At 40.0% G+C, this 61811-nt stretch overlaps 2 protein-coding genes across 2 annotated transcripts; both read left to right on the top strand.

Annotated features, from left to right (window-relative positions):
• Window positions 1-2432: 2432 nt before the first annotated feature.
• On the top strand, window positions 2433-45732 carry PEX7 (peroxisomal biogenesis factor 7). The gene is made up of 10 exons (XM_030447721.1): window positions 2433-2634; window positions 3362-3419; window positions 4858-5008; window positions 9284-9361; window positions 9647-9755; window positions 18736-18842; window positions 19244-19357; window positions 23540-23595; window positions 29900-29999; window positions 40937-45732. The coding sequence occupies exons 1-10, from the start codon at window positions 2502-2504 to the stop codon at window positions 41003-41005; spliced, it is 975 nt and encodes a 324-aa protein (XP_030303581.1). The 5' UTR covers window positions 2433-2501; the 3' UTR covers window positions 41006-45732.
• Window positions 45733-48081: 2349 nt separating this feature from the next.
• SLC35D3 (solute carrier family 35 member D3) lies at window positions 48082-50557 on the top strand. The gene is made up of 2 exons (XM_030448366.1): window positions 48082-48517; window positions 49728-50557. Exons 1-2 carry the CDS (start codon window positions 48082-48084, stop codon window positions 50555-50557), a joined length of 1266 nt encoding a protein of 421 aa, XP_030304226.1.
• The last annotated feature ends 11254 nt before the right edge of the window (window positions 50558-61811 follow it).

The following is a 61811-nucleotide window of genomic DNA, read 5'->3' as shown; positions in this document are numbered from 1 at the left end:
CTCCTGGAGTCAGCAGCAGTCGGGAACTGGAGGCAGGAACACACAGATATGGGCTGGCACGGATCAGGACCACAGGCAGATGAACAGACAGGATCCTTCCAGGATGCCGGGTGAAGGAAGGGAGGAAGGGAAAAGATCTGGCTCGGCCCTCGTGATGCCTCAAATTATACTGAGTGTGACGTATATGGGATGGAATACTCTGTTTGGTCAATTCTGGTATCTATCTTGTCTGTTCCTCCCCAAAGGAGGGTTCAGGTGGGACCTCTGTATCCTCCTGGACGGTAAAATGTTTTCGTCAGAGCTGAGCAGTGTCCTTGGCTCTGCATACCAGTCTCTAGCAGTAACTATAAACATCAAGTGTTATCAATCCTAGAAGCACACACTGTCTGAGAAACTTGCTGTTAATTTCTGCAAGTGCAACTACTTACAAGAAACTTAGCTAAAAGCAAAAGTACAAGACAGAAAATCACCTTTATCCTGGCCCAAACCAGGACAGCTTGACTTATTTTGCTTCCTAACTCTAAGGGTCTTCAAAACCTGGATTTACAAGCTTGCCTGTCAAAAAAAACCTTTTAGGGACTAGTCCTTCTCTCAGGACTTCCTTGTAACCTTTTATCCACTTCTTGATCTTTAAGTCTATGAAAATTCTTTTAATCTGTTTTTAAAACAGAGCTGGACCACTGATAAGAGCAGCTTCCTCTTTGCATAAACTCTTTGTGGAATTTCATTCATTACAGAACAACTAGATTTGAAAATGCACTTGATGAAAGAAACCTTTCCAGTACTCAGAAATACTAGGGGTATATTTTCCATAGATTAACTGGACTTTACACCTTCGAGCCCTTGACACCCAAATGCCTTGCATATGGTTGTGTCCAAATTTACTTACTGCACCACTGTGGTGGCTATGTATCTTCTCATGTTTTTATGGGCATCCCAGTCACAGAGGGCAATTACTTTAAACACACTCGCTCAGAAAATTGTCCTGAAACTTGCATTTTGAAAAGATACACTGATTTTTTACTATTATTATTATTTTTTAAAACATTCTGCATAGGCTAAAACTGGTGGAATTTGGCCTGGAGCAGCCAGTTCAGTAAGGTATTCCTTTGCTCCAGTGTTTAAAAAATCAGATCTCATATGCTGTTTAATCCTATAAATTGCCAGTTGTGAGGTTTTGGGAGCTGCTGTTATAATCCAAAGGGTACATTAAATTCAGCCTCATTACACTGAATTTGGATTGTTTTTATTCTAATAACCTGGAAGCTGTTTAAATATATTTGTTTTCTTTTCTACCAGGAGATCAAAGAATTAGTAGAGCTGCCTAATTCAGTGATCTGCATCTGAATTGCTACTTGAAGCAATTAGACATTTGTGTGGTTTTTGTAGGCAGGGTTTAGGTTTAAATATAAGGCTGAGTAGTGGGAGTATATAACTATTTTTCAAGCTGTAATGTAATCATATATTCTACAAGCAATGTAAACATGAGTGACCTTATTCACCTTTGCTCTACATTCCTAATGGGTGAAATAAAACTTGCATTTTTCTCTTTACACACGGGATTGGGCAGTCTGTGTCCAGTTGGAAAAATCTCTGTACTGTGAAGTCCTGTATTTTACATACAGGATAGAATGTAACAAATGCTGCAGCGGCTGGTCTGTCAAAATACTTAATTTTCTAAGCCTCTCACACACACACCCACTTCCTTTCGAAGGCGATAGTCCCATTGACATAAAACAGAAGCTATTATGGGTGTGACTTCCATCAAGTGTAATTGCAACAATGAGAATTAAGTATGTAGGTCTATTAAAAACATTTGAGCGTTAAATAGCTAAGAAGGGCTTTTTTAAAAGCAAAAATGATAGGCAACATACATACTTATACAATTGAAACATATTCTGTATTGAATTTGGTGCACGCACAATGAACTGATGTCTTATGTGTTATAAGATTGTCTCTGAAGCTTTGAAGTAAATTTCTCACCAGAAGGTGGCTTTGCAGACTCATGAGACATGGACACCGAGTGGGAAGGGTGACCTTTAATTACAAATCACACTAGGGTACGTATGAAAACCTAACAGTACCAAGCGACCAATTCCTCAGTAGCCCCCCCTAAGCTTACAGCTTTCCCCTGAGGAGATCCGGCTGCAAGGCCGCACCTGAGTAAAAAACCAGGGGCGCCTAAGGCTGCAGCCTTAAGCTCTGCACAGGGGAGCGGGGCTGCTGCTACAGCGGGGCACAAAGAGCCACCAGCAGCTCCCCTGGAGCCCGCGGAGGCTTCCAAAGCGGCAGCGGTACCCTCTCTCGCCGGCCCCGCCAGTACCCCCCACACTCCCGGGGCCGAACCTGGACCGCTCCGACGCGCTGACACTGCCAAAGATGGCGGCGGCGGCGCAGTCTCAGCACGGCCGGGCGGGCGGGGCGGTGCTTCCGGCGGGGCAGCGCTCCCGGTGGGGGCGCGGCGGCTCCTCCGCTCCTCGGCCTGGGCCCGGGCGGGGGTTATGGGCACAGCGGGAGCCGGTGGTGCTGCCGCTGCTCTCCGGCTGCCCGGGCTGCATGGCTACGCGGTGGAGTTCTCGCCCTACTGGCCCGGGCGTGTGGCCTGCGCCGCCGCGCAGTACTACGGGATCGCAGGTGCGGGCGGAGGGGTGGCGGGGTGGGGGTAAGCATTGGCGGGGTGCCCGGTGGAGGCTCCGCAGGCGGGCTCGGTGGTGGCTGGAGGTCCGAGGGTTCGGAACCTCGAAGTTGTTGTGACTCTTCCATCCTCAGTCAGTGCCCAGATAGGGCCTGGCCACCCCAGCGGGGTCCCGCTGAGGAGGAGCTGAGCGTTGGGACCTTTTCCATCGGGAGCGCTGCTCATTCAATGCCTGCTTTTAAACGGAGTTTCTAAGTGGGAAATTGCCTCGGCAACATCCCAGTCTCCGTGGGAGAGGAATACCCACGTGTGTTTTCTCGAAACTGAATTGTTGTGTTTTTGGTGAGCTGTGTTCGTGCTATTAGAAAAAAAAAATTGTTTATCGAAAAGATAAGAGGGAACCCCATGCTGGTATGTGCCTCAGGTGAGGCTCATGGCAGAAGCTCACCTCTGTGCTTTTGTTGGCGAGCTATTTTCCAACCTCACCTACAGGTATACTGAAGTGAAACAAAAGCAACAGAAAAAACACCTCTAAAAGCAGTCTGTTGTAAGAGAGTTAGTGTTTGGAGAACGTGACACAACAAGATGTTTCTTTATGTAACTGATCGATTGTCCTCTTAAAGTTCAGGTGCGCTTTATTATGACATTGTAGCTATCTCAGAGCAAACACAATAGTTCCTTTTGGAGCGGGGGAATGAGTTTCGATGTTTTGTTTTGATGGTTTAGGTTGTGGGACTCTAGCAGTGCTGGAACAAAATGAAGCTGGGATTGTTCTGCTCAGGAGGTAAAAAACGTTTATGTTTTATTTTTGCCGGAGAAAAGCTTATTATGTAACTATGACTACAAGACACAACCCAAATGTTTTGGGTTATTGTTAGCCATGAAAAGTATTCTATCCATGCTACAGTATCTACTGAATACCTCTTTGTATTTACAAATGTATGTATTTGTGTTTTGCATACAAATGATAGATTTACATCGCACAGGTTTTGTTATAGGAAGTAATCTGAATTGCACCCTTTCTGCAGTGTAAATCGTTTTATAGAAGATGACAATCAAATTAAAAGCAGCCTCTCTCCCATAGCTTGAAATTAAAAGTTTGAGGTTTCTTAGGGCAGTGCATTGCCACTTAAATTTATGTCCTTACGATGTAAATGCAGGAAGGTGCCTGAAGTCATGGAGCTCTTGACTTGGAGATCCAGTATTCTGTGGGGTTGACAGGAGTTTGATTTGTGTTATGAATGGGAGGAGGATGAGTAAGGAAGGAGGGGATTTCATAACTGAACATCATTGACCTGGCATTTTTTTTAAAGCAAGTTTTGAAACAGCAATTGTTTAGATTGATGGTTGACATAGAAGCAAAACTTTCTGAAGCTGTTCAACACTGTTGTGTTAAGTATTCTGTCTTAGTACTGTTAATTTCTTTGTTTCTGGTGACTTCATTTATTTGTGGTAGAAAGCCCTGTTTGTTCCTGAGCCATAAGCTATGTAATTTTCTCTTCCAAAATGTTCTGTGTGCGTGCCTGTCCCTCATCATTACTGCATCATGCCATGAAGTTAAACCTGAGCTTAGCTGAACCCTCAGTTAAAAGAGTGTAAATAAATTCATAGTTACGATAAGATAACAGCACGGTCATTGATAGTTGTTGCATACCAACTAATACATGGTATTTGATCCCATATGATGAATTGTTGGTATGTTGAAAGCCCTTTTTAAGGGAGTATAGAGATCTTACCTTCATGACTGATTTCTGTTGTTTTTTCATTGTGACTCAGCTTCCTAATGGTGTTGTGAATTGGATAAAGCTCTCTCAACACAAAGAATTTTATTTCTTTGTTTACCACGGCTGTTGCAGACAAAAGGGCTCCTAGCTTTGTAGCAACTTCACCTACCATTGAAGTCATAGATCAGACAGACTGAGACTAGTAGTACCTTTGTGACTGTTTGCCTGAATGAAATCAGATTTCATTCTCTGTGAGGAGCATCCTGGGCTCATTTATGCTTTAATGTAAACAACCTATTCTGGAACACAGTTATAAAAGTCAACATTGTTAACAAGTAAGTTACTTGAAAGGAGATTTTCTAGAAACCCAAATATATAAAAATGTTGTTTAGAATCCTGGAGAGAATGATTGAAATAAATACTGTCTTTGTCTGAAACTAGTCCGGACTTTTATGTCGTGCTGTCTCACAGACAAATACCTTAATTGTTCTGATTTAGTTTTGACTGGAATGATGGCCTGTTTGATGTGACCTGGAGTGAGAATAATGAACACGTGTTGATCACTTCTAGTGGAGATGGATCTCTGCAAATCTGGGATACAGCTAAAACCAAAGGTCCACTGCAAGTCTACAAAGAGCACACACAGGAGGTAAACCAGGAAACTTGAAAAATTTAATGGATGATCTAATGTTTGAATTATTAAAAGATTTATTTGTGGACTTATAATCAAAAGTGAGTTTTGTTGCCTATTTTTTAACTTTGAGTCCATGTTTTAAACTTATAACTCAATATTATTTTGAATACAAAGTGAATTACTCCTACATATTCATATGTATGTTCATATCAGTAGGTACTGATTAATTATATAAATCCAATATATTCATAAATAGCCCTTATTTCTTATAGGCTAAGTAATCATTGGGTTGTATGAGACACTGCAACTTTTCTGTGATTTTTAGAGAGCTCCGTTGGATAGGTCTAAATCAGACAGCTGATGTATATAGCAGTGTTATCCTTGAGGGCAGAGAGTGATCTATATTATTCAGGTCCTTAGGACTTCTGTTGTACTTGAGAGCTGCTTGTCCTTTTTCATCCTAGCCTCTCTGAGATCTTATGCGAGTAACAGTAGTCAAATATTGGGATAGCAGGTATTTTGATACCATTGCATTTGATTTTCTTAAAATCTCAGCTTCTTTATGCAGTGCAATATGGGTAGTCAGAAATGTTAAATTCATGTTCATAAATGTATTTGTATGTTTTAGAGGATGCTTTCCCCAAGTTATTTTTCTACCTTTTTTTCCATGCTTGCATTCCATCTATTCTCTCACTTCTGCCAAATCTTTGAACTTAAGGTGCAATCAATTTCAGCCTGGATTACAGACACTTTATCTAAATTACATAAATCTCAATAAAATAACCTATTGGATATGTATTTAATAAAAATTAAGGGAATCCAGTTTTGTATTCACAAGGAACTCTCTTTTTTTAAGATTTGAAGCACAAGGCTAAAAGCTGAGTGACTGCAGTTACGTGGCTGTCTTTTGTACCTTGTTTCTTTGTAATTTTTCCTTTTTGGCTTAATACATGTACCATGTAAATAAAGAATTCTGGGACATGAGTTTGTTGTTGTGATCAGGATTTTTTGACAGTGTTCAAAAACTGGTGGTCGGAACAGAAAGATGTAGGCAAAGCATAATACCAAATGTATTTTTTTTTTCTGTGTCTGTCATTTTCTCATTGGAATTCTGTTTTGGTTCTGCTACACCATCTGTTGTTTGTGACGTAAACATTTCTGCATCCAAGTCTCAGTTTAGCAGGTAGCATACGGAGGTGGATGCATTCAACCATGAGCTAGAAAGAAAGTATAGGACACGTGGGCTGCATGTTTATGGTGGGATACAAAAGGTTTGCATTGATTCTTTATAAACATGCATTAAGAGGACAGATCTCAGAGGAAATATACTTAATACTATGTGGTAAACAAACACTGGCAGGCAATGCTCTTTAAAATGATTGATTACCTTTCTAATTCTTACCCCTGTCTGACATTTCTAATGCCATTTTTATCACTTCATTTTTTAATATTTTTAATACATGATCTCTTTCTTGTACAGAGATCTCTTTCTTGTTTTCTAAATGAAATCATTATCCCTCCTCAAAAAGAATTTTTAATTTCAAAGCATGTCTTTATTATCAAAGGACAATAAGTTTTATCCCAGCATTAACTGCTGAATCTTATTAATAAATTAGCCTAATTTCCTTTGGTTTTGATGAAGTCTCACTGGAATGTGAGATAATAGTATGCTTGTATTAAATTTGTTTTGGAAGGTGAGCCCGAACATTTATTTTGAACAATTTTTAAATGTTTTTATCCATGTTTTTCATCATTTTTCATCTTCCCTGAAGCATTTCTGCTGCTATTTAGGAAGCATGAAGTAATATTAATATATTTTATGACTGAATTTCAAGCACTGAAAGTTTACCAGCTAAGGTTGTCCCAGTTGCTTAACACTGCTTCTATTTAAGTGTCTTTAAATTCATGTTGTGTGCTAGCATGAAAAGGAAAGAAGAATGAAGGTGAACCATACTTGGCTCTTCACAGGATCTTTAAGTTCTCTTCCTATTAGCTGGACCTGTTAATATGGCAAATAGCTTTTTTTTTTTTTTTTTTTTTTTTTTTTTTTTTTTTTTTTGCTTCCAATGCAGCTGCAGATCGTGTGCAGTCCCAGCCATACCTGCTGCCTGTCTCAGACCTGTGTCACAACACCAGTTCAGCAGATGTGTCTGCTGATAGCTTGCAAGTGAGCTGTAAGCCATGTATGCACTTTGCTTTACCTGTGCAATAGATCTGATACATCCCAAATATGTGGGGCTAGGGGGATTGTGTGAAACAGGTGCATGTTTCTCAGAGGTGTATTTCTTTCTGGAAAATGTTGGACATGAATGTGAGAGCCAAATATTCAAACTGAGATGACTCCTTAAGGCTGTTGTGTGAAAGGGTTGTGTAGTGATGCATTTAGGGGTATTTCCAAGCAGCAACAGCTTAGGAATCAAACATCATCACAGAGATTCAGGGGGAAGGAGAGAGGCTAATCTGTGAGGAGCTTGGGAGCCACTTTGGAGGACCATAATGTCTTCCATTCTTAAAATATGAGCAGATATTATTTGTTTCCTCCGTTACCACTTTAATAGGAGAAGTCAGGTTGAAAGTGAAGGTTTTTTAATGAGTTGTAGTAATAGTACTTAGGTGACAAAAAGTAGAAAAGACATAAAGACATGGTTTGCAAAAACAAACAAAATAACTGCCTCAGCTTGTTATTTGGCTTTAGTCAAGTACTGTCTGAGTGTCTTGTTAATTTAGATTCTAAACTCCTCCAGGAAGAGAGGTAGCACAAAATGGTGCCAGAGCAATATGCCTTTCAGTAGATAGTAAGCAGGACATTGTGAAATAAAAAAGGAAATTTGCAGATAATGCACTTTGCTATTCTGTGGGCAGTGGCTGCTTTACACTTAAGGTGAAATAAGCAAATAGACGAATAACAGTTTAAGCTGGATCTAGCATAGACAAATATTTCTTAGCCGGGAAAATTCTAAGTAGTAGCTAAATGATTCCTCAATTTCCTTTCTCACACAGGAAACTTCCCATAGCAGCCTTCAGCTTTTGCTGGTTTTTTTACTTGCTTTTTTTTTTTTTTCCAGTCCAGATGCTCTGATTTTTATGCCTGGTGACATGAGCCCAAACTTTTTCACTTTAAAAACAGGATTGTTACGATTTAATTCACAATTCCATCTATCCAAGACAAAGACAGCATCTGGTCTGTTGACTTGCAGATTAGATCCAGTGCTATTTTATAACAAGATTGTCCCACCTGGAATACAAATCCTCTGTGGTCAGTGCCCTGACTGTCCAGAGCAACGCCACCTACTAGCAGTAGGTAGTGGCCACATTTCTGTGCAATGTCAAGACAAGCCTCAGTGGGTCAGGAGATTAATAAAATAAATTATTCCAGCTAATATATACCCACCTTAGCACTGAAGTGGTTCATGCCCCACTGCAGCTTAATCAGCCATTTGATGGGAGGTAAAACTAGACAGAATCGACTGTATGTTCCACTGAGTAGGTAAAGATGGAAATTGTACTTGTTCTTAGGACTTTCAGATTTGAAGTATTTTCTTTTTACTAAGGCAGCAGAGCTGAAAAATATCCACAAAGGATAGAGTTAGGGTATCCTCTGTCAAAGCAGGGGCCAATATTAGAATCAGCTGCCAGAGAAGAGGGAGCTTATTTCAGCTACCAAGTGAATAGCAATTTCCTAATAGCTGATTAGAAACTCAGCTTCCCTCGTGATTAATCATTTTTTTTTATTTGAGGATATGAATGTAAACAAAGAGTGCCACAGAACCTGGAAAAGATACATATCAGGAGTATTTTATGGCATGTATTTCATATGAGAATTAGCTTTGTAAAAAAGCTTTCATAGTTAGTCAGCTAAATAGCAAAGTCATCTCCTTAGTCAGCTCTGAAGAAAGATAACATTTATATTGCTAGCAATTAGAAACTGTAGATATTTGGATAAAAATGGATCAGAGATAATAAGTTGGACTGAACTGTGGCTTTTTTTACCATGGTAGAAACTAATAGTGATGGTGAGTCTGTGTGAATTTTGTAACAACATTTTTAACCTGCGTTTTGGCCTATCTTTGCTTTTTTGGATACTCCTCTGAGCCTTTAATGCCAGACAGAGATGGTAAATTTAATTTTTTTTGTTTTCAGGTACATGGCATTGTTGCCAGCTTTGTGTTCCTTCAGTCGTGTATTTTTTTATCTGCAAATCTAATTCTATTGTGTAAAACTTTGGCTAACTAGACTCTGAAACTTGTGTTCTAATGCTCTTTCTAAACTAGGCTATTATATCATTTATAGGCATATAGTGTTGACTGGAGCCAAACCAGAGGAGAGCAGCTAGTGGTGTCTGGTTCATGGGATCAAACAGCCAAGCTGGTATGTTGGTTTTCTGCTGAAGGTGAAAAACGTGGTTTGTTTTGGATCTGATTGGTCTTTGTGTTAAGAAACAACACTGATTCATTTTTGCTCTTTATTTTTACAGAGGCTTAAATTCTGTTTTAACTGAGATGTTGCTTTATCCCTCAGTTGATCCCAGCTTAAGTATACAAATGCTTTTCATGATATGCGGTAAAACAATGTGTAAAAATTTCATTTATTTATGAAACCCTTTCCTTCCATATTGAATGTATACCTCAACAGCTTTCTTTTTACTTTATTCAGTGGGATCCAGCTGTGGGGAAGTCATTACGCACTTTCAAAGGCCACGAAGGGGTCATTTACAGCACTATATGGTCTCCACACATCCCAGGTTGTTTTGCATCTGCCTCAGGTAACCATGGTGGTAAAGAAATTCTCACAGCAAAAGACCAATCTTGGATTAGTTCAGCACTTTGTCCAGCAGATGGTAGTGTGTGGCATGACTGAAAATGAAAGGAGGAAAAGTAAACTGTTGCTTCATCTGGACTTGCAGGCTCTCTTAGGGTCTGTGAATCATCCTCTTGGTCATTTAAGCAGGCATCAGTAGTTTTCTAGCAGTCACTTCAGTGATCTTGTGGCAGTTTTTTCTGTTATTTTATGTAGCTCTCTTCCATTCACCTCACTCTTGTTGTTGACCATTAAATCATGTTATATACTTTGTGTTCTGCTTTACATTTTTGTTCAAATTACCTCGTGTAAGTAGCCTATTAGCTTTGTGAGGAACAGTCAGTTCCTCTTGAACTGTTTACAGTTCTGCTGCCGCCTTCTCTCTGCCACCTTCTTTGGTAGAGGTAATCATCAGTTTTACTGTTCTGCTCTGAGTCTTGCTGGTAAATACAATCATAATTGAGTTGGGTGTACCTAGACTTAAAGAGATGGTATGGTGAGGTGGGAGTGTTTTCCAAATACTGCTCCTGCTTCAGAGGCACGTGGAGAGCTATGGATCGAACTGCAGCCTAACTGCTGGCAAATTGAGTGAGGGCTTCTGTGAGCCACAGAGTTTGCTTGGGAAATAGAGGGGCAATAATACAAATATTGCTAGATTAACATCCAGTGGCTTAAATTTATCTGATTTCAAGTCTGTTGGACTTCAGTACTGTACTGACTTATATAAACATTCTTTAGCTCTTATAAGAAGAGGGTGAGAAAGTATAAATATGTTTTCTCATTACTGGAGATAAAGAATCAGTGGCGATAGATATTGGTGTTCCCTATTCCATGGGAACTTTCCTGAAAAGGTGCACTTGTCTCATAAAACTTCAGTCTGGATAGTTCTATCTGACTCAGCTTGCAGAGTTTTTCTAGAATGAATAACAAGTTACATGTATTTGTCTTAATGTAGTAGTGTTTGGAATCCAGGTGCTGGTGCATAGATATTTCCAAATTATTTGAAGATTCATTGAGGTAACACTTTGTGAGTTACCTGTTTAATAGGATGTGCAGAAGCTTACAGGATTGGGCTCTTTATGCTGTATGGACATTGTATGAACATTCAGTTACACTGAAAAGCAGCTATATATGACCATATACCAGCCTGTTTGGTCAAAGCAGAGAAAACAGTGCCTAGGTTTTTTCTAGGGAACATGTTGATCTCTTCAAAGTTCTGTTCAGAAGCATCCCCTCCATGGTACTCATACAGAATTTCTGACATTCTAGATGAACAAAAGGGCTTTACTGATTCATCTGGTTATTTAAAACTTGTTCTCTAGGCTACGAAGCCAAACTTTCTTCTAATACATTGCCACTTGAACAATTTTGGGAAATGTCAATTGTTAGATGCGGTATGTTGTGGTACTTAAATTTGGTGCAGAAACACATAATTGATTTGTTCTTAGAGTGACTCAGTGGCTGCAGCTGTTGGAAGTTTTGACAAAACCACAAAAGGGTTCCTATTCTTTTGTGAATTTTACTTCAACTCTTGAAAGGGACTAACGTGTACTGCTGGAGCCTGAAATTAATGGCAGTCAGTTTTCACTGACAACTCCATAGTCTTTTTTACAGGGGAAAAAAAAACATGCACAAAAGGCACAATATTTTTCTTCTTTAGCACTACTCATGTTTGAAATAAAACTCTTACAGTGTAATGGTAGGTGTAAAACCATTAGGTAAAGGAAAAGGAAGTCTTCAGAATGTCAGAATTATCATAGACTCTTTTAAGGCTTCCAAAATAAATTATCTGGTGAAATAGCATCAAATCAAAGATCTTGCATAGAAATCAAGGTATGATGCTGATGAAGAAGTTTCTTTGTTTTTGGTTTTACTTTACATTGGAATTTTTCTGTGGTTTGATTAGATTACTTGACCACAGAAAACACATACTGTGAGTTTTCTCTTTGGTAAGTAGGACTGTGGGTAGTAGAAGTACTCATGACTGTGGGTATAAATACCATTTCCTTATTTTAAGAAAGGCATATTGGGCATTTTATGTTCAGAGAGGTTACTGCAATAATGGCATTCTACTTTATTAGTCAAGATATGTGATTAAAGTTGAGTGATACTGCTCAGGGGGCTGGACCTCCTCATTTAAAATTTATGATCCACATACTTTATAAGGATGGTAGAAAATTATAGGACAGAAAGCTTCATTTCACTGATAACTGATATTCTGTTGAGCTAAAGTTGGAGCAGAAGAAAAACTGCAATCTCAATGTGATAGTACTCTCTCAAGTTTATAGATGTCTCTTCTTTGATAGACTTGCTTGAAGGGTTGATCTTAAGTTTTGTTCTCCCTTTTTTGCAACTTCTTGTTGTCTTGAATATTAGTCTTAGCACTTTACACCAGAAATGAACTGTTTCACGTTGTAGCATATTCAATTTTGCATGTGTTAGTAAAATAAGTTAGCTATGTTGTTAACCATAGTAACATCTAAGTAAAGTATTGCACTTTTAAAGTTTATTTTTTATTTTTAAGAAAATAAATGGGAGAAGGAGGTTTAGGAATTTTTTGCATGCCTCACGCCTGCCCTTTTTTCTGGCTTTAATTGAATCCACATAGATGCTAACAGAACTTCAATTTTTGCTTAACTAATTAGTTTGTGACCACTGAAAACAGAAAACCAAACACAACTGGAAGCCACAGTAAAATAGGTGCTCACAAGGACCATTATGTGCCTAGACAGCTTTTTCTTGAAGCTAATGAAGTTAAATTCCTGCTTTTGGAATATGACTTTTTTGCAAAGTATTATGAGACTAGGAAAGAATATGGGTGAAGAAACTGAGAAACCTAAGTTGTCAGTATAAAGCAGTTGAAAATGCATTTGATACTAAGTGTTATTTTGCTTTGTTAGTCCTCCAATCTGAATACACACAGGAAAACTAAGTTTGTCTGCAGTGGACAACAAAATGCAATTGAATTACAGAAGATAAATATGTCTGATGCTTCAGTTAAATCAGCTTTTATTCAGCATCAGATACACTTTGATTTAACGTTTAGAGGGATATGTGACTTTACAGTGGTCTTGTCTTCATGTACAGCCACTTGTACTCTCAGAAAGCAAGAAAAGGGCTTCTATTTATTTTATTTTTTATTTGGGAGTTAATAGTGACAGAGTAGAGTGTTAATTCTGTATATTTAAATAGCTGCTGTTGTGATGTCAGTAACAATTTGTGAGCTGATAAGCAGGATGTTCAGGTGTACGTGCAGTACAAAACCAGAACACTGGTAAATGTCTGCCTTGCACTGAAAAAAAACAGTGATGTGGAAAATGTCATTAAAGAAGCGACATAAATGTTTAACAGCATCTTGATGGCTGAAAGGGTTCAATGAGTTAATGTGGCATTTGCCCGGGAGGCCTTTTTTTTTGTTTGTTTGTTTTTTTTTCCTTTAAACCAGAGAGCAAATTGATGAGAAGCACATCAAGAAAGTGCCAAATGCATGTTACTATATAGTCAAGCATAAATCAGGTCTACTAAATGTTTCTCCAGAGCAACAGCCTCAGTCCTGTGGTTTATAAAGAAGGAATCCTTCAATCCTTCATAGTATCAATTGGTTTTATTACCCTTTAAATTTAACAGTAGGAAGTAATTCATGAGTATTATTTTATTTACATAACTGTAGTATTCTTCAATACAGATGTGACACTGACAATTGAAAATATGAATGTTTTGGATTTGACAAAGCCCAGATTTAAAATTACTACTTGATTTTTATCTCAGCTACTGGGGCATTAGTTTTAATACTGCATTATTAAATCATTATTACACTTCTGAAGCATACTGGTGAGGGCTGATACATGGTTTTCCTAAAATCTTAAACAAATAACGGAAGAATGCGTTTTTCAAATCTTCAAGAAAATGTCTGTATTTGTCAGTATTTAGGTTAGTTAATTGTATTATTTGCTCAAAGACTTATTTTTCAGACTAAGAGTTTAGGGCAAAAAATCTTATTGTATCCCTAGGAGGTGTGATCATTTCTGAGAAATTTTTATTATGTTGACAAAAGGTTGGGAGAACTATGTCTGTGATATTTACAAATCAACTTGAAAATACTGCCTACACTTTTTGTAAGCTCTAGCATTCAGTGCCAGACTTTCAGGTCAAAATTCAAAAACCTTTTTTTGTCTCATATTCTGCTTTATTGCCATCCCTGACACGGTGGGTTGCCTTTTAAAACGTTTGTCTTCTTACCTACTGGTGTCTTAGAATTAAATGTGTGTAGGTAAGGGGCTGCCAAGATGTAGTTTCATAAATCAGGTTGACATGTAGGCAAACACAGCTTTCTGTCTTTGGGATCCAAATTGTGAAAGAAAAATAAATGGAACTAATTTTGCATGAAATACTCAACTGGGAAAGGTATACATCTACTAAGAGGATGGTTACTGAATTAGGTGGAAAGGAAAAGCCTTGAGCGCAGCTCTTCAACAAAGAGATCTCTTTTAAGTTCCTGGTCCAAATTTAAGGTTGTTGGGTGTTTTACTTAAGCTTGCAGTTCTTCAGCTTACATTCCTGCTTCAGAAGAAGCACAGGGCAAAGGCAAAGCAAGGAGCTGGTGGTGACGGGGACTTGCAGACAAATAAATCCAAAGGCATTTGGGTTTGTCCATGTACCTAAAAAGCTGAAGGAAATAATCTTCTGCAGTAGCAATTTTTTGCAGTGAATTAATATTTTGGATCATTTGGATAAGAGTTAATATTACCATTTGGTGAAGAATTGTATAATAATAAATCATAAGTTTGGTCAATTTTGGAAAAAAAAAAATATTCCACAATTTGTGTTTCATTACCTTGGAAAACAATGAAATAAATGTTCACTGAGGTCTTATCTGAAGTAACTTATAGCTCTTTTGTTATTTAGATTTACAGTATTTGTTATCAGACTGAAAAAATATCATCTGGAGAGCATGTTTCCATTGGTAGCCATCATTACTTTGTATCTAGGTTGTGCTATAGGTTAATAAATTCCCTGCATTCAGTAGAGTCCTGCTGCATACTTTAAATAAAGCTGCTGTTTCTGTCACTATTTCAGTCTCTGTGTGTGGAATCTCATGTGCTTTATTATTCCTGTTCTAGATTTGCTTATGCTATACTAAACTAATACTATCTATGCTTCCATTTATGATGGAAGATGGGCAATATAATAATTTTAACATACCTAAAAAGGTTGGGTTTTGTGAGAGATTAAATTTGTGTTCTATTCTTTATTCTTCTGCAGATTTTCTAGTAGATTCCTGCTAAATAATTTAATCTGATTTAGTATTTTAAAATACTAAGTTAGCAATTAACTTGTAATTGTTCATTGGCACTATAGAAGTACTTACTTTAATTGATTTTTCATTGATGTTACACCATATATATGAATACTTGTGTCTTTTACACTGGTTTTGTTTCCTGAAGTAAATTAAGGATGTATTATTTCTTTGTTGTTTTTTTTTCTTTTGGTGATAGAAGAATGTAGGAAGACCTGAATTTTTGCTTGAGAACTTAAAAAAATAAGGTCTGTTTTTAAGTAAAACTTTAACAGTACTTTGGTCCTTGAAACCATTTTATCTGTTCTGGTTGGATTCCTTTTGCCTTCGCATAACATTTAATATTTCTTGTTCTTTCTTTTAATCTCCCAAATATCTAGCTATTTTTTATAGTTACTGATGTACCTCTACACTGTCTTGCAATGATTACTTCCCTACCTGTTGTTACAGGACTTGGGAGATTATGATATATGGATTTGGGTAAAATACATCTGTGAATAAAAAACCAGTATAAAACCAACATGAAATTTAGATCTGAAACAAAATGTATCTTTTCACTGTCATACTTTGTCATCCACATTAGGAGTCTTTATCCCATGTATGGGGATGATGTGCTTGTAGATTAGAATCGCTTTCAAAAATTTTGAATAGATGAGTATATATTGTGTAGTTCTATAGATTCATCCAAGATTTCACAAATATTCATTAAAATGAAAGCAAGCAAGTACACAAAGAAATCTGGAATCACAATTATCTAACAGAGTAGCAAAAATCTGTTGCCAGAAGGAAATTGCTTCTTACCAGAATAGAAATATTTTGTGGTGGAAGTATTGGCCACTTTTGTGGTTGCTTACTTTGGGATGCCAACTGGAAGTGGCTGTTCATGAATATGATTGTATTAGGTGTGCCTTGCTTGTACTTTCTGTTATTATTATTCTACATCTGCTTTACCATGTGGTATAAATTTATCCTTTGTAATGCAGATTTCAAGGAATCATGGAAAAATGTAAAAAAATATATACGTGGTGAGGTCATGGAAAGATGTTTCAGGTTAAAAAAGAAGTTCATTAAAATGTGTAATGTACCAGGATTACATATCTTTTATTTTATTTTATTGATCTGATTCTTCCATTTGCAGCTTAAATGGAAAAATTGGATTTGCTTTTGGCTTTAATTCATTCTGTTCTATTCACAGAGAGGTTCACTTGCCTCTTATGCTACTGAATTACAAACATTTTACAAATGTTGCCAGCCAGAATCAATAACAGCCAAGTTTAGCATTGTCAAAGAAGTTTAAAAAAAAAAAAAAAAGGAAAAGAACTCTTTTTCTCATGCATCAGCACTTTCTACTAAAAAAGAAATAATTGGGGTAATTGTCTTTTTCGTATCAAAATTGTTATTGGCTGAGTAACTTTTCCAAATGTTTTTGGCCCTCATAATGCTAACTGCTGCCCATCTCTGTAGCAGTTAATTCTAGTTCACCTGGATTTATATATTTGCTTGGGAAGAATGATCCTGTCTGTAGTGAAATACGTTTTTCCCCTTCAAATCTGTGTTATCTGATTAAATTGAAATAAAAGCTTTTTAAGAAGCCCATTATAATATCTCTAAAAGTCTTAAGACTCAAGCTGAAATCTGTCCTGTGCAGGCAAATGGATTAGCAAGACTAATGGTGGGTGGATGGGCAGACTTCCTTCTTTTTGCCAAAACCCTGCTGATCATGTTTCTTCCTCTCCATATGTTGGCCTGTTTTTGTAAGCTCTGAAGTGATGTTTGGGGCTGCAGCTGACTGCAGGGTGTCCTTGTCAGGAGTGCTATACAAATACTGAACAGCAGTCTTGCTCGTGACAGTATTAAAAGAGGTGAGGGAATTGAAAAATGTGAGAAATCCTGTGTTGTTCCCACCTTACAGGTCGGAAATTTTCACACAGGATCTCTCGCAGTCATGGAATCTGAAGAAAAGCCAAGCAACCCCCAAAGCAAAGCTTCCCATGGTCTGTGTAGTACCATAGTCCTAAGTCCAGTCTTTTATCATGTAGTGGAACCAAGAGCTTAATTTTTATGTTCAAACTTTGTAGCGGGAGGAGCCCTTCTTGCTCCTAGGGCTGATCCTGAGGCCTCGGGGTTTAGCCCATTCCTGGACAATGTCCTAGGGCTGTTCCTGGGGCTCCGGGATCTACCCCTTCTTGCCTGCTCCTGGGGCTCCTTGAGCTGTGGGCTTCTCCATCCTCACTGAAGAGTGAGAGCTCTCTCCATGGGTGTCAGCTGCTCTCTTATTGGCCTCCTGCTCCTGCACATGCTCAGGAGGGAGGCCAGACACAGGTGAACCCACACCCACTCATCAATAACTCAGGGCACCTGGTCCTGTCTCACTACAAAACTTAAAAAATGTTTTAGCTCTACTGGGCCTTGTAATTCATGCAATAGTCATATAATTATTATGGCTCTAGGGATGATTTTGTTTGAGCTGTAGCCAGTTTCTTGAAAAGAGCTATGATTTTTTGTGCCCAGGTGTACATTTTAAGGCCAGTGACAAGCTGGGCAATAAAACAATCAAAATGTTTTTATCTATACAACATAAAAACTGTAATTATTCATGATAACAACCAATTTGAGGGTTTCTAAGAGTGTTTCTGGTAAGGAAAATTTCTTAAGTAGCAAGGTAAACTTTTTTTTTAAGTTAGTATCAATACATGTTTTCTGTAGAAATCATGGTTGTTTTGATACTTTCAGTGATTATATTTGTCTCTTGAATAAACATAGTCATGAATTTAGATTAATTTTCTCTCTCTGTAAACAAACAATTCAGAGAACCTATTTTTGCTGATACAAAGCTAAATATTTAAGGTTAATTAGAGTATCACAACTTAAGAAGTTGAAGAGCATGGTTGTCTTGTCAGCTGATGAAGTTTTCCATGTTTTTGTAAGCCACTAGGAACTGAGTTTCTAAGGTTATATGGTAAAGATCTTTTGAGGTAGAAGACAATTTCTGGATGGAGGTAAAGAGAAGTTCAGGTGGTTCACAGCTCTTAAGCTGGGCTCCCTTTGGGCTCCAAAGACCTCTGTGTGTGTGTGTGCATGTGCTCCAAGGTTAAAGTAGTTGTTTTTAGTATGCAAAGCATTAGAGCAGAACTAATTAGAGCAGACTTTGTTTTCTGCAATTTCAGTAAATGCAGCCTCAGTAAATCAAAGTAACTGTGCAGGTTTTGCACAGTCCAGGTACATTTTCTGTGTGCCAAAAGCATGTGTACTTTTTCTAAGCTGGCAGGCAGAGAAAGTTTTTTCATTAGTCTGGTTTCCAGGTCAGTTTTTAAATGGACCTAAATCCTACTTTTATGAACTCTTAAGTATTTTACTTTATCTCCTTTTAATCAAATCAGTTAAAAAAATAAAAGTGTTAGTAATAACATGAATTTGTATTTGTTGTGGGGTTTTTTTCTGATGAAAGAGCAATAGTAAGTTCTGATTCCCTTTTTTGCATGAGTCTGACCTCTGTGTCTATAGTATACTTGCTTTATTTGACATGCATGTCCTCATATAATAGTTTGTGTTTCATACAGCTAAGAAACAGTTGTCTGCTAAGTACTACTGGATTAGCTGTATTGAGTAACTATTTGAACCATGTTGAATCAATTTCTTTTTTCTTCAGGTGACCAGACTTTGAGAGTTTGGGATGTGAAAGCTCCAGGAGCCAAACTGGTGATACCAGCCCACCAGGCTGAGATATTGAGCTGTGACTGGTGCAAATATGATGAGGTATAAACCTATTCATCCCACTGTTTTCCTAATTTAATCACTCTCATTAAATAGTGTGGGGTTTTACTGCAACAGTAATTCATCTGTCCTTTATGAAAACATGTCTAATTGGTTTGTTGCTCTCATATGCCACTACATTTTCAGAAGAACCTTGTCCCAGCAGATATATACACCACTAGGTCAGTTGTTTGGCCTGTTTTCTTCTGTAGTGGGCAGAATTGTCCATAGTGGAGAAACAGTTTCTATTTCTCTGCTCTCTTTAACTTACATACCAGAGACCTCATTTATCACTTATTCATCTGTAGCACTTAATTTGTCCTGACTTTTGTGGCCAACATACCCACCACTGCGATTTAATAATTAAGTTGTCCTGCTATACCTGTTTTTTATGAAATCATCAGAACTTGCTGGTGACTGGTGCTGTTGACTGCAGCTTGAAGGGCTGGGATTTGCGGAACATCCGGCAACCAGTGTTCATCTTGCTGGGTCATACCTATGCTATCAGAAGAGTGAAAGTAAGTCGCATTTTATTCCTCTTTGACCACCATGAATTGTTACACAGATTGTTCTGGAAAGCAGTAATATTCTGTGTTACCTAGTAACTTGGAAAAAACCATCAGATTTGAAGATTGTAGATGCTACTGTGACTGTTCTTGGAAACCTTCAATTTACCATTGTAAAATATCTTGATGTTTAGCAGGTTGCTGAGATTTCAAAGTAAGTGACATCTGCTAAGGCAATACGTTTCCATAAGGAACATGAGAAAGAGTTCAAGAGCTTGGGAGAGGGTTTTGAGGTTTACTTCAAATAAATAATATGAAAATTTTGAGATAGAGAAAACACCTTCCTTTAATAATTTTTAAATGGTGCTGTGCCTTTTTCTATCCATACAAATGGTGAATATTCACAAAAGGCAAGATAGTGAAGGCTATGAATATGTATTGTTGTAGTACAAAGAAAATGTTAGTATATTCAAAGAGATTTTGAAACTATTTGTGCAAAGCTAGACTACTATACTGGATCTGTTTACTACTAAATCATTCACTGGCTGGAATTTGTTCTAGATGCACAAGTGGCATTTTTTAACTTTATTCAGCACTTCTTATTTTTTATATTGGTTGGATAATATCCAATATTTTTTAAACCTTTCAAGAGCAGGTGTGTTTATTAATATTTTCTAGGAAGTCTGAGCTGGCAGATGCTGGGCAGTATTTTGCTTCACATGCCCTTGGAATTTTGATGTGTTTCTAACAGCTTTAAAAATTACTGCACATAGGTTGTAATTTGTCAGAAAACGGGTGTGATTCAGGGAGTGGTTCCATATCACAAATTATGTTTGGGACCACACAGCCTAAGAAGCTTCTGCTCCTCCATGTCCCAGCTACCCTTGTCTGCTGTCCCATCCCCACTGGTGGTGGCTGTCCAGTCTTTTTTCCTACAAGTCCTGCATGACTTTGCTCTAATCTGTCTTGGTGAAATGTTATTCATACCAAAAGAACACTTAATAGTGATGTTGTTAACTTTTTCTTTAAAAAAGACAATTTTTTAGATCAAATTTGACAGCCATTGAGACAAATGAATCAATACATTATCAATCAATAAAGACTATCAAATTCTTACTCTCCGGCAGCTAGTGGGATCTTTTAAAAACAGCTGTGCCAGTAAGGGGTTCATAGCACATTGTCTTCATGATAAAAGGAAGAAAGTGAATGCAGAATTATTATTCATCATTAGTTGTGATAAAGGAAGTGTAGGACATTTGATGAAACTAATAGGAAATGTGTTTACAAACAGATGGAAGTGCTTCTTTTACACATTGGATGGTATACTTGAGTTAACTCACTGCACAAGAGGTTGCACAGGCAGGTGGCCTCATCAGGTTTGTGGATAGCAACTGGTCAATAAACAGATATTAGAAGAACTATCCAGGGATGGCATCTCTAGTTTCTCTGCTTTCTGTCATCCTAGGCTGCATTAGGAAGAGTGCTGATAGCAGGCTCGGGAAAACAATCGCTACTCACTGCACCTGTGAACCACATGTGGAGTGTTGAGTTCAGTTCTGGGCTTCCCAATGGAGGGGAGACATGGACATACTAGAATAAACCCAGCAAAGGGCCATGAAGAAGGTTAAGAGACTGGGGTCTCTGTCCCACCAGGAGAGGCTGAGAGAGCTTTTAGTGTAGAGGAGGCTTAGGGAGGATCTTATCACAGTATACACTGTGATAAGTGGGATAAGAGTGACTGTGGGAATTAGAGAGGGCAAAGCCTGACTCTTCTCAGTGCTATCTAGTGAGGGGACCAGAGGTGATTGGTACAAACTAAAATACAGAAGATGCTATCTAAATGTGGACCACTGGGCTCAAAGACTGTTGGCCTGATTGGGCAGAGTATTTTTTATATTCTTGTACCGTCTCATCTGAGTTTGCATTTTGTGGCCCATCATCCTCCCTGTTTTGTTAAAATGCCTTGAAATTATTATTAGGATTTGGCCAGCAGTAGGACTTTCTTTGCACTAGCCTCTGAGATCAGTTTAAGGAGATGGTGTGGAGACTATATGCCCACACGTGCGAAAGAGAATTATGTGAGTGCCTGACTTCTGTTCCATCTTTGCATGCTGCCCATTTCAAGATAAACATGACATAAGAGAGTTGGGGTCAGCACTTAGGGGTGGTGAGGGATATCTACATTTGCATGGTATAACTCAACAGTCACACTAACTGTGGAGAGACCAGCATGCTACCTAAATAGAGGCAGGTGTCCCTATCTGTGTCTGACACTAGCAGTTATAGTGACTGTACATATAGTCACTGCTAGTGACTCTGCTGACACTAGCAAGTATAAAGCTGTGCAGCGAGCTGGCTCAGCTGATTACTCTCACTAAAAATCCTGTCCCTAAAAGGGACTGGTTTCTGTCTGTATCACAAAGATTGCTCAGTTTGTGTCTGAGCTTGCAATTGTGTGGCTGAGCAATAAAGGAAGGAGGCAGGGGTACCCAGTCTGAAGTGGAAAGGGAAGGGAAGGCTATGAGTCTCGGCAACAGTGCACTTTTCAAGTAGCTTAAACCAATCATGAAATCACAGTCTTCAGTTGTCTGTGTTTTCTGTTCTGTTCACTTGCTCAGGGTTGCATTGACTTTCAGATCTGAGGCTAGCAAGGAATCCTACTCAACACAGTACAGTCAGGATTCATGCAGATTCTTTGTGGCCTTTCACTACAGTCCAGGGTGTTATCTACTAACTACACTAAGGTCATCTGGAGCCCTTTTCAGATTTTTATATTGGTGCAGTTGCGTGTCTCATATTCTTAGCTGGCTTCATTCTCTTGTATTGAAAAGTAGCTATGACTTTTGAGTTCACCTAAAAAAAGATACTTGGATGAATGATCTGTGAAGGTCAGGGTGGATGATGTGTTTGTTGGTCTTATGTCTATATACAACCCTTTAGATGATAAAATTGTAGTATCTTAGAATTAAGTGGAAGAGAATTTTAAAGTATTCTCTTTGTAGCAGAAAGACATTATACAAATTCTCTCAACTTATATGTGTAGCACTGCTAAGTATTTTGATAGAGTTTGCTTAAATAAGTTTATATGATAGATAAGATTAATGGCAAAGCTTTTCAGCTTTGATATTTTTGCTTCAGCTGAAACAACATGCAAAAGGGGCATTAGTTTTTGCTGTTTGTTAGAATTCTTCCCCTTTATTATTCTTATTCCTGAGATGCAATTGAAAAAGATGTGGTTTTATTTTTTTTACCTCTAGAAATACTGTAAGAAGTCTGGGAAGGCTAAAGTTCAAGCACACACATCCCTTAATTTTACTATAGCAAAGAGAAGTCTTTCAGCAGAGTTCAGCATGCAAGGACATACTCTGCTCTTTTGGCAACTTGGAGAATTGTGACAATAGCCCAGGCTTAACATTTTACTGTGAATAATATCACATGTTTTGCAGGAAGAATCTTACCTATCAACCATGCTGTGGGTGACCTGTATTCAAACTGAAGTTGTGTCAATGACTTTTGTATTTGCTGGTGACAAATACAGACTTTAAAATAGTTGGAAACTGAGGACTGTCAAAAAGCTAAAAGATTTTCACCTGTGTCCTTATTCTGCAGTTCTTAGATGTGTCTGCAACAGTCTATAGGAGCGTGTGTCCTGTAAAGTACCCTGCAGTAGAGGGGGAAACTATGAAGTGATGTTATACTGCCTTCATTTTTTCAATTTCTCTCAAATTTTTCCATTTCTGTAGATGATTTCAAAATAAATCGAAAGTCATGGAATGGATGATAGTAATTTATTTTACATTCCCTGCAGCATGTCACAAATTTCCTCTCTGAAAATAATAAACTGGTCACATAGCTTTTCTGAAACTCACTTTATATAATGAGATATACTCATCAGCCAAAAGAGGAATTTAATGGCTGATTATTTGACTGTCATAAAACTTCTTAACTTTACAACAGTGTTGGTTGGATCTACTGTAATGAAATCAGATTAAATGAGGATCCCAGAGAGCATTCCTTGTAATTAGAAGCCTGGCATGGAAATTTGTTGGTGTAGTTTGTTTTGTTGCAACATGATGTGGTAGCTACCAAGACAGTTTAAATACTTAAACTTTGGTAATTTTCTACTTACAGTAAGTCTGTATCATGTTCACAATGTTATTACTTTAAAAGTTACTCTGTTTTGTTTTCTTTCAGTTTTCACCATTCCATGCAAACTTATTGGCCTCTTGCTCCTATGATTTTACTGTGAGGTACAGTATTTTTTTTACTTGTTCCTTTCAATAACTGCCTTCCTCTTGTAGATTAGAACTGTACAGTGAGCTTGTGTAATATTCCTGTCCCTCATAGGCATGTCATTAATTCAGTAAACAAGTTAAATGCTTGAGAACTTTCCCTAAGTTTATCTTAATTGGTGTTCCTTTGCTTCCTGTAATAAACGGTAGTGCCTTGTCAGTGATACCCACTGTCATCTGGTGGTTGCCAGCAACCTGACAACCTGACAGCACACATGATGCCCATGTGTGTATAACTTTGTAGACTACTGTATCAGCATTCCACTTTATATGAAGTGCTTGATTTTGTTTTTAAAACACACTTCTCATGGAGTACCCCACAGTGATCTGTTGAAGCTTAGGTATGGGATCTTATTCAACATCCTTTACAGATGTAGTACCAGCTAGTTTGCAGTTTATGATTTCTCTAAAGGCTTCTAGGGCTAAAATAAAAAGTGATAATTGGTTTCTTCCAGTGGCCTTGTCTTTGCAATAAGACTAATAATCAACATGCTAATGTACTAAAGTTACTTGAATGTGTTATGCTATTTCCACTTTCAAGACCAGCTATGTATCTTTCACATTTAGCTCTAAGGCGTTTTGTGCAGTACCAAAATCTAGTGCAATTTCAGCTCTGATATTTTCATCTGTAGAAGCTGTCAGTAAAGATGAGGACAGCTCTTACTGGTATATACCAGTGTGTCTGTAAATGCAGAGCTTGGGAGCTTTTCACAACATACCATTATAGGCATTGTTTTTCTGCCCAAGCAATTATTTTATGTTACTAGGGACAGTGCAGTGTTGAAGGGATGAAATACCTATTTTTAGTAGTTTTCTAAAACTATTAGTTGCTGGGTTTTCTGTGAGTGAACAAACAAGAGGAGGCCAGGTGAAAGTCTTTAGAAAAGGTGGCACAGGCTAAATAATCTGTATAGTGGGGGAAACTTGTTACCAGAACACTGTGGAACATCTGTTTCAAAGAATACCACATGACTGTGTTGTACCACTACCATATACCCTGTACTATTATTTTCAAGAAGGAATGTAGATCATAGCAAGAAGTAGAGTTCACTTTAGAAATGTTGTGCATTTGATTGGATGCACTGGACACTTCACATGCTCATCTGTGTACCCATGCTGTCATGTGTGCACATGCATGTATGCACACAAGTGTACACGTGGACATGTCTGTGTACACACATATACATACACACATTTCAATTTAAGAACAAAAATACTTGATAAATACATTGAAGTTGGAAAAGAAGTAAGAGTCACAGTACATAGTAATAATTTTGGATCTCATTGAATCTACTCAAGATTTGTGACTTTTAGGCATATTTGATAGTGATTCATAGAACAGTATGGTATGTTAGTCCTTTAAAAACAGATTAATTGCTACAAGATACACTATTTTAATAGCAGCTTACTTATGATACTGTCCTTTTATTTTCTGTAACATTTCTGTTTGAAGCTCAAAATTGTAGTCATTAACATATACTAGATAACTGAATACAGTATAACTTAATGTTTAAGCTCTGTGATCCTAAAAGTTACTGAAGCTTTTGTAGCTTAGCCAAACAGATGCAGATCCTCTCTGAGTATACCAAACTGTTGTGTAGGAAGCAGGGTTTGCATTTGTCTCAGATAGAACAGCTGGTCTGGCTATCTGAAAGCAAAAAATAGTAGGGTGAAGGCAAAGTTAACAACACACATGTGTGCACTATAGTAAAGCTACTGAAATGAAAACTAGTTGAGATGCTAACTTAACACTAGGGGTTAAGAAAAAGAGGATGTAGATTTGAACTTGGGATTTTATGTATACTTTTGCTTGGGATTTGGGCTATAATGACTTAGATTTAACCTGTCTAGTAAATGTCTTATTGAGACAAATTTTGTCTATGCCATATCCTTAATATTTGGAAGAGTTCAGGAAAAATGTAGGTTAATTAAAATGTAGTTTTAACACAGATGAATCATTAAAATGCCAGGAAATGCACAAAGTGATGTAACATTTCCGGGACTTATTTAGGTCTGTATGCATGCTCTTAAAGCTTATCTCTATCAAAATTCAGTTTGAAAGAACATCAGTATCATCTCTTACTGGAATCACTTATATTTTTGGACTCTAATCAGTATAAGAAAAAAAATTTTCATGCATTAGGCACAGGCAGTGCTCACCAAAATCAGAATGTCTGATAAATTACAGAACTTCATTAAGCTGGTATCAGACCAGATCTTGAAGTGTATTCACAGAAACTTGCCTCTGAGCAAAGGGTGATTTTTGCTGAAAGTTGTACTATAGTGGACCTCTTCTCTGCAAGATGCTTTAAGGTAAAACACTGTCTCCAGTTTTCCAACACTTTATGCAAGTCAAGTAACTTGGATCCTGAAGAAATCTTGAGAACGTCTGGAATAATGCCACACAGAAAAGAAACTTTTTTTCACTTAAGTTAATTATCCTTTTTATGTTTCTTTTTTCTTGAAGGTGAAAAGGTGGTGTTTGCTCATTTGCTCCCTTTTTTTTTTTTTTTTCCTTCCCTCCAAATGGGAAATAGTTTCCTGCTGATCAAAATGCTTGTCACTGTTTGGTTTCTAGTGTGAAACTGAAAACAGCAGTAGAACAGCCTACCCTGAATGTCTCGGTTGATGCTATCTCCTGCATCATTATAAAGTTTCCTTCATAGCAAAGTTGCTAGCAGTACTCAGGATTTTGGGCACTACATCTGATGAAACAAGAAAATTCAAAATGGATTATTGTTTTCAGTTATGATGTAACTGTTTCTTGCAACTATAGAGTTAGTCGAATTCACTCATACATCTGTTTTAAACATATCTATTCTCTTACATGCTTCCTTTTTTTGATTAAAACAAGAATTACAATTTCATGGTAAATATTTTGACATACAAATAAATGCCCATGTTCTTGTATGATTTTTTTTAATCTGCTTATTATTGACAACTACTTCTGTATTTCTCAGGCATCTGATTTAACCAGTTTTAGCCAACTGACCTTTCCCAGTGCTTGATGAAGAGTGGGGCATGTGTCAAAGTGAACTGAAGCTCCAGTCTGAGAATGATGATACTGAAAGATGGGGAATATCTAGAAGCTCTGATGAGACTGTATAGTTTGGGATTCACATGCCCTTTTGGTTAATTTGTGTTTTGGGGAGAAAGGGGGAACAATGAGTAAGGTGGTGGATAACTTTAGTAACTACACTTAAATTATTGTGTATCAGCAGCAGTGAAGTTGTTACTCTTGTAGACCAACCAGCCCATATAGGTTCATGTCTTCATCCTTCAAAATTAGAGCAGCACATAATGCTGGATCTTGGGCTGTACCTTGTATTAATTTAAGATAAAAGCACTAGACAAGGTCTGTACTTGCCTAAATTAAGTTTCTCGCTTGCATTTCTTAAATCAGATTGAACATTTTAGTGACAAGAAATATCTTCATTTTGTGAACGTGCCCTGTTTTTCAGGACACTCTTTCTGGTTTAGGAAATTTATTGTCCTGTCCAAAAGTAGCTTGATGCTAGCTTCTACTCAGACAGAAGTTTTTCTAGTTTGCAAGAAGAACTTACAGGTAACTTTGTTTTACAGGAAAACTGTAGTGTAAATTTATTAAGCTTGTACAAATGTAATGGAAACTCATATAAGAAAGGGAAATCCTAAGTTGTAGGTTAAGGGAGGCAAAAGACATAGCATGAATTTACCATCTGTCTGAGGTACTATCTCCTCAGCTTGCAGTACTGTCTCCCCATCATGTGCATTTTACTACCTTGTTCAGACACTGGAGCCTGCAATGATACTTGCTGCCTGTTTTTTCTCAGCCAGTGGTGAAGGCAGGGCAGGAGGTAAGAGTAGAGGGAGGAGGAGGAGGAGCTGGTAGAAGATAGGTAGGAGAAACTATACTGGGGTGTGGTGAAAGTATTTTGGTAGGGGAGCACAGGGTATGTATATAGCAAGATAGATCTTCATGGTACAAAGTACAGAATCCATAGGATTGACGAAATGTCTTGTCTAGAATAAGCAGTTGACTTACAATGTACATTCAGCTTATGAATTGCATGTGGAGTATGTGTAAAACAAATAAGAAACTATAAAAAAAAATGGGGGAAAAGGTATACTTTCAACAGTTCCAGTGAAAAAAAGTTTTAAGAAAATGCACTCATATAGGTTGCAGGATGTCTATGGTCAGTGCAGATGTGACTGTAGTTGTGATTGCTAGTTTTAATGTACATAATATGGGTTTAAATGGCTGTTCTGCCTCTGTGGCACACCTCTGATTGTACAGGCTGTACAAATCTGTAAAGGTCCCTAAAAGTGTGTATGTTTGTCTGCCCTGTCCCCACTGACATTCGTGCTGCTAAGCATGTAGAAACACTACAATTAAAATGATGCAGGCACACTTTTTTTTTTTTTGTGAATGCATCTTCATTTCACTGCATAGCTGTCATACTGGGGTGTACACTGTCTTTGAAAACTTTTATTGTGCTCTTAAGTTTTCAGAATGCAATGGGACTTCACTCTGAGCAGAATATTGTTGTCACCGTGCTACTTTGGGAAGGTGGGATATAGATCATGTTTGTCATTTTGGACTGCAAAGTTATGAGAGTCATCGTTAACTTGTCATCAATAATTCTCAGTCCTGAGACACTAAATTTTTTTTGCACTTTAACAATTTTATTTTGAACAAGCAAAGGTCCCAAGCAGTCTGTGGAACTTGACCTATGTTGCAGTACTCTTAAACTGTGCTTCCTCTGACTTTTTGCAAATGTGACTCCATACAACAAACACCCAAGTTGTACTACCATTTTAGAAATCTATCAGAAAGTCTTTTCTAAGTTTTTGTTTCGTAAATTTGAAGTTGTCTTCTTTAATCCTAGTTTCAGTTATGAGCCTTTGAAGCGTTAGTAGAGAGCTACTGTGGTAGGGAAAGCTGCCACTATTACTTATAAACAACAAGATTTTGTGGCTTCACTTTCTTATGAACAAACGTGGGAGGATGAAAATGCTGAGATGGTCTTTTGCTCCCCTCTCCTGCAAAGTAAGTTGTTTGTCTTAGATCTCAGGTACCAGGAAAAAGTTAAGAGGGTTGTTACTATGGCATGGCCATTGTGCTGATACCACTGTACATTTATGAAGGAAATTACATCCACACATTAAACAAACTGACCCCTCTGGCTCCAGTGTTTGCTGTTTTACCTGAATTGGTTTGAACATGCAGTGCTTTCAGTGTAGTTGGTCTGATAATGAGCTGTTCTAATGAAGTATTGTCACTTTCCTCAGCAGGTGTGAGATAGAGGCCTCTGTGGTTGTTACAGAAGTAAAGCATATGATTGACCACTGGGAGAAAATTTGAGCTGTAGCAAATCTGATTACAGCTGCCAGCCCACACAATGTGCTGTGCTTTGCAGACTGTGAACTTTTCTAAGCAGCATATACATTAAAAAAAAACAACATTAAATCTTCCTTTTGTGCCTTCGTGGTGTGTCTTGTTGGGGTGTTACTATGTGATAGCTCTACTCCTGATACGTTTGTTCATGACTGAGATTATTACATCTTATGCCTCTCTTTTCCTTGCTGTTAACTGCACTGAGGGGCATTGCATCTAATGGGGCAGTATCTGAGAGAAGCAGAGCAGATCACAAATCTGTTTTCTAGGCATTTTTTTCAACCAAGACTGTAAAATAAATCGCTTTTTGCAATAGGAGCTTGTGGAATTAACTGTGTAATGCAACCAATAATTGTAGTACACATCTATTATTAAATTATAGTAGTCTATTTTGCTTTGCAGGAAGACAGTCTCAAATTTGAGACTGTAAATAACCAATACCACTAAAAGAAGGTGTAATTTTCAGTAAATAAAGATCACATAGTGGAAAATAACAAAACCTGAGTAAAATGATAAATTGTGCTAATGTCTTTCAAGAATAAAATTCCCTAGCCATCAGGAAACACCAAAAGAGTGTTCTAGCCTATGTTTTGTTCTAATACTGTCCCAATGGCTTCTCTTTGGTGCCAACTTTGATCTCAGTTTCTGCAACAGGAGACCAAGATGGTTTTGCCCAGTGGGGTTTAATTTATGCAAATCAGCAGATGGCTTTGCAGGAATATGATTTATATTTCCTAAGGGAATGAGTTTGCTTTTTTTAATACTCTGGCAGCAACAGATTTGTCAATATCTTGCATTATATTTTTGAAATGGCCTTTCAATTACTTTAATTGTGGTTGCTTTGAATGTTTTTTTCCTCTCTCTCCCTCTCTCTTCCCTCTATAGATTCTGGGACTTCTCCAATCCTAATCCTTTGCTGGAAACAGTCGAGCATCATACTGAATTTACATGTGGACTTGATTTAAGTCTTCACAACCGTGGTCAGGTAAGAGCTGGGATAAATTTACTTTTCTGTAAATAACCACTCTGGTTATAACCACTGTTATAAACACTCTGGTCTTGACTGGACTGCAGGACTCAGATCCTGAGTAAGAGCCACCAGACTGCAGAAAGCTTCTGGAAGTGAGTCTGCTGAATGATTATTAAATAAACCTCACTTCAGGTCCATTTTTACTTATAAAGCATCTACTTAGGTTGGGTAGGAGAGGAGGGCAGGACAGACAGATTTGCAAAATCAGATAGGTGAAAGTCGCTGTGAGCTCAGGGAAAATGAAGTAATTTTGTTTCAGAAGGAGGAGTAATAGGGAGTGACCAAGAATGCCAAGCTAAGATACAGAGCTTTCTTCCATCTACTTAGAGTGTCAAGTTAAACGCTAATAGTGTCAGACATGATACCTAGACCTGGCATGTCATAGTATTTGGATTACTACAACAGTCTTAATACGTAGTTACAATTCAAAAGCCCTCAGCTACTGACGTGGATAGCTTGCACCCATTTTATCCAGGGTAATTATTTATCCAGGGTATTTATCCAGGGTAGTTGTGGTAGGGTTCTCCCCTGCTTATGTTGCTATCGTCATTTCTGTTTAGTAAACAGAAGATGGTTGCTTGTAGTACAAACTTTTGGTTTTTTTCAGACACAGAAGGCAGGAAAACTAAAGCTAGTAATTAGCTTTAAAATGAGGAAGCCTACAGTTTTCATTAAAAAATTGCTGTCACCAAGTTAACTGTAACTAATGCATTACTTGATGTGCCAAAGATATAATTTGCATCTAGATTCCTTTCTAATTCACAGTGAAAGTAATTAATTAAAACTTCATCCCAAGTGAGTGCTTAGGTATGATTCTGGCTGAATTGGGTCCAAATGCAGCAGCAGTCTTAGCAGAGTACATCAAGGCCTTACAGTTCTACATCACTCAATGCTCTGAGCTCCATTCAGATATCCATGAAGTTGGTGTGGGTTTTGCCATGGATCTGCACAAGGCAAAGATGTAGTTTTGAGTATAAGCCTGTTACAAAGAGCCCTGTGTGTTACAGAATGGGTCTCAATGGATGATGTTTCTCTGGCTGTCTGGTTAGATATGATTTCTTTCTGTATGATCTGTCAGACTTAGAGCTGCTACTCTGTGGATATTATTTCTTTTGTAACTGTTATGTGTGGAGTAGCCTTCTTGGAGAAAGGCAAAGTAACTCCTCATTGGTGATTGAAAGCAAACAGTTGCATATGCACTTGTATGTTGGAAAAAGGAAAATGATGGTGTGCATACCCATCTACATTATGCATTTGTGCATCCAGGTATTAGGTTTTCCACACAGAAATTCTACAATTTTGATGTTAGACTCTAAGCACAAAATCTGTAAAATCTGGGCTTCATATCCATATACACTGCATGCCAGTGTGCCTTCCAGGCAGAGGTTTGGCATCTGTAACAGCTGTAATATTCCTCTGTTTTTTTTCTACTGAGTTGATTTAATGTATTGTGGACGTTGGACACCACATCAATGCAAAATGTGAATGTTTTGTTTTATTTTTTTAAAGAAGTTTAAAAGCTTGTGATAAAATTAAACTATAGCAACAAGATAAAAAATTAACACTTACTGAATAGCTGTTTCCAGTATGTGCACTTGCAACCTTTTTCTGGTTTCTGCATCAATCCAATGAACAATATTTGCTTAAATTTTATGGTGATCTTCCAAATATGTAGATTGCCTTCATGGCTCTATCAAGACTTGATAATGATCCCCATTCATTGTTAATCTTTGTACATTTGTATAGTTTGTAATATTCACTGTGTGTTTTATAAGGAGTTATGACTTGAGATTTGAACTGCATCTTTCCTTCTTGCATGCAAGGTATTTTATTCATAAAGCACTAGCTATTAATTTATAGTCAAATCAAATACCATTCAAGTCATTAACTTTGCTTTCATTCTAAATGATTTTTTTTGTTGTCTAGCCAGATGATATTTTCTTTGGCTTTGCCCAGTGAACCTCAGCATTTTTTAATTACCTCTTACATGTCAAGGAAAAAACATTTTGTACTACTGAAAAAGTGTTCAAAGTAGATAATCTGATCTAGGACTTAAAAGATATTCCTGCCAAACTGATTGAACTTTAAACAGAATCTACAGGCAGAGTGTAGGTACTGACAGGCAAGGTGGTTTTTGTACAGTATCCTGCTAAGGAGAGATAGCATATGGGAGAGAGATTAGGTCATAGGAATGGGTCCCATGTTGTGAAGGTAAGTATTAGATAAAACAGAAAAGTCCTTTTTGCACTATTAAGATTCTGATATCTATTTTGGGGTATCTGGGGTCAAGTAAGTGCTTGCTGAAAGCTTTGCATTTTAATAAAACCAACTCTTGTTTGGGGTTCTTTTCCCACCATAATGTTGTTGTCAGGCTCATAAAAATTTTCAAACAACAAACTTTCTAACAGACTAACAAACAAAATTTCAGGTGCATAGAAAAATGTATATTTTACTCTGCAAAGCACTAACAGAAATTATCCTCATGATATTTAGAGTATTTCTCTGTTAAACTGCAAGTGCTGATGGGAGAGCTTGCAATGTAGATTTTCTAGGAGAAAATACTCCCAACTCCAGCTTTCAGGTAGAACAGCTTTTGGCATGAACAAGAACAGTGACAATACCCTAAGCACCAAAAATCTTTTAAATTTGTGATGGTCTACAGTATTAAGAAGTGAACAAGTCAATTTACCTTGTCAGCAGTTTAAAGATCATGCAGTTTTTTTAAACCAGACATGGTAGTTCTTTCCAAAGTTTGGAGATAAGAAAAGCAATTAAAGCTTGCTACTTTTTTATATGCTAGATAGGCAGAGGGTGTATTTGGAAAATATAAAAATGGTGATCAGCTATCTACTACTCCTTGCTAGGGGCTGATAGTGCTGTGCCATATATTGGAGTTGTACTCTGTAGCTCATCAGATTTCTTATTTCTCTCCTTATATTTACTTTCCCTGCATGTGATCTGTGAATGCTCTGCTGAATTAGAATATAATACTCCTTTAAGTCTAGCTCTTCCTGGGATTTTGCTGTGCTTCCCTGCAGCCTGAAAGCATGAGCGTAACTTCTTTGGGTGTTATTTGTGCAACTTTATTTAAAAGTGGCTTTTTCCTTCTGTTGTAGGTTGAATGTGATATGGCAGAAATTAATTAATTTAAATGTCTTTTAGGCAGTCCATCAGTGACACAGATAAAAAGTACAGATACTCTAAACATTCACTTCTTGTCTTGATTCTGAAATCATTTTAGTAAGTTTGTAAGGAATAGAAAATACATATGTACGATTTAATTTCTTTAAATGTTGGACAAAAAATACTCAACACTTCATTGTAGTTCTAAAGCTGTATTGTTTAACAAAAATGTACATAAACTGAAACTCTGAATTTTATCTGAAAACCTTTCTCAGCTGACATTTCATGTCTGTTCTGGACTCTGTTAAGCAGCCAGAGGAAAGTAGACATTAATGCTTTCCATTGAGCCAGGCTTTCTATCTTGCTGCTGAGATCAAGATTAAGTATCTAATGGGAACAGGAACAGGAATCTTTCCATTTCTCTGTACTTTTACTCTATGAACAATGACATTTCTTAATTAAAGGATACATGATTTTCAACAGAAATGATAGCGAGGGGTGTAGTATCTTAGAATACTTAGTATGTGAAGAGTGTATTAGACATCCAGGACTTCAGTGATATACAATACTGAGGTGTTCCCTTTGGAAATTAAATTCATTTTGCATCAAATGAGGGTAAACCAGATGTCAGTTCTGTAGTCCAAAATAAACTGTTAGCTGAATGCATGTTGAAGTCTAGGTTTTAGAATAACTTAACAATAACAATAATACAAACAGTAATCACTTACAATTTTCTTTTATTGTGGTTGTGTGTGTTTGGGTGATAATTATAGTACAAACAGGCAGCTAGCTGTCTAAAGAGTTGTTTGTGTCAACATAGTTTGGGAAGCAAACTTGTTTTATCTAGCCTTCTGTGTGGCTGCACCTCCTTGTGTAAATATTCCCCCCAAGTAGTAGTTCATATAAAACTGGTTTCTCTTACTGCCCAGAGCTCCACATGCTTTAGAAGAAATATCAGTGTGAGAAAGGGCCTGGCCACAATTCTTCTGTATTGCGTTTGGAGATGGTGAGGAGTGGTACTGCAGTGCACACTCATGATACCAAATAATCTGGAGACAGTAACACCAGTGCAGTACCCATGAAACTAGTTTTGTGCTCTGTGTTACCCTGTCTTTTGTCTTTGTAAACCACCTTCCCTGAACCTCCACTTTCTCCCCTAAAGCTGTGGGGTATGAGCAGCATGTTGTACCATACAATACTCTGCTCCTTCCTTCCTTACACCTGACCAGAAGCAGTTACACCTGAGCAGAGGTGCCTGATTTATAGCTTCTTTCTGTTGATCCCATAAAATGTTACTGTACTGATGGAATCATGACTTTTCATGGCATCAGTATCACTAACTTTTTGAAAGCTGTAATTTCTTACCTAGTTGGAGGGAGGCCATAGCCAAACTGCATACACTTGAGATGCATCCCCTGGAGGTTCTAAGTTCTTCCAGCTTTATGAAGAAGCTTTTGATCGCTGTCAGCTTTCAATGTATGGCTTTGTTCTGCTACTGGTTTTGATGTGCAGCTTGTGCAGTGTGCTGCACTAGCTTTGTGAACAGAGCAAGCATGAGAAGAGATAGGATGGGGGCTGCTGAAGTTGGCTTAGCCAGCACAGCCAGTATGAATATTTGGCACAGCCAAATATGAATGCAGGTGATGTCTTTACAGAGGCTGTTTTGCTTTGAGTTTTGCTGTTCATTTAAGTTAATTGTGTACCCTCAACAGGCTTGGGTTTCATCTTATGAAAATCTACAGAAAAACAGAGACTTGGCCTGCTTTTTTCTTTTGATCGCTTGCTCTGATCTCTTAATTGCCAAGGAGCTGAGACCTTCCACCCAGCTGTTGTGGCTACTACACTGCTATACTTATATCACTATCTGTACTTAATTTTAGCTCTCCTTATGGCCTTTCTCCAGGGTGTTGCTGAAATTAGGCATTTAGTGATCCTTTGAGATGAAAAGATCCTGCAGCATCTGTTCTTTTACTTAATTTCATAGTGGATTTTTGTATGGAAATACCAAATTTAACCAGATGAAAATGTTAAACCAATTTGAACTCCTTTACCGAGTTGGAAGATGGAAAGGGAGGTGACATTTCTTACTAGTGCTTATTGTATGTCTCTCCCAAACTGTTAATTTTAAACTTTCACGGAATGAGTCAAAACTAGATATTCATGAGTAATGGTTACTCTTTGCCATTGCCAGCAGAAGTCTCATCCAAGGGTGTTTGGAAAAGTTGCTGTCAGGCATCACGATTCTGTAAAGCTACAAGTGTACAGAGAGGAAAATGCTCTCTAAATTTGATTCTGAACTACTGGGAAGAGGTGGGAAGCAGCAGTTTCTTAATAAAAATATTGCATATGTGTTGTATTTGATGCGGTACCATGCAAATACTTGCTACTTCTGTGAGACTCATCTTTTAGTCAATACAGTGGATTTTGTTTCTTTTCTGCATGATCAATAAATCTGTTTGAGAAGTCTCACTGAATTGCTCTGGTGAAAGTCAATGGAAGACAATAGGACTTCGCAGCTGTTACCCAAAATGTTGTTTGGCCCATGCCATGTTATATCCCACAAGGAAGGAACTTAGATGAACTCTATGCTGAAGGATGACTTTAAAGATTGGATAAGATCACAGAAGAAGACAGGTTTGCTACATGTATATTGATTGCATTTGCAGTCACCAGGGTTAGTACCAGCACAGAAAGGCATTTTACAGTTCCAGTGTCTTCTACAGCATTTACGATTGACTTTAGCGATTTAAAACAGTTCTTGAAAGGCTGAGATGTCTTTCCTCTTACCTGCAGAGTACAGGGGAATCACCACAAATTCTGTGGAGATTCCAAGGATTTCTCTCTAGCCTGCAACTTGCATCTTAGTTTCCATCACATCTTACAGATGAAATGTGCACTCAGAAGACTTGCACATAGAAATGCGTAGCACAGCTATCAAGACACCTTCCTGTTGCCCATGTCAGAGCAACAAAACAAATGCTGAGACAAGTGCCTGGTTTTTAGATTTCTTTGTGGAATAACTTCTCAATCTGAAAAATAATGCCCCTCAAGTCTTTTATCTTTTTTTCTCCTTAAGAAATAGATTTCTTAAGCATTATTTGGGACATCACTTCAAACTGTAGTTTGAACCTAGATCTTTATAAGAACTTCTGGTCCAGGGTTTGTCTTATTCTGTTTTGACTGGAGATAATAAGGTTCTGGGATTTTTCAAAAGTAAATTTTAAAATAATTTGGTTTATTGCACATTGGAAATAAAAAGTTTTAGTTTCCAAACTCTCATCACTTTCACTCTTGTATAAAAGGCTAGGCTTTGTGTACAGTTCACCCTGGCAGCTGGTGACCAAACAAACAGATTTTCTAATACAAAATAAGTATTGAATGCATTTAAACTCAGGCATGATCCATTATGCACGTAACCCACCAGTTTAATGATCACCTGTGAAAGTAATTTGATGAGTAGCAAACGTAATGCTCTGCTTTATCTCCACTTAATCTCCGTACCACCTGCTTACTGAGTATGCTCAGGACCCCTCAAAAATACATAAGAATTATGTAAATAGACAATTAAATAATGTGTTAAAAAAAACAGAAGATAAGAAACTAGAAAAGGAAGGGAAACACAACACTAATGGAAGCAATACTTTTTCTGCTGTCTCTTTGACAGAAAAAAAAAAATCAAACCAGGCAGTTCTTACTAGTTTTATTTGAGAATGGAATGGTTGGGAGAAAAGCTGAGAAGAGAAATGGGTCATGCTTGAGGCACATTTCTGTTTTATCCTGTTATTAATTTTGAGCACTCTGGAAGACAAGTGGAACCAAGATATTTCCAGAAATACTAATCTAGAGAGAGCTGTACTTTCTTCTGATTAAACCCCTTCGCAAAGGGGTCACTGAGCTCTTACCCCTTAGCTGTTCTTTTGAATGTATTTTATCTTGGTTAGGGCTTGGGGATTCATTGTGCCTTCAAACAGTGGAAAAAAGTTAGCTACTAACTTGGGAGATATCCCTTGTTTTCTTGCTTCTCCTGAACAGTAAAGAGGCAGAATGTCATGCAGGTAATTGCACTAGATTGAATGTATTGCCCTCAGGCACTGGAAAAGGTCTAAGTCTATTTCAAAGCAAGATGATTGTGATGAATAGAAAACAGAAGGCCTGTCAGAGGAGTAAATCAGTTAGTGAGTCGATGGAAATGGCTTTGATAAATGAATGGATGCCAGTATTAAATCAATTGTTGGGAAACATTGTTATACTCGGGAACAGGGATAAACACTTTAATAAAATACAGGATAGCTGTTTCATTTGAGTTTAACTATGATTTTCTAGTCAAACAATGGCTTCCTGTGATGACTGCAGTTTTTTGTTTGCTTGCTTTTTGGCTTTGCTTGAAGGGGATGCAGTGATCCCCATTTTATGTTGCTTCAAACAGACTTGCTTAAATCTCTGCTGGCAGATAACTTGGCATGATGTTTATGCTGCAGTAATAACAGTAGAGTACCCCTAGTCTATATGCTAGTACTGCAATACTGAAATAAAAACATTAGAGACAAGCCATAAATGTAATTTTATTAGATTGCCTTTGTCCCAAATAGCCTTAGTTGTAATTGAAATTACCAGGTTTAAAATGTTCTTTCTGTTTGCTTCGTTTCATGATTTAATTTACCGGCCAGTCTAAGGTAGGATATTCTTATTTTACAATGAAGCTTCCTTCTCCTTTTGCCTGAAGTTTCTGATAGTTAAAAGTTGTTATAGTAGAATTTTATTTAGCTACAAGAGCAATTTCATTTTAATAAATTACAGTGAAAATTGCACGGCAAGTGGGTGTCCAAAATATTAAATACTGTAAAGATAATACAGTTCTTTACTACTGAAATAAACTGACTTCTACTCTGTTTGCATGTCAACTTAAAAAAAAAAAAAAAAAGTAAATCATGCACCATCTAAATACTGAAATGAGTGAGATTTGCTTAAATCTGAGAGTGAAGCTGGTCCACAAGACAGCAGACATTTCCTGGGAAGAAAAGTTTCTGGGAAGAAGTTTGTCTTTCAGGAAGACAAACCCCTGTGCCTTCATGTAGCTAATGGCAAGAACTTTTATTAGGTATGCAAATAATGTATTAAACGATTTTCAGTTTTACACTGTCCATCATCCTACCACAGAGAATTTTCTCTGCCTGAAATAACAACCTCATTGATCAAACTATAAACTTTATGAACCTGTGGCTTTTTTTTATGCTACAGTTATTTACTGTGATGTGCTAGATTACCCTCATTGTAAAGGAATTCCTGCTGCTATTTTAATAATTAAATTGTTACATTGATTTTTATGAAAAAAGACAAAACCAAAAAAACCCGAAAACAACCAACCAACCCCCCAAATTGCTAAAGTACTTTAAAGTATCAATTTAATATGTTCATATGTCACATGAGAACTGGCGTTTCTAAATACTTTTCAAGTCCTTATATTCAATATTCTATGTTCCCCTCTTCAGGGAAGAGGTATGTGATTTCATAAGACTATTGAGTAAGACAGGTCATAAGGAAAAAAGGCAAAAGGAGAGCAGACATTTTGTAAACAGATGCCTGAATAAGCACCTCTCTTTATTCTAGGATTTGTTTTAGTAAATTCTATTTGAGGCAGTGCTAATCAATGAGTTACTGCAGAGGGACACGGAGCAGCTGCCCATCAGTTCATGCTGCCTGGCGTGCTGTAAGCTTACAGCTGTTCCTCTTCTCTTACAGTCTTGGCTGTGTTTTGAGAAAAGCATCATTAGAGAAATGGAAATGCTATTGCTGTTTCCTGCTGCAGTGCCCCAGTTTCCCCTACATACCTGTTTGCTGTTCTTTGCATGGGTGTTTTCATCAGGGTTTCTGACCCTGATTACAGGTGATTCTGTTACAGACTTAGTGCTGCAGCAGGAACTTGATATGTTGTTATTTGCTGTAGCTTTCATTTCCCTCCTCTTCACTGGTTATGTTTTCAATTTTCATGTGCTATCATTAAGTCAACATATTGGGCAAATAACTGCAAGTGATCCTTTTCAAACTCCCTTTTCATATTCCCTGTTAATTCTTAGTGTTGCTAGATTAAATAATTCTGTAACTAAATTTGTTCAGAGGCTACTTCAAGGGTGCTAAAAACATTGATAACAGGTGGGAATCCTCATGGGATTTTTTCCAAATGTTCAATTTCTTGTTTCTTTATTAAAGTAGAAAGTGTTGTCTATAGAAATACAGATATTGATCCAGAGCTGTGGAGAGTGTTAAAAAACCAGTGGGGTTATGTGACTGCCAGTTTCTACATAGCATTTAGTAAAGAACTCAAATTTTCTTTTTTGGTACGGTTTGGGAGACTGCAATGCAGCAGAACATTATATTACACAAAGCTGCTTTCTATTATGTTGTATGAATAGACAGACAAGTTGTCAAGAGATTTTTTTTTTTTTATCCATTTAGATGTATATGGAAAGCACTTCAAATAACTAAGTAGAATGAGCTAAGGAAGCAATAAAAATGAATAATAGTGCAGTATAGTAAACATAAAGTGGGCTAATTATAGTCTGAAATCAAATATTGAAGTTTGATTTCCAAATTTTTAGTGTGCAGCTGTTCATTCTGGCTCTAGAAGAGAACAGGAATTGCAGTCTGCAGCAGAAAGAAACTTTTTTTGCAGAGGATCCAATACAGTATCCTTTGTGATCCCAATTGGAAAGGACTTGGTAAAGATAATGCAAGATGGATTCAGCCAGATTTACTGGCATGTATTTGTGGGGTTCATCAGCCTTTTCTCTTTAGCTCTCTTCTTTCTTACCTTTGCCTTACTTCTTGTCTTCCACAATAATTTCTGAATACATATTATAGGCCATCTACTTGAGTAACTGTGTGGTTAACCCTTTCACTTTGTTACAGACCCTAAAATGCATTATGAAGTAATTTTCAAACCTAATTTTCTGTAATCTTCTGTGGAATGTTGTTATTTATTAAAATCCTGTAATGCTATAGAAGTAGGTTAACCTGGCTTTGTGATTTTAGGTTCAAGTCTACATCTAGAATAGAGCTTAGACTCTTGCTGTGTTTATAAGATGCCACTGGCACAAGTGCTTTCACTTCTTACCAGAGTAGTGGGGTGTAGGTGTACTTGAAGCAACATCAACACCCCTGATTCTCAGTGCTCAGCAAATAGGCATCTCTCTTCTCAACACAACCCAATACTGATCTCAGAGCCTATCAGTGTGAGGCTGAAGTCCTGGCTTAAGTCTTGAAGGAACTTCCTGCATTGTTTTGGTCAAGTTCTTTGTTTTTTCTATTCCCCAGCTCTCCATAAAGAGGTTTTCTAAAACAATTTTCCATGCCTGCAAGTATAAGAAAAGTTTTCCAGATTTGGTCATGAAGTGTTTAGATACAATGGTAAAAGGATCCTGAGACCTTGTAAAGAGTGGAAACAGCACAAGATCTAGATTTTTGTGCATTCATTCTTAATTTCGTTCTTAGTTAAATTCTTTAGCATATTTGGAGCAATCAGTTGAAATCCAGAGGTCTTCATGCTTTTGTCATGGGAAGTGTAAAAAACAGGAGATGGTTAATCTTCATGCACCTCAGTAAAGTGAAGAAAAAGTTTTTGAAAGCAAAGCCAACTGGAGGATATAATTTTGAAGCATTGTAAAACAGAGTACCAGTATTAACTTCTCTAGGTATATTAACATTTTACAAGTCCATTCTAGTTTTTGTAAAAAAATTACACCCTATCTAAATAGATTTTGTTTTCTTTGTAGGTGGTGGACTGCGCTTGGGATGAACTAATAAAGATCTATACTCCATCATGTCTGGCAGTCCCTGTCTAGAGAAAAAATGAAGATCTGACACACCAGGAACCTTCCTGTCTCCCCCCACAACCAGACTTGTACTTAAATGTCAACTGTGTCACTAATCTTAGTGTCTCTTTCTAAGTAAAACTCTGAATGGGTTTTTTTATGCACTTAAGCATGTGGAAATTTTAGGTCTTGATTTACTGTATGGTAGCACTTGAGCCAGCAAAATGTTCAGCAGCTACTGAATGGCTGAGGAGTGGCTGTAGGAGTTTGGAGCTGGTGTCTTCGGAGTAGAATCACCAACACTATTTTATCATCTGTCTGGATAATGATGAGAGCAGAGGCCTGAATCTTCTTGATCCTTATAAAAAGTAAAAGTAACTGGCAGTGCATTTTGAGATAATGTCACTGTAGAAAAGGAAAAAAAAAAAGCTTTTCACTGTGAAGTACTGTAATGTCGACTGAGGTTTGTGTCACTCAGCTGCACTTATATTTATATGTTTTGCTGTGACTCAAGTTGGATAGTTTTCCTGTGCAATATGACAAATACTCTTGATAGACAGTAAATGTCATAGTTTATAGCCAGCTGATTTCTTTGATCTTTTGATTGCCACTTCACAAAGATGACAAAGATTATTTTCATACATCTTTTCCATTAGATCTCCTTGAGTAAAACAGTTTATGAAGTCATGCAGAAAGATACTCTAATGATAGGGAAAACACTTAAGAAAAAATGAAACATATACAATATTAATTGGATCCCAATCTTCAAGATTTAGAGATAGGACATCCATCTTTTCTACTAGGCTTGTCTTCTTCTTTCACTCAGAAAGTTTTCCCAAGAGATAGAAGAGGAATGTGGCCATATATTCAGTGGTTTTGGGCCTCTGACAGCCTGTCCAAAACGAGAGTTGATGTCCAGACTAGTTGCAGCACCAGAGCAACCATTCAAGTGAATTAACTGCTTGACACAGCCTTAGGAGATCCAGTGTCTCCAAGCCATTATATTTCCAAAAATATGCTCAATATGTCATAGGTATGCTGAGTACTTTCAACTTGAATAGTTATTCCACTCTCCTGTTTTATCTCCCTTTTCTGCTTAGACTGCAAGTTACATTTAGGTGGTGGGTATGTATTTTAGATGCATGTTTCTGGAGGGAGGGAGGATATTCCAGAATGCTTCTGTAACCTGTCAGCTGGAAGAGCAAATTTTGAAAACCTAGCACGGAGAGGGGGAAATTAAAAAATAATTCTGAACATGCCCACTAAAGACATGGATTAAACCTTTTTTTAACTGCCTTTTCTCCCCTCATGTCCCTGGGTAGCATCAGTGCTGAGGGCTGCTGTGTCCAGACTTAATTTTCTTGAAAAAATGAGTGCATCCAGAAAATGTACATAGTAAATAAGAAGTGTGGCCTTTAATCTTCCTATGTGATCTTCGAATGAAGAGAATGTGCTGTAGCATTTCTGCACTGTAACAGAAAATACAGTCTGGCAATAGTCAATATTGATATTTAATTCTCAGGGAATGTTTGCTGTAATTGTTTTAAAGAAATACTTTTTATGACCATAATGCTATCTTCTGATCTTTTAATTTCATTTACTGAAACAGGTAGTCAGTGACAACAATCTTAAAGATCTGATATGTTCTACTTTTAAACTTGCTCCTGTGGAAGATTTTGTTTCATGGTAACCCATAGGTTTCTCCTTGGTTCAAGAAACATAGTGATTTACCATGTTCCAAAGGAGTGGGTTTGCTGGTCTACAATGTTATTAAATTAATTGTACACCATGTCTTTGGCTACACTCTTATATTCGCTTCCCCAATTTAGAAACCTTGATCAAAAAGTGAATGCAGTGAAAGATCCTGAGAGTATCTTTTAAGTAAAAAGTATCATAATCACGGGGTTTTTGTCTTTTATGGATGACATTCTCATTTTTCCTCTGAACTCTTATGCAGCTTTGCCTATATGTCAGACTACATGTCAGTAATGAAGTGATCTCTTTCTTCCAGCCAAAGTACACAGTACAAGTTTTGCTGCATAGGCACGGCTGTACTAAGCCTTTCAGTGGTACTGCTCAGTTTTGAATGTGCTGAGGGTCATGTGATGGGGAGTGGATACAGCTCTGCATGCTTTCCTTTGTATGCTTCATGGCTGCATTAGACCCTAATCAAAACAAACTGTTCATTAAACATTTTAGATAGATCTTTGCCATTTTAATCCCAGAAACCATTAAACAAAATTTAAACTCTTAGCAATTTGACACCAACTTGCTCCATTTTTTTCTCTCACTCATGTCATTGCACCTAGGTGAAATGCATACTGAGCATAAATTGCATTAAAGGACTACAGTAGCCGAGGTATCATAATAAACTCTTTAATGTAATGAACCATAGAGCTATTGTTTACTAGGATCTGTGCCCCACCACTAGGTCAAAACTTTTTAACAGGGTCCACTTACAAACTGAGCATCCACTGCTGTATTTGGACACAAGAGCAGCCTGTGTGAGGGAAGTACCTTCACTGCTGTGTTACCTCAAATGCTTTCTATCTATTGCTTTATCCAGTTCCTTCCCTGAGATGCAGAAGAATTCATCTTTCTGAGTGTGGAGTGGTGAAGAGGCAGTACTGGGCCTGGCCTGAATCCATGTTGAGAAGAAAGTTGGTTTGGCAAGGGACAGCACATTCCACTTTGTTCCCCCTTGCTGTGTATAGACAAGGCTAAAATTAGGAGTACCATTAGAGATGTTGCAAGGGAAGCTGGCTTGGCAACACAGCTGAGTTCCAAGGGATAGGATATGGTACCTGGGACATGGACTCTTCAGTTCTCAAATGTCATATTAGTGCAGCCTCACCTTGAGTACTGTGTGCAGTCCTGAAGGACCATTTAAGAAGGACATGAAGGTAGTTGAATGTGTCTGGAGGAGTGCAACAAAGCTAGTGAAAGGGCTGGAAAGTATGTCCTGTGAGGAGGAGCTAAGAACTATGGTGTGTCTCATTTGGAGAAAAGGAGTCTGAGATAGGAATGATGAATGCAAATGAACCTCATAGTTCCCTACAGCTTCCTGAGGAGGGGAAGCAGAGGGTGAGGTGTTGAGCTCTTTTTCCTGGTAGACCTAGTGATGGAACATATGGGAATGGCTCAAAACTTGCACCAGGGGAGGTTTAGCCTAGACATTAGGAAGTATTGATTTCCAAAAGGGTAGTCCCACACTGAAACAGGCTTACTAAAGTGATGGTCCATGCCCCAAGCCTGTCAGTGTTTTAAGGGGCATTTGGAAAAAACCCTGAACAACGTGCCTGGAAGTGGTCAGGCAGTTGGACTAGATGATCCTTATAGTGGCCTTCCAGTAACTGAAGGGGCTACAGGAAAGCTGGGAAGGGACTATTTACAAGGGCACGTAGTGATGGGGCAGGGAGGAATGGCTTAAAACTAGAAGAGGAGAGATTTGGATTGGATGTTGGGAGGAAGTTCTTCACTGTGAGGGGGGTAAGACATTGGAACAGGCTGCCCAAAGAGGCTGTGGGTGCCCACTGCCTGGAAGTGTTCAAGGCCAGGTTGTATGGAGCCTTCCTATGCAGGGGTGTTGGAACTAGATCTTTAAGGTCACTCCCAAACCAAACCATTCTATGATTGTATGATCCAACTGAAGTAGTCTATTCTATTGAAATTTTTATCCTTCTGATAGGCTTGTTTTTCTTTTTCAGTTGGTAAATTACTTAGCCCCCAATGCAGAACTTTCAGCCTGAAAATTTCCCCTGCAATGTCAGAGACTCACTTCTCTAGTGATAATTTCGCTGGCTAGGAGACAAAATTATTTCTTCCAGAGGTTACGGTTAGGTGGAATCCTAATTACTACAGTATTTCCAGAAAGCACAGTTAGATTTTTTTTTACATCTGCACTGACTTGGCAGAAGGAGCTTTTTTTACTTCCATGTGCAAACGCCATCACCGTGATCCACGCATTCTGTTGAATTGTGCTGTGTGGACTTGGGATGAGCCCAAGTGGGGGCTGGTATAAATGTATTGGCACAGTTCTGCAGTAGGCTTTGAAGCCAAGCTTGGTCTCCAGAAAGCTTAATGAGTTTCAGCCTTTAAACACCTCAGTATTTCCAGCCACTTAACTGTGAGTTTACATTTTGTGCTGCAGTGCAGCTGCTGAAGGCCCCCAAGGTGGAGCACCCCATGACACCAAGGAGGTCAGCACAAGTGAGATGTTATTTTGCCCGAAGACTTCTGGGTTTTAGTCCATACTTTCTTCCCACCCTGAATTAGCAAAGGTTAAGCTTTGAAGTATTCTGATTGGCTCTTGTGACTGAGACAGATGGGTATTACTTTGACCTTTTAAAATGTGGCATACACACAAAAGTCTTGGGGTTGTTTTTCAGTGTTTTAATATTTCAATCAGTTGAGTTTTTGATCAATTAAAAGGTAAGTACTCAAATATTATTAAAACTGAAGATTTACATGTTAAAAGAAGGGGAAAATAGAACTGCCTTGGTAAGAAAAAGCGGGAGAATAAAATGGAAAATTAACTATTGTGGAAAATAACTAGGGAGCACTTAGAGTCAAAAGGGGAAAAGCCAATTTAAAATTGTAAACATCAGGAGAATCCTCCCATAGGTTCTGTAATGATGTAAAAGAGAAGGAGTGATGAAGGAATAGAGAGTTTTGGGTCTCGTGAGTGTTACAGTGGTCATCACAAGGTCAGTCTTGTTTTTGCACTAATGTCAGGATCTGTAATGGGAATGGATAAAGGAAAGAAGGCGAGAAAAAATGTCAGGCAAGAAAGAGGGAGTGAAAACAGTTGCTTGCTGAAAAAAATTAATACATTGAAGCCTGCAAAATAAGAGGCAGGCAAGCTGGAGACAACCTGGTGAGAAAGAATATTTATCCAGAACACATCAAAAAGGAGAAGGAATCACTGCTGTGTCTGCATCAGCCACAGGCAGAGTCAAGAGCAGCTGCTGCCCCCCTGCACCAGCACGACTGTCACTGAAGTGCCAGGTAGACCTGTACTCAGCATACAGGAACTAAGTTTGGTGTCACATGCACCAATAAACTTCGGTTTTTGGTTGTTTGGGCTTTTTGTTATTGTTTTATGTTTTTGTTTGTTTATTTTTTGTTTGTTTAATTTAATATTGTTCTTGTGGAGCTGTTTTTTTTTAAATAAAGGATAACTTTGCTACTCTCATATTTGTGGGTGAAAGGTATTCTTACTGCTAATGACAGACCTAACATGTATGATGTTAAAAGGAGGCTCAAGAGCTCATAGAATAGCTAGGGTTGGAAGGGACCTTCAAGATGATCTAGTTCCAACCCCCCTGCATGGGCAGAGACACCTCCCACCAGACCAGGTTGCTCATGGCCCCATCCAACCTGGCCCTGAGCACTTCCAGAGAGGGGGCAGCCACAGCTTCCTTGGGCAACCTGTGCCAGTGTCTCACCACCCTCACAGGGAAGAATTTCTTCCTAGTGTCCAGCTTAAATCTCCCCTCTTCCAAGTTTGAAACCATTTCCCCTTGCCCACTGACTATACACCTGTGTGTAAAAAGCCCTATCCCAGCTTTCTTGAAGACCCCTTCAGATATTGGAAGGTTGCTATAAGGTCACCTCAGAGCCTCCTCGAGGCTGAACAACCCTGATTTCCTCAGCCTGGCTTCACAGAGGAGGTGCTTCAGCCCTCTGATCATTTTAGTGGCTCTCCTCTGGACACTCTCCAGGAGATCTGTGTCCTCCTAATGCTGGGACTCCAGAACTGGACACAGTGCTCCGTGAGGGGTCTCACAAGAGCAGAGTTGAGGGGGAGAAATCACCCCCCTTGACCATCTGTCTGTGCTGCTTTTGATGCACACCAGGACACAGTTTGCTTTCTGGGCTGCAAGCGCACATTGACAGCTCATGTTTAGCTTTATCAGGCAGATTTTTATCCGTTTGCATGTATTTTTATCTATTCTATCAATTTTAAAAAATCTTTTATTATAAGGCAGATCTGAATAAAATGGTAGTTTTTCATTCCCGTAGGTTGCCTGACACTGCAGGGGGATGGTGGAGGAGAGGCTGTTCGAGAGAACTGCTGCTGCTTTTCCATAGAATCGAGGTGATCTATTGCCAGATGAAGGTTTTTAACAGGAGACGGCAAATTGAGAGAGGGGATTAGTTTATTTAAACTTCACCAGGCTTTAAAACATCACTTTTAGAGACTGCGTGGTTACCAATTGTTTCTCAAGGAAAGCCCCCCACCTAGAAGCAGGTTCTCACTGCTTTTTGAGCAGCTGTTCCCGTCCCTCTGCTGTTCCCTGCCAGAGAAGGGGCTCTCTTGGGCGAGCTGGGGGAGGCCGAGACCCCAACGCGAGGAAAGGGGGGGTCTGCAGGAGGATGCTGCCTATAGGCTCGATGGATGCTTTCTCCTGGGAGGACGTGCGTTTTTGGGTAGAGGAAAGCCCAGCTCGTGTACGCGGATGGAGGGGTGCTGCACTGACCTCCCCGTTCCAGGAGACGTGGGGGTTTCCTGCGGGTTTCCCATGCTATTTTGGTGCCGGTCGAGCTTCGCCGTGATGCTGCGTTTATCCTCCCGGCTGGAAGCACCGCGGTGCGCCCTGACACTGCCCGCACTCCCTCCTCCCGGCCGAAGAGCTCCGGCGGGTTTGAGAGGGCTTGCAGGAGGCTAAGTGGACATCCCACCCCCGCTGAGACAGCGTGGCGTGCCCTGGGGGACACCAAGGAGAAAGAAAGCTGGGGGGACACCGGAGGCGGGGACGGCGCGATGGGGGGGACACGGTAAAAAAAAAAAGCGGCGGAGACACATTGGGGATGGCGGGGGGATACACTGGTGACTGCGGAGGGGAGGGGACGGCGCGGGGACAGAGCGGGGACAGCAGCGGGAAGGGGACATAGGGGCGGGAGAGGAAGGGGACATGTCGGGGGGGGCGGCGCGGGGGTGCACGTCGGGGGCGGCGGCCGCCCTGCTGGGAGCGCGTCCTGCCCCCTCCCGCCCCCCGTCTCCGCCCGTCCCCCCTGCGTCCCACCCCGCCGCCGCCGCCGCGGCGGGTGGCCGGGCGGGCGGCAGTGCCGCGGTCCCGGCGGCGGGGCGGTGCGCGGGGAGGATGGGCCGGTGGCGGGGCCGGGCGCGGGGCGTCGCGGTGGCGGTGGCGCACGGTCTGTGCTCGGGGTCCCTGAACATCCTGCTGAAGTTCCTGCTGGCCCGCTACCACTTCGCCTTCCTGACGCTGCTGCAGTGCCTGAGCAGCGCGGCGGCAGCGCTGGGGCTGGAGGCGCTGCGGCGGCGGGGTCTGGCCGCCCTGCCGCCCTTCGGGCCCCGACTGGCGCGACCCTTCGCCGCCGTGGCCGCCCTGGCCACCCTGCAGTCCACCCTCACTCTCTGGTCGCTGCGCGGGCTCAGCCTCCCCATGTACGTCGTCTTCAAGCGCTGCTTGCCCCTCGTCACCCTCCTCACCGGCGCCCTGGTGCTCCGCGACGGCATGCCTTCACCCGGCGTCCTCGTCGCCGTCCTCATCACCACCTGCGGTGCCGCCTTAGCCGGTGAGTGCTACCGAGACCGACACCCCACTGGAGGGATGGGACGGGACCGGAGGAGGCGGATGGGCGGCCGCGCTGCCGGGATCCCCGACGCCGGCTCTGCAGCGGCAGCTCCCGCCGCTTCGGATGGGCTTCGGGGCGGGACGGGGCGGGCAGAGTCAGCCCGGGGGAAAAAGTGAGAGAGATGCGGGGAGAGTACAACCCCGAGGGGCAGCTGCGGCGCCACAGTAGCAGGCGCAATCTTAAGGAGGCAGGAGCAGCCTTAGGGGGGCCGGTGCCCCGCCGTGGCAGGTACAAACTTACAGGGCTCGGTGCAGCCTTCTGGAAATAGGTGCGTCCTTATGGGTACCGATGGCAAACTACAGGAGAAGGTGCAACCTTATTGCGACTTTCTTAAGGAAGGTGCAACCCTATAGCAGTAAGAGTGGTATTAGAGGGAGTGGGTGTGAGCTTACAGAGTTAGATGTAATTTTGGGGACAACTGCAGCCCTACTGGAATAAGTGTAGTCTTACAGGGGTAGGTAAAATCTTTGGGGTCAGTTGCAACCCTATGGGGCCCCTACCTGTGTTGATTTCCAGCCGAGATGTGGTTGGAGTTAGAGGGAAAGCTGGCTCCGTGTGGCCCAGCAACACCCCTGGCTTGGGGGCTGCCCCAGAGGACAGAGCATATACATTGTGGTGAGTAGCTGTATCTGCAAAGCAGCCTGGCTGGGTGAGGGAGGCTCTCACTGTGAGGGCCCCACACAGCTTGGCCTTTCTGGGGCAAGGAGGAGGAGGAGGGCAGAAGGAGGACCGAGGGGCTAGAGGACAGGCAGCCTGGCCATCTGGACCTGACATGTGCCTGAACTGGCGAGACCATATCCAACATTGCTATGTGTGTGTGCATGATTTCATCTGCAAATTTCCTGTAGTGTCTTCATAAAAGGGAGAACAGGATCTGATTTTGGCTCCGGGCTTTAGGTGGAGGGTGGATGATATTCAATTGGCTTGCAGCACATAAGCACACATATAAAAAAGGGTATGTCTGTTGGGACATAAGCATGTCCAGCCTTGGGAAAAGCATGACAAGCCTTACGAGTTCTGGAAAGGACATATGTACCTATTTCCTAAATAACCCCCCCAGCCCAAACCAGCCTTCTCTTTCTGTCTTGCATGCAAAAAAAAAAAACAAAAAAAAAAACGTGCTTGTTTCTTTCTTTGCCTCTCCTGACAGGAGCTGGTGACCTGACTGGGGATGCTATGGGCTATGTGACAGGGGTACTTGCTGTGCTGATACATGCTGCCTACCTGGTGCTCATTCAGAAGACCAGTGTAGATAGTGAGTACGGACCTCTGACAGCTCAGTATGCCATTGCTGTTTCGGCCACTCCTTTTCTCATCATCTGCTCCTTTGCCAGTATGGATTCCATCAATGTCTGGTCATTCCCAGGGTGGAAGGACCCTGCCATGGTATGCATCTTTATCGCTTGTGTCCTGATTAGCTGCGCCATGAACTTTACTACCCTTCACTGCACTTACATTAACTCTGCTGTGACCACCAGCTTCGTAGGGGTGGTGAAGAGCATAGCAACCATCACGGTGGGCATGGTGGCATTTAATGATGTGGAGCCCACGAAGTTATTTATAGCTGGTGTTGTGGTCAACACCTTGGGGTCTGTCATTTACTGTGTGGCGAAGTACATTGAGACCAGACGGCAGAGCAATTACGAGGACCTGGAGAAAGAAGCTAGAGAAGAGGAGGCCAAAAGGCAGGCTGGGGACCAAGCACTTTTTCAGATGGAGGCTATTTCCCCAGAGAAGGGGACTGAGGAAGCAGCAGTGGAAGGATCAGCCATAGGGGACAGCCAGAGTGGAGAGGAAGAGATGGACAGTGCTGAGAAACCTGCCAAGGGACCCGCAGTCGAGTGTGAAGCCACTGGCACACAAGAAGTGAACAGGAGCTTGCTGAAGGATGCCTATCTTGGAGTATGGAGATTGATGAGGGGTGCTAATTATATAAAGAAGGATTACTTGATAGAAAATGAAGAGCTACCAAATCCCTAAAAAGCAGGTTTGAAAGCCTATTGCTTGACAACAGACACATGGTTCTCTGTACAGGGGGAAAGGCAGAGCATACATTTTCACATCAATGCTGACAAATCCAAATCACGTAAGATGACTTTACCTCTTTGTCAAAAGGTCAGAGTTTGCTCATGCTTTGGGCTTGCTTTCAGCTGTATTCAGTACATCAGTTTAGACCCACCACAGGTAAAGGTGCCAAGTCCTGTGCTGTAGATACAGAGAGAGTTGGGCAATGGCAAGTCATGGGGCACTTGCCCAGCAGCCTGGGCTGTGGGGGACACCAGTACCATTAAGTCAGTCAGCAGTGTCAGTGGCACGGCTTGTAGCTTAGCTTGTGTCTGGAGCCTTGTGATTTTGACACCATTTGGAGCCTCCATCGATGTGCTTCCATATCTGTAGCCATCCACTTATAGGTACACAATATAAATATATTCCTGCAATATATAAACTCCTGTTAACCATACTTTTATATGCTCCTCTGCGTCACTTCAATCATGACAGAGCTAGAGGTTGTGCCACTTCAATTATATTGGTGTTAAATCACGCTCCTAACTGAAGATTTGAAACTCTCCCTGATCCTGTGGCCACGCTGGGCCCTGGATCTGGTTTACATTGGGTGGTTTGTGTCTTCAGTAGAAATACTTTTTTATTGTGGTGGTGTACATGACATCAGAACCAAATCTGCACTTTTGAGAAGCTGTCGTCAACAAAAGGGTGTTTTTCTATGAGCTTTAACTACATGTAGCACTGGAAATTAATTTGACCCAAATAAAAGGGATGTGAAATGCTGGACTGTATTGATTTGATTTGGGAGGGCTATGAAAAGAATGGGGAGACAGTGCATGCCTTGTGCTATCCCCTCTTTGTATCCTAAAGTTGGGTCCCTGGCCTGGAACTTAGGTGTCCTCTCTGTCTTCCTCTCTCAGCAGAACAGGGTCGTAGGAGATGTGGGGACAACACCTCTGCTGTGGTGCTCAGGAATGCTTTTGCAAAACAGTTTTACTGTATCCTGTCCACGTGTTGGGACATGGCTCTGTGCATATCAGCCCTGTGTGGTGCCTAGTGGAAGAAAGCACTGACAGGCAGGCAGGAGCTGCAGTAGGCTCTGGCAGATTGCATGGCCAACTGAGCACTGGTGGGCCAGGATGCAACACATACATTCAAAAGGCAAGACTGGGAAAACAAGAATTTGAATATTTCTTAGCCTAGGGATGCCCTTTTGGGAGGTGGGAGTCCTTGGGTCAAACCTTTGCTCAGAAACAGGCACAGAGGAGATTTAACTCTTAGTCTTTCTTATCCCAAAAGGGAGCCCCAACCACCAGGCCATGATGACCTCAGACTGAAACAAGTTGTTATCTCCTGAAAAAAATGAACCAAGTTTGTTGTTATTTTTGCTGTTGTTATTAATATTGCTATTATTTATTAAGCCACTGAACTGAAAATAAGTTATTCCCACAGCCCTAATTAATCAGTGCCTAGCCCAATGCCTTGTCTAGCCAAGCAGGCAGCATCAGTCTCACAGCTCATTCAGCACTGAAATCTGAAATGAGCCATTCACCCAGCAGGGAATATTCTCAAAACTGATCTCTGAGGGAGCTTTAGATTCTTGTCAATAAATGCCGGCAGAAACATCAAGCTCTACAGTATGGTTTTGGAGTGAGTGCAGGAGATGGGTGACCTGGTATCACCCATGAATTTTGAATCAGACAGCTATAAAGACACTCAGGCTAAAAGCCTGTAGCTGCTGAGCTGGGGGGATGGGGCATGGAGATCTGTACATCACACGTTATGTATAGTTTGTGTTTAAGAGTTGAGAAACCCTGGCTGTGTGCCAAACTACGTTTAATTTCCAGTCGAGCTCCAGATGGCATCTTTTTTAATAAAAGCACTATTTATTGTTCATTTTTCAAATGCACCCTGAAGAAGTTTGTGTCTATGACTTATAGCTGCTGTGTTACTGAACTCATTATGAGATTGAGCTGCATTGTAGTGATGCAGATGGCTGAAGAGAAACCCACATCTCTGATCTGTCCTCACTGTGCTCTGTGTTTTCTGCCCACAAGAAATATGCATCTTTTTGCCACCTGGATGCCAGTCTTAGATCCTATGGCTCAGACTCTGTGTTTGGCACATGCTATAAAATGCTCTCCCCCTGGCGTCTTGCTGCAGGACTTATTCCTGGGCAGTTTCAGTGTTTTGCTGCTTACTGTTGTTGAAGTATTAGTAGAAACTTGCAGAAATCGAAACAGTTTTGACTGTTAAAAAAGCTGCTGTAACAACATTGTACATTTGCATGTAGAGTCAAAATGTGATTATACTTTATTCTACTTATACCTGTAAATTTCCTAAATTGAAATGGGAATTTGTTAAATGCAGTCCCCTTTTTCAGTAACAGACTGTCGCACAATAAAATAAAAATACTGCCTCGTGCTGAGGTATTTTAATAGAATCAGCGGAAGGCTGCAGATTGAGATGTGGGAATAAAATGCATCCTTTTCCAAAAGCCTTTTGCTTTTCTTATTGTTGCTACTCTGGGGTGCTCATTTTTGGTTCATTTATAGTTATTCTTGTGCCTTTCTACCATCCAAGTTTTCTCAACATGTGACTGCACGCTATAAATACTGTGGGACAGTGGGACTGAGGACTGACAAAGGAACACGGGAATCACAAGTGGCTAACCCCTCTGTACAGCTTGGAAGTTTCTGTGGTTCTCAGCGGTGATTTCTTTGGTTACATATTTAAGATGATTTAGTGTCATTATTGTAACTGCTGTAACTTCAGAAAAAAATAAAAATACGAAGTTCATTATTCATAGTTATATTATAAAATCATTGGATTATTGAAGGACTCCATATTGTTTTCATTTTACAATTACAGATTATGTCCCTTGGATGGTAACCTCAGGAGATGATTTAAGCACCAATTTTTACCAGTTTGCTTTGGATTAAAGGTGTGTAATGTGCCTGTGGCTGAAACTGGGTTGTGCCAGACAGCGGGGCTGGTGATTATTACAGGATTCATCTTAGAGCTCCACACAAATGTGCCTGCAGGAGAGTTTAGAGAAAGAAACAGTCCTTGCTCCAGGATAATGAATGAACCTGATGCACAATGGTTGCTTTGAGGAGAAACATTAATTTCAGTGTCAACACTTCATCGAGTAACACCTGCTCTAGTATCACTCTATACACACATGCAGATGTACCCACACAAATATGCATGCACGGGGAAAAAGAAAGCCAGACTGGCTGTGTTTTCTAAAATATATTCTTTTCTCAACAAAATTAAAGAAAGACCAGATTATTTGGAGGCAGGGATAGTTAGAATTTCTAAGGGTAAGTGAAAAAATTAATTATATACATCACTGGCAAACTGATGGCAAACTGGCATTTACCATTACTTCCAGAAGAAATATGAACAGCAATGTATGAAAAAAGCCAACAGGTAAGACTGAAAGAAATTTTACAGTTTATTAGGCAACACTCTACAGCCCTGTGTATATCCATGGACAGTTTATTGTCAGGGCTTAACAGCCTCCCATAATTTGATTACACCTGCTTGCTGTTGGCAAAGGCTTCAGTCAGCAGAAAGGTGCAAGCCTTTCACCTCTGGGCTTTAAATTAACAGCTGAACATTTTGCTGCTTGTTGTGGTTAAGCCTTAACACCACAGATTCCCACCTTCTTGCTCTCTCTGCCTGTGTCCTGTATAATTTCACATACCACTTTGTGGTTTCTTCTGTGCTTTTTAACCTGAAGCTTTTAAGTGCAGAGCAATCGACTCTGCCTCTCAATTAGCTGCTATATTTATGCCTCAGTAGCTTGTTGGAGGTCATCAGGAAGCTTTTCACTTCAACCTTGCGCCTGTTGGGAATTGATGAGCTTGCACATGTCCTCCGTTCCCTTTCCTTGTTCCTGGGTATTTCCCAAATCTTGTTTCTAGCATCCAGCATGAAAACCTTTGCCAGTGGCAGAGGACTCATCATTGAGGCTTCTTTCATAATATTACTATTTTTTCCTAATACAGCAGGAAGGGAATGGACCAGCAGAATCCTGTATGTCCAGATTGCTACCTTTGTGGCTGTTTCTACACACCATCTCCACGCTTACCAGATCCCTGTTATATCTCAGCTGTGGCTGTGTCCCAGCTTCTTGTGGAGCTGGGCCAGGGCTGCGTACCAGCATCCTGCAGAGCTGGGCTGTGCACAGGATGGATGCAGGAGTCAGAGCTCTCAAGCTGCCAGCCAGCCAGTACTGCAGTCTCCTGGTTGTGCTTCCAGCCTGGGTATTTATTACACATGTAAAACCTGAAGGAGGCTTTTTTTTCACAGTACAAGCAGTTTGAGTAATTAAGCTATAAACCTGAGAAGGGGGTGCCATCTTTATTGCTGTGGATCCAGGCTGATTCTTATTATAGGTGGAGACTAAGAAAGCCAGACACACTTGAACTCCAGACATTTTGTTTGAATAGGAGAGAGACTATTCCCAAGGTAGAAGCCTGGGTAGAGCCTATGAGAGCGTTGCTTGAAGAGGGATTGAGATTAGGATGGATGGGGAAAATATGAGAGTTTACAGCAAAGATGGGGAAAATGTGAGTTTGCAGGAAAGCAAAATGTTTCTGTTAGTGTTTCTCTCCTACATCCACATCCCCAGGGAATTGGAAGCCAGCCCCTCCACCACATTTCAGTTTGTCGGTGTTCTTACATGAAAAGAAAAAGTGACAGCATCAGAAATGGAGGGACAGATAGTGCAGTGAATCTGCAATGGATACACTTGAATTTGGGGCCCTGTTAGAGCAACACAGAGAGAGACAGACAGAGGGAATGACCTGGCTGGGGGGAAGACTGGTGTATCTATTCTTTGTGGTCCTGTGATTTTTTTTCTTAAAGGCAGATGTAAGAAGTTCTTCTCTGGGCACATTTATTTTGTTGATAATTTTGTCCTTAATCAAATAAAAGCAATGTCAGTTCTGTTCTCAAAATTACCCTTTTTTTTTTTTTTTCCCTCTCTCCAGTTGCTATTGATTTTGTTCCTAACAAAAATAAAAAAAAACCAACCCCAAAAAAAGACACCACCCAAAACAGCAAAGCAAAAAACAAACCCAAACAAAAAACAACAACAAAAAACCCCAGGCTTCAACAATTTCTTAATAGAATTCAGGATTTCTCTGAAAAAAACCCAACAACAAGTGCTAAGGTGATTGACTGTCTTGGTTTCATATGGTGTCACCACCCCTGCAGATGTTCAAAAAAACAGCTGTAGACATGGCACTTTGAGACATGGCTTAGTTGGCATGGTGGTGTTGGGTTGATGGTTGGATTCAATTATCTTAGAGGTCTTTTACAACCTTAATGATTCTACAATTCTATGATTCTGTGTGTGTGTCACATTAAGTTTGCTCCCTCTGGTTTATCATGTTTTCTTTTGTGGAAGATGAAAATGACAGTCAAAAACAGGCTTTTCAGCAGAAGATTTTGCCAAAGAAATTCAGGTTATTCGTTACTCAAGCTTTAGACTTTCTTCAGCTTCACCTACTCAGTACCTTTCCTCAAAACTTAAACTTTTTGGTCTTCATTGAGCTTTGATGTTGATTTGGCACCATTTTTTTGGTTTGGATTGGTTCTCTCTTTTTTTTTTTTTTTTTTTTTTTTCCTGTCCCTCTGTGTCTGGTCAAGTAGAACACAAGGCATTATTGGGCCTGGCACCCACCTGTGAGTCCTCTTCAGGCAAATCAAAGCAGAATCCAACAGACAAAAAAGCATCATATCCCACTCTCCCAGACAAAGACAGGAATTCAGTGTTCTGTTGTTGAGCTTCATTACTGATTTGTACTGATTTATACTCATCATGCCCAGGCACAGTGAGTAAAGCCTTCAGAAACCAAGGAGGCTTCCCTGTATCTCTGCATTTAAAGCATGGGTTAAAACCTGAGACTTTTTCTTGGTGGAGCTCCTCTTGGTGCATGGTACAGATCCAGTGTGCTGTCGTGTAAACTGATGAATTTGGAGGACCCAGGCTGCTGTGTGACTGCACATTCCTAGGTGGCAATACAGAGCAGTCTTTGCAACAACTTCTGAGTTGCCACCACACGTGCACTCAGGAGGCCCTTGCCTCTGTACCGAACATTTAAGTGTGTCTTTATTTTGTGTGTCTTTGTTTTTGTGTCTTTACTCTTCACTACTTTACACTACTTTACTTTACACTACTTTACTACTTCACTATTTAAGTGTGTCTTTATTTTTGTGTATGCAGCAGGGCACAAACCTAAATGATAGCATTTTATTACATTAGGGGAGCAGTAGTGGCTGAGGTTTCACAACCCCAGCCTGAGGTGAGAGTTCAAAGTGGGTTTGGGCACTGTTTCTCTATCCCAGCAAGCAGAGATTTGCTGAGAGCCAACACTCTCAGTTTCAACAACACAAAGCCAAAGGAATACCTCCTCCACTCCAACTGTTTTCACATGTCTGTGGCAGAACAATCAATGGTAAATGCCCCTGCTTCAGAAGATGGGAGATTTGCTGGCTCAGGCTGTGCCACTGGGTTGGGAGGCAGAGCCACGACACCGTGGAATGGTCACTGGCTTCTGAGGCTGCACCTGCTCCCTTAAACAAGCACAGATGTAACTGCAGGGGCTTTGGAGAGCAGCTCTGACCACCACTAATGCTGTGTGGGTGAACACTCCTGTGTGGTTTGCCGCTTTCCCAAAGCATCTCAGAGGGAGCTGGCATGTGGCATATACCTGGGGTTCTCCCCATGCAGGGTAACAGGTCAGCTCAGGCTTTCAGTGGCATCACAGCAAGGGAGGTGAAGAGTACAAATTGTCCCTGTGCAATCCAGACAGGCTATTACTGAAGCAGAAATGGTGCCTTTATTACTTTATTTTTCCAGCCACAGCTCCCTCTGTATTTCTGGAAGGAAAATTGCAAATCTTCTGATAGTTTGGGGGCTTTTTTAGAAGAAAAGATGTATTTAAGAAGCAAGTCCCTGCAGGTGATACAGTGCTGGCTGAACTTGCAAAATAATTCAATGTGTGGAACGGATTAGGTTGATGGCTGCCTTATTTTCATTGCCTTCAAAGGGGTTGGGAAAACGAATAGGTAAAGGTATTCATTCATTCATGGCTTGGCTTCAGGAATGAAGATTTAAGAAAGGCTCTTCCCACGCTTGCTGCAAGCGCTCTGGTGGCTGATAAGGCCAAAGGTAAAGGCAAGAGGACTGCAATAAAGAATGAGCTCTGTGAAGCAGCTTTACCCCAGCAAACCTTCAAACCCATTTGTGAACAACAAGGATTTATCATTATTCTTGAGCTGACCTGACAAACCAATCCGTTGAGCCTTAGAATAAAAAATGGCATAAATTCAATCTCCTGCAAGATAAAGAGTAGCCAGTGGATTCCCAGGGTGCAGGCAGCACTGATATGGCCCTGCTATCAGCTGACTCTGCTGTGATGCTATATCTAATTTAGGTAAGTGCATTTCCAGCATTAGAGTGCACGAAGTCTGTCTGTGGGTAGCTGCCAGCAAAGACACACGGGATCAGTTTTGCAGATTCATGCAGAAAACTGCTCTCATTTTAACTAAAAACCTTGAGTAATAATATAAGAGTATGATAATCTATCAACAAAGAAAGCAAGGCAAAGGAAGAAAAAAATTGAAGTCTCATGGAGACATTTCCAAAGATTTAAAGTGCTACTGATCTGCGTTTTTCAGTCAGAATAATGAATAAACATTTGAGTACTAATGAGATGAACATAGGTAATTTGGATTATTTGGAAACTAGCATCACTATCTGATTCTAATGTTGTGTTCCAGGTCTAGTGTAGATTTAAATGAAGTTCATTAGACTTGGACTGTAGCCAGCTCTTTCCTTGTTGGACTTTTTCAGCTGTAAACAGAATTCCACTCCCTTTGGAATTGTGTTGTCCCTTGCTTTTGCAAGAGGAGGCATGAGTATTTGGGGGTGTCACCCATTGATCTGTCCTGTGGGTTAATGCTGTAGGTTTGGTGAGATCAATGAGCTTCAGAAAAAGAAGTGTCTATTCTCTTCTGCTACACTGGCATGGTCCTATAATGACAATGAAATTGATTGGGAAGAAACTGTTTCAGGACAAATGGGTCCTGCATGAGCTGTAAGCATCACTTCCAGTCAAGAAATGACACAAATAAAGCTGCAAAGTTCTCTGCTGTGGCAGCAGAGAGGAGCATGAAAAATCTCCCGTGGGAGGAGTGAGATTTGGTATACCTGTCACAGAGACTTCTGAGGTATTGCTCAGGTTTTTTTCCATGTTAACATTTTTCATGTGGAACAGTTTCCTGTGTGAATCGTTGTCTACCTGCATATAGGGCTGTTGAATGAAGACCTTTTTACAGACTTTTTTCTCTTGGTGCTACACAGTTTGCTGTAATTTTGCCATAAGTTAATGTTTTCACCCTATCCCCAGTTCCCAGCCACAATAGCTGTGCTGGGAGCCTCTTGAGTTCAGATACAGTCTGAAAATTTTGGATCTGCTATTTGGCAAAATTCTGGGATGAGAAATGTTTGATTAGGGAATTGTGGAGAAGATGAAACCCCTGGGGGCTAAAAATTTCTTCCATCCATGGCAGATCCTCTTGAGGAGATAAATCCTCCTTCCCACTGCCCATTGACAGGCTCATCTCAGTTGAAGGCTTCCTTGTAGGTCCCAAATAAACAGTGTATGGGACCAGGAGATTGAAACTGTGTGCTGGGTGAGGGAAAAACTGTGACTTTAAAAAAAAAATAATTTTCTTAGGTTTTCAATTATTCTTTTATTAAATATTTACTAAATTGAGCAATTGCTTAACCACTTCTGTATTTTTACTGCAGCTATGCCTGGATATCCTGATGTATCTCTGCTGTGCTAGATATACCCTGTGAATTCCTGGACAGTGTTAGACACAGGTAGAAGCAATGTGAGCATTAGACCCTGAGCTGAAACAAGCTCTGAACTTCTCAGCTTCCCACATTACCTGACAGTCTGGCTACACATTTAGCCCTTCTGTCTGGCATCACTCCTGCAGGGTGACCATCAACAAATAGAACACAGCACTGACTGCTTTCAAGTGCATGCCCTGCTGGAATCCCCCCCTTCCTCAGCTATTAATCACCACACTAATCACAAACAGACATACAATAATTAGGATGGGCAGTGCCCACTTACACTGTATTCCTAAGAGAATACCCTAGAAGTGAATGTTGTACCTGCTCAAGTCCTTCAAGGAGCTACTTGATAATCCCCAGTTTACAGGCATTTCATGGAGCTGTGTCAATAAGTAATCAGCAAAACTTCCATTTTACTACAACCTGTCATGTCTACCAGACACTTAACTGGAACTGGGCTGGTGACTTGGTGTGCAATACTGTGCATTGGCTTGCAGCTGTAGGAGATAACAGTCTTATATACTTCCCTTTTGTTCTATCCACCATTATTTTTCTGCTCTCACATCCTTTGCAGACATTAGTTTGTTGCAGTGCAGGATGGAAGAGATGTGCCAGGGCTTCACGGTACTTTGCAGCACAAAGAATACTCAGAAGTTGCTCTAAGTCATGATCTGGATGATGGGTCTAGTTGTCTCTTTCATATGGTAGCAGAGAACTGTTTTGAAACAGCAAAATCCTATAGCAAGTTTTACATACATTAGCTTTTAGTGACAGTACACTCCAGAGCCAGATGCCTGCAATACTCTGTAAGTCCCAATGTCCACACTTTTGAAGGCCTAAAGACAAAATAGAAGATCCTCAATCTAGACAGGCTTAAGGATGTACTAAAGTACAAAGTAAAACCTCCTTCTTTTTCCTGTTCTGGTTTTCCAGAGGTGAGCCTACACTTGATGACTCAAGAATGGTTTGGTCTTCATTAACACACACAAAAACCCAGTATTCTGAGTATTCAATGACAAGTACTTCACTTTCAGAGATTTTGCAGATGGTGAGGCCTGTTTTCTGACCCAGTAACCAAAAAACATGTACATATCATGGGCTGCAGATGTGTGTTCAGTCATTAAAATTATGCTGTGAGTGCTCAGCCCAGGAACCCATAAATCATCCAGATGAGCAATAGCCCTGTGAGAGCAGAAGGTAAGCAGAGGCATAGCTCTAGATTGAAAGATATTCCTGGGCTCTGCAGTAAACCCTGTCTGACTGAAATCTGTTACTGTATCTCTAAAGCAATCCCAAGAGTGCAATAGTAAAATGCTTCCATTGATTTTTATACATAACATTTTAATTTGAAGAGTAACGTTTGATCTGATTTGACATGACTGGATTCAATGACAATTTGATTCACGTGGCTGGAAGATCTGTTAAAGCACTAAAAGCTGAACACATGCAGGGCTGAAATTTCCAATGGCAAAAACCAAACAACAGTACACAGATATGTGGCCACAGATGGCAAAACCTGATTTAAACTGATCTTCACCCTGTGGAGCTCTCCACCCCTACACTGAAGTGACCCTCCCAGGAGACAAAGATATATATATATGATGAGACTACGAGGTGCAGGCTTTCCTGAGCTGGTTGTAGCCAACAGGGCTGCAAAAAAGCAGGATGGGGTAACGATGTGTTTCACCTGAGACTTGTTCTCAGGAGCTAAACCCTGCAGCTGCACTAGCCAGCTCAGAGCTCAACAACTGTCCCCTGTATCTCAGAAGGAGCTGAAACAATCACAGTCACCACGGTTATGTTCTGACTGCTGCAGCAGGGGGACCAGAGCCCACCCAAGAACATGTCAACACATGCTCCTTTGGTGCGGGACTGCAGATTGTTTTAGCATCTGAGTGGGTACTTGCTCCTGCTAGACCCTGGAGCCAAGGGTCTCAGCTAGTTCATCATGTTCATCTCTCCATGTATGTCCCAACTAGATAACTCTGCTTCAGTGCTCACCAAAGAGTGAGGTGATGTGGGGACCTGGTCTGGGTCTTACTAGCAGTGTTTGGATGTAGAGGTGGAAACTGGCAGTAGGACTGAAGTGCTGTAGGTGATTGGTGGTTCCACTAAAGTGTTTTTGTGTTTGGTCAGTGGCAGAAGACTCAGTGACTATGGACTTTATAGACAGGTGGCAGCTGAGGCGTATTTCTGTAAACACCTGGACACATGTGTGTGTTTCTCCTTGTGAGGATGTGGCTTTTATTTTTCCCTTGTGCTAAATGCACAAAGGTTTAATTTTGTAAGGCAACTGACATTACACCAAGTGGCTTATACCAGCTTTATGTAGTGGACTCAGGA

Source organism: Calypte anna, chromosome 3 (assembly GCF_003957555.1).
Source record: "Calypte anna isolate BGI_N300 chromosome 3, bCalAnn1_v1.p, whole genome shotgun sequence".
In the NCBI taxonomy this organism is placed as follows: Eukaryota; Metazoa; Chordata; class Aves; order Apodiformes; family Trochilidae; genus Calypte; species Calypte anna.
The sequence above is the reverse complement of the archived record's forward strand: the minus strand, read 5'-3'. Positions and strand labels throughout refer to the sequence as shown.

What these genes read in the sequence shown, in the direction of transcription:
- PEX7 (XM_030447721.1), top strand. Translation starts at nt 2,502, where the DNA reads ATGGGCACAGCGGGAGCCGGTGGTGCTGCCGCTGCTCTCCGGCTGCCC. An exon ending in GCAGTACTACGGGATCGCAG is followed by an intron (nt 2,635 to 3,361) that starts GTGCGGGCGGAG and finishes TTGATGGTTTAG; the next exon opens with GTTGTGGGACTCTAGCAGTG. An exon ending in TTGTTTTGCATCTGCCTCAG is followed by an intron (nt 9,756 to 18,735) that starts GTAACCATGGTG and finishes TTTTTTCTTCAG; the next exon opens with GTGACCAGACTTTGAGAGTT.
- SLC35D3 (XM_030448366.1), top strand. Translation starts at nt 48,082, where the DNA reads ATGGGCCGGTGGCGGGGCCGGGCGCGGGGCGTCGCGGTGGCGGTGGCG. An exon ending in CTGCGGTGCCGCCTTAGCCG is followed by an intron (nt 48,518 to 49,727) that starts GTGAGTGCTACC and finishes CTCTCCTGACAG; the next exon opens with GAGCTGGTGACCTGACTGGG.